Raw genomic sequence first — 72,089 nt, 5'->3', positions numbered from 1 at the left:
GAACGTTGGATGCGGAATCGTGTGAAGGCAAGGTGTTACAGATCCCCGGTACACTGCGGGACTGGATAAGAAATCCTTGGTGCTGACAGGAACAGTAAATAATATAGGGATAGTCCAGGAGGAATGGATAGTAATGCTGAGGATTCACTGTATTAAGGAAACAAGAACTAAGAAGTGTTGTGCCCAATACTTTGTGTTACAATCTGATGAACTTGAACTGGCCTGTAAACTTTTGCTTGCTAAAATGAACTGCATGTCTCCTGAGTTATGTGCGGCGGCTCCTGAAGATGTCATATCCAGTGGTAGCGTATCGTAGTTACCCATCATACGAAGGTGACCTTGTCGTGGTTGATGGGCACACATAAATTGGCCAAATTATGCGCAAAAAACCTTCATTTTGTAAAGTGACATCAGTCTAGATATAATATTTCTTATATATTCATGTATGGAGTGTGGAAGTTCTCTTTGCAATTTAGATTACTTTTTTCTTCAGAGCACCCGAATAGACCAGTCAGCGACCCCTCTTTTTTCTATTAATCATTTTTGGGATCCCGCTCCTGGGACATTGCAGCAGGTACGTGTTCACACTATTAGAAGTTTGACAGCCTTTTTTCTGACCATGCGTCCCTCCCACTAATTCCTTCTATTCATTCACAGGTGGTTTTAACTATCTCTACCAGTCCATACATTGTAGGTTTAAAGCCCAAGCAGAGACATATTGTCCATACAGGCTTACAGCCCAAGAGTGGCATATCCAGTGGTAGCGTAGTGTAGTTACCCATCATACGAAGGTGACCTTGTCGTGGTTGATGGGCACACATAAATTGGCCAAATTATGCGCAAAAAACCTTCATTTTGTAAAGTGACATCAGTCTAGATATAATATTTCTTGTATATTCATGCATGGAGTGCCGAAGTTCTCTTTGCAATTTAGATTACTTTTTTCTTCAGAGCACCCGAATAGACCAGTGAGCGACCCCTCTTTTTTCTATTAATCATTTTTGGGATCCCGCTCCTGGGACATTGCAGCAGGTACGTGTTCACACTATTAGAAGTTTGACAGCCTTTTTTCTGACCATGTATCCCTCCCACTAATTCCTTCTATTCATTCACAGGTGGTTTTAACTAGCTCTACCAGCCCATACATTGTAGGTTTAAAGCCCAAGCAGAGACATATTGTCCATACAGGCTTACAGCCCAAGAGTGGCATATCCAGTGGTAGCGTAGCGTAGTTACCCATCATACGAAGGTGACCTTGTCATGGTTGATGGGCACACATAAATTGCCCAATTATGCGCAAAAAATCTTCATTTTGTAAAGTGACATCAGTCTAGATATAATATTTCTTATATATTCATGCATGGAGTGCCGAAGTTCTCTTTGCAATTTAGATTACTTCTTTCTTCAGAGCACCCGAATAGACCAGTGAGCGACCCCTCTTTTTTCTATTAATCATTTTTGGGATCCCGCTCCTGGGACATTGCAGCAGGTACGTGTTCACACTATTAGAAGTTTGACAGCCTTTTTTCTGACCATGTATCCCTCCCACTAATTCCTTCTATTCATTCACAGGTGGTTTTAACTAGCTCTACCAGCCCATACATTGTAGGTTTAAAGCCCAAGCAGAGACATATTGTCCATACAGGCTTACAGCCCAAGAGTGGCATATCCAGTGGTAGCGTAGCGTAGTTACCCATCATACGAAGGTAACCTTGTCGTGGTTGATGGGCACACATAAATTGGCCAAATTATGCACAAAAAACCTTCATTTTGTAAAGTGACATCAGTCTAGATATAATATTTCTTATATATTCATGTATGGAGTGCCGAAGTTCTCTTCGCAATTTTTCTCCTGAAGATGGACGCCTGGAGAAAGCAGAGGGCTGCGGCCTGCAAGTGAATGTGCTGCACCCCACACCTGGTAGCACATTGGGACTGGGACACGATTTTCCACGCCCTAGCACTTTACAGTACTATAGATGATTACTGTTTAACTGGTACTGCAGCTATCTTCCCCTTTTCAGCAGATCCATGGGTACAGCTTATCCAGCAAAAAGCAAGCTTGGATACAGTAGACGTTTTTTTATGTCGTCAAGAGGTTAAATTACAATTAATTCTGTAAGTATTTTATATTGCTATAGCTAGTTGAGTTTGCTGTCATGTAAGACCTCGGTATTAAATTACTTGTTGAAACTTTTTTTTATATTTTCTTCTATTAACACAGTAGTTGTCCATTTCATGCAAACAAATCTTGCCAATATTAAGAGCAACAATGGCTGTCCTAAGTCTGAGAATGTATTCTGACTGCAGTGACAATATGAATAGAATTCCAAAGATCTTTTGTGAAACTCCAGATTTTTTTGTAGCTAAAGGTTCCCTGAGTTGATAAACACTCAGATACGGGAAAAATGTCAACACTGTAATTAGAAGCATTTGGCAAGTATTGAATTATCCTTTCCATTGTGAAAACTCTGTTGCTGAATAGATGCCACATTAGATTTTTATACCCTGTATGGACAAAAGTGTTAGGACACAAACATTACATCTATATCTGCTTTTATTGCATCCCATTCTAAATCCATAAACATTAATATAGACCTGGTCCTCCCTTTCTGTCTGTAACAGCTTCCAGATCTTCTGGGAACACGTTCTAAAAGTTTTTGCAGTGTCTGTGGGAATTTTGGCTCTTTCGTCCAAAAGAACACTTGCGAGGTCAGACACTGATGTTGGATGAGCCTGGCTCACAATGACCTTTCTAGTTCATCCCAAAGCTGTTTGATGGGGCTGAGATCAGGGCTCTTTGTGAGTCAGTTCACACCAAACTCAGCCAACCATGTCTGTGACGCGCCCCCTGGGCCATGTTGTTAGGGATACCCGGAGCCGGATCAGATGGGGGTTGTAGTCTCCGAGTGGCTGTGACCCGGTCCGTGCCCAGGGTGTCAAACTCAGTGTGTGGCAGTCCTACAGATGTTATTAGAGTTCTTTGTGTCGACTACGCCACCCGTTGATTTGCGGTCAAAAGGCCGCTGCTGCAGCAGGGTCCGCTGAGGCTGTTGGTATGTGTGCAGCTTTGGTAGTATAACCCCCAACGGGAGGGGTATAGCCTCAGGGGGTCAGATGTAGAGGATGGTGGTTGTGAAGGTGCAGGATGAATCAGCAAGAAGACTCAGAGTCGGGCTGTGCAGTTCAGGGGTTTTTACTTACGGGTGTTCTTATGGTCACTCTGGCCTGAAGCGACCACCCGAGCCGTGCTGCGTCCACCAGGTCCTGGACTCGGCTAACCCCCAGGCAGTTCTGGAGCGTGGTCCTGAGCTCCTGTCTGACTTTCCCTCTCTTCTGGCCGTTCTCACCAGGGATCCACCTATGTCCGGCTCCCTCGGGTCTCTTGGTGGGTACACCTCCTCTGGGTTCCCTGACCCTATACTTGGTCTGCCTTCCTGGTGGATTTGGTGAGGGTCGTGGCAGATCCTGCCCACGACCTCCGGTCTCTGGCTAAGATGTGCTTTTCTCTCTGCCAGCTTGGGATCCGGTACCCTAGGTGCCAACCCTTCACCCTGTTGCTTGTATTCTGGGGTCTTGGGGTTCCTTCTCCTTCTCTCTGGGTCCTTCTGACTCCTCTCTCTCTCTTGGCCTTGGAGCTGGGCCCAGCCGGAACAACACTCCCTGTCAGCCCTTCTGGCTGAGCTTCTCTGCTCTGCTCCTCAGGTTACACTCTGACAGACTGACTCACTCTACAAAAGACCCTGTCCTAAGATGGTGCCCACCTTATATACTCCCTCTATGTGTGAGCTCAGGTGACCAGCACCCAATGAGCTCCTAGCTTTACCCAGACTGCTCCCCCTATCTGCCCCTACACTACTGGGATGTTCCACCCCCCTCCCACTCCAGCCAGGAACAGACACTGTCGTACCTGCACATTTCTCTAGTGGGAGTACCATCGGTCTGTTCCTCGGAAATGGGACGTGTGTAGTGCATGCAGCTAACTGAGCTCAGTTCCACACTCCATCCTTACCCGGGAGTGGAATATCACACCTCTGGGTTGAGGTGCAATACCCCTGTAGCAGCCGAATCCTCAGGGTGCTACATTTGTGCACTGGGCACAGGCTTGTTGTAACAGAAAAGAGCCATCTCCAAACTGTTCCCACAAAGTTGGAAGCATACAATTGTTCAAAATGTCTTCATATACTGAAGCATAAGCTTTCCCTTCACTGGTACTAAGAAGCCTAGGCTGATCCCTGAAAAACAGCCCTATAGCATCAAACTTTACATTTGGCACACTACAGTAAGGGAAGTAATATTCCCCAGGCATTCAACAAATTGAGACTCGTCCATTTGGCTGCTGGATAGAAAAGTGTGAATCCTCAATCGACAGAACACGTCTCTCCCGCTCTAGAGTGCAGTGGTGACATGCTTATCCATTCCATCTGACGCTTGGCATTGTGCTTGGTGATGTACTCTGCTTCTCAGCCATGAAAACCCATGGAATAAAGTGCTCGACATACAGTTTTTCTGCTGAGGTTAATACCAAAGGAGGTTTGGAACATTGCAGATATTGAATCAGTTAGCTCATGTCAGCAGGGTGATGGCAGCTTTGATGCATTTTGTTCTTCAGCACTTGGCCACCTTGCTCTAGAACTTTGCATGTGTGCCACTTCAGTGGTAAGTTTCGTTAGTTCCTAAAAAAAAATTCACAAAATCAACTACAATTGTACCACGCACTAATAATTTCTTTTGAAAAATACTATTAAAGGCAGACTGCATGGCAGAGGCGGACATACTGTACTGTGGAGGGGGACCCTTGGAGGGTGGCTAATAATGAGGGCAATCTAGCCTTTTTCTCTGAGCCTGAGCCTGGGGCCTATGGCCAGATTGTCCTCATCATATGTGGCGGGCAGGGAGCTATCCCTGCTGCTCTGCTACCATTTTCTCCTGTGGGAGCTGCAGGAATCCATCCTCTGCTTCCTGCTCGGTGCTTTCTCCCTGACACAGGCACGTGCAGCTTGATGACGTCAGCATGCAGCGCGTGCCTGTGTCAGAAAGTTGCCAGCAATGACGATGCTGACTGGACTGACATAGAGGTGAGTGTTGTTGTATTTTTCTTTTTTTTACGAATACACTGGGGAGAGGACAATGAGGGGTGGTGGTGGAGAACAATGATGGGGGTGGTGGAGAGAAAAATGATGGAGGTGGGGGAGAGGACAATGGTGGATGTGGGGGAGAGGACAATGATGGGATGTGGGGAGAGGATAATGATGGATGTGGGGAAGAGGACAATGATGGGATGGGGAAGAAGACAATGATGGATTTGGGGGCGAGGACAATGATTAGATGTAGGAGAGAGGACAATGATGGGAGTGGGGGAGAGGACAATGATGAATGTGGGGTGGTGGATAATGATATGGTGGGGAGAGGAAAATGATGGGAGTGGGGAGAGGACAATGATGGGATGCGGGGGAGAGGACAATGATGGGGTGTGGGAGAGGAAAATGGGGGAGTGGAGGAGAGGACAATGTTGGGAGTGGGAGAGAGGACAATGATGGGGGTGGAGGAAAAGACAATGAGGGATGTAGGGGAGAGTACAATGAGGGGATGGGGAGAGGACAATGAAGGAGTGAGGGAGAGAACAATGAGTTATGTGGGGGAGAGGACAATGAGGGGAGTGGGGAAGAAGACAATGAGGGGTGTGTGAGATTGGGATGGGAGTAAAGGGGACTTATAATGGACTTATGTACAGGGAGAGGGGGAGGAGGACGTTAGGTATACAGTAGATGTAAAATGATGGAGTCCCTGATAGTGTCCTCCCCCATTTCACAATTTATTATGACACTATCAGGGACTTAAAATTTATTGAAGAGTGGGAGAGGAGGGTGTAAGGTGCATAGGACACTTTATAATGAATTGAAAGGTAGGAGAAGACGCTATCAGGGACTTGTAATGAATTGGGAGGTGACGGAGGATTTTAAGTACCTGATAATGTCTTCTCCCACCCCTCAAATTCATTATGATGCTATCAAGTACTTATAATGAATGGGGGGCACACAGGAAGGGACTAAGGCTATGTGCACACATTCAGGATTTGCAGTAGAAAATTCTGCTGCATATCCAAATGTTTTGGTATGAAGAACGCTACGTAAAATACATTTTTTGTCATGTTTGTGACATGCTTTTGTTGTGTATTTTTCCCCACTCATTAGTATGGGTAAAATATGAAGCAAGAATTGACATTATGCAGATTTTAATTTGTTGCAAATCTGCAAGGAAAAAATAAGCAACGTGTGCATTACACTTCAGGGGTCTCATTCACTTTGCTTGTACTGGAGAACCGTGCATATTTTCCATGTACACATAGCCTTAAGATAATTGGGGAGAGTCACAGAAACTGAGTTATTTATATTATTGGGCGGTGGAGATTATAGTTAATGGGGGGGCACAGTGCTGCTTATCACTTTATATTTTGATTAGAGCGTGGCTAATAGCATGCTAATGGTGGGGTACATATCTGTATTCAGGGGTGCAGTGTGAGGGAGACGCATGTATGTATACAATGTATGTGACCTTGTTATTTTCAGGGCTGTCACGGTCATCGTGCCAAGACGAGTTGTGACTGGAAGATGTCAACATGAAGGTCTGACCAGATGGAGAAGAAACAACAGAAAATGACTCTTATCAGACGAGACGGTATTATTCTGTATCTGGACTGTGTGACTTGGCATAATAATGGTATCTGTAAAATTCCTTAGGCTACATTCTAAAATTCATATCATATGTCCGTGTGCTGCCGGATTTTTTTTTTACTGGACAGCACATGCACTCGTGGAGTTTTATAGGTTCATTCACACATCTGTGAAAATCACTGATCTGAGAATGAGATCCGTGAGGTCAGAGAATGTCCTATTCTGATTAGTGATGAGCGAGCACTAAAATGCTCGGGTACTCGTTGTTCGAGTCGAGCAAATTGGAATGCTCAAGTGCTCGGACCGAGTAACGAGCCCAATGTAAGTCTATGGGAAACTTGAGCATTTTTCTGGCGGCGGTCTGCAGAGGGCCTAAAAATTGCCCAAATCGATGGGAACAGTGCTCAAATGACATGGCAACAGCATGGCGAAGACCCCTGGAAGCATTTCTGACTCCCAGGTCACTGCTGTCAACATAGTTGTCAGAGGTATTACGCCACTTTTACAGACTCACAATAAAACATGCAAAAACGAAACCAAAATGGATTTTCCTGGGAAATATATTAAGGAACAACCTATCCAGGGTAATGACTGGTATATAAGGCAAAATAAATATACAAAAACAAAAATGCTCCACCACACCTTGGACTATGTTCACACATAGAGTTTTTGATGTGTTTTTGCACTTTTGCATTGCTTTCAACCAAGACAAATGCATTCACCAGGAAATGTCATTTTAACATTTTACAACCTTATCTGGCCATGTGGTGTGTGACACATAATCAGACACATCGTGTTTCATTTATGATGGAGGGACTCTGAAAGTCACAAAGTCTATTTTTATAGGGCATTCAGGCGGCCCTTACTATTCTTAAAGGGCCAGCAGTCAGCCCTCACTATTGTTAGAGAGCCATCAGCCGGCTATGCTTCGTTGTTTCCATTATTAATGAGTGGGTCTTCTATACTGTTATTGCATATGCAGTGACTGCAATGGCTGCCAAAAATTTGGAGGAATTCCAATGCCCCTTGCAAGAGACGTAGTGGTCGGAGGGCCTCCTGAAAACAATGTTCCCATTATTAGAAAGTGTGTCTCCCATACTGTTTGGATATGCAATGAAGCAACGGCTGCCAAAAATTTGGAGGAACTCCAATTCCCCTTGCAAGAGACATAGAAGTCAGAGGGCCTCCTGCAAAAAATGCTCCCATTATTAGGAAGTGTGTCTCCCATACTGTTTGTCTATGCAGTGAAGCAACAGCTGCCAAAAAATGCTCCATTATGAAGTGTTCCTCCCATACTGTTTGCCTATGCAATAAAGCAACAGCTGCCAAAAATTTGGAGGAACTCCAATGCCCCTTGCAAGAGATGTAGAGGTAGGAGGGCCTCCTGCAAAAAATGCTCTCATTATTAGGAAGTGTGTCTCCCTTACTATTTGCCTATGCAGTGAAGCAACGGCTACCAAAAATTTGGAGGAACTCCAATGCCCCTTGCAAGAGACATAGAGGTCAGAGGGCCTCTTGCAAAAAATGCTCTCATTATTAGGAAGTGTGTGTCTTATACTGTTTGCCTATGCAGTGAAGCAATGGCTGCCAAAAATTTGGAGGAACTCCAATGCCCCTTGCAAGAGACTTAGAGGTCGGAGGGCCTCCTGCAAAAAATGCTCCCATTATCAGGAAGTGTGTCTCCTATACTGTTTGCCTATGCAGTGAAGCAACGGCTGTGAAAAATTTGAAAGAACTTAGTGGAGTCCTCAAAGTTTTGGAGGATGGTACAGATGTCTGACATTCATGTCCACTCCTGAGGTTATATGTGTGGAGTCTGATCTGAATACCGACGGCCTTGTTGATGCTGGTAGTCAACAACTGCCCTCTTCTGCTCACAAATCTATCCCAACATCTGTAATGTAGAGTTCCAACACGTGGGGACATCGCAGATGAGTCGGTGAGCTGGAAGCTGCAAACACTGCTGAAGCACAGCAAGGGCGGCGGAAGCTGTAGCTGACTTTTCTAAAATGGGGACCCAGGTGGCATACTTTGACAAGCAGATTCGACAGATCTGGGTAGGTTTTGATAAACCGCTGAACCATGAGGTTAAGCACATGGGCCAGACATGGTAAGTGTGTGAGCTCGCCTCAGACAGCCACCAGGTTCCGGACATTGTCACACACGACCATGCCTGGCTTTAGATTCTGCGGTGTTAGCCACAGATCTGCCTGCTGTTTCAGAGCTGTCCACAACTCTTCAGCGTTGTGCGGTTTATCACCTAAGCATATTAGCTTCAGCACAGCCTGTTGGCCGAGGCAGTGCTGCAGTGTTTCCAGCTTGCGACTGATGTAGTTATTTCGGAGATGGAGGCTGAACAGGAGGAAGAGGAGCTGCAGGAGCTGTAGAATGTGGGGGCAACTCTGATTGACTCAGGGCCCGCATTCCTTGGCGTCGGGAGAACGTGTGACATCCCAAGGTACGGCAGGGTCATGGTTTCTGCTATATTAAACCAGTGTGGCGTCAGCGAGATGTACCGTCCCTGCCCACAAGCACTTGTCCATGTGTCCGTGGTTAGGTGGACTTTCACAGTAAATGCATTGTTGAGGGCGCGTCTAATGTTGTGGGACACATGCTCGTGTAATGTGGGGACGGCACACCTGGAGAAATAGTGGCGGCTGGGGACCGAGTACCGAGGGACTGCCGCTGCCATCAGGCTGCAGAAAGCTTTCATCTCCACGAGCCTAAAAGGTAACATTTTGAGTGCAAGCATTCGCGAAATATGTGAATTTAGTACTGTGGCCTGTGGGGCGTTGGCTGAGTATTTGCACTTACGTTCCTAGGACTGGGGTAGGGACAACTGAATGCTGCGCTGGGACAAGGACGTGCTCGCTGATGGTGCTAGTTGAGAGTGCGCAATGACAGTTGCAGGGTGGGAGGCATCTTGGCATGCGCCATGGACAGGGGATTGGCGTGCACGCACAACAGCGGAACAAGCAGTGGTGTCACCCACAGATACTGTTGCTGGACCTTGGGGTTCGGCCCACTTAGTCGGGTGCTTTGCTGCCATGTGCCTGATGGCTGTGGCTGCTAGTTTTGCTACCTCTGCTGATGCGGGCCTGGCAGGTGGTGCAAATGGCCTTTTTGGGGTTATCTGCAGAATCTTTAAAAAATAACCAGACTCGGGAAGACCTAAAAGTTGTACTGGCAACTTCTGTCATGTTGGCGTTACGAGGAACGCTTTCCCGCCTTGTGTCTGCGGCCACCATGCTGCTTCTTCCTGCCTGTAGTGGTGCAATACCTCCCTCCCCCTGTGAGCTGCTGTCATCGCTCTGTATGTCCCCCTGCCAGTTTGGATCAGTTACTATATCATCCACCACCTCGTCTTCCACTTCCACACCTTGGTCCTCCTCCTGACTTTCTGGCAATTGTGTCTCATCATCATCATCATCCACCTCTTGCAACAGTAATTGCACTTTCCCACCGTCGCCTTCATGTGATCGTGGCTGCTCCAATATTTGGGCATCGCTACACGCATTCTCCTCTTGACTCGCTATAAGCTGGCCAGGCGAGAAGTCCAAATCTACAAATGGAAAATTGAACAGCTCTTCTGAGTGTTCAAGTGTGGGATCAGTTGTCTCTGGGCACTCGGCATGGTGGGAGGAAGGAGGATCAGGGTGAGGAATATGCTGTCCAGACTCACGGCTACTGAGACTTGACCGTGTGGAAGACAGGGTGGTGGTGGTGGCTAAGTGACTGGAAGCATTATCTGCTATCCAACCAATAACCTTTTGACACAGCTCTGTGTTCAACAGCAGTGTTCTGCTGTCCCCTATTAATTGCGACAGGAAGGTCGAACGACAAGATGTGGGTGTTTGTTGTGGCACTATTTCAGCTTGCCAATGGCCACGTCCTTGGCCTCTGCATGCACCATCACTATCACGTCCACTTCCTCGTCCCTTGCCACGCATCTTGCCCATTTTTAATGGAGGACAATATTTTCCACGTTCACGAGAAATGGCTGATTTTGGAATGCAGTTATATGTGATACTTCTAACAGAGAACCACAATTTTAAATAGCAGGCAATTAATTTGCTAATACTATTCTTCACAGACACCTAGTTTGAATAGCTTGACCGACACACTGCAACAAAATGAAAATGGAAGAAATTTCTGATTTTTTAACAGTCTTATAGGTGTTATGTCTGACAGAGAACCACGGTTTTAAATAGCAGGCCTGTAATTTGCTAATACTATCCTTCACAGACACCTAGTGTGAATAGCTTGACCGACACACTGTAACGGAATGAAAATGGAAGAAATGGCTGATTTTGGAATAGTCTTATAGGTGATAAGTCTGACAGAGAACCATGGTTTTAAATAGTAGGCCTGTATTTTACTAATATTATTCTACACAGAGACCTAGTGTGAATAGCTTTACCGACACACTTCAACAGAATGAAAATGGAAGAAATGTCTGATTTTTCAACAGTCTTATAGGTGATATGTCTGACAGAGAACCACGGTCTTAAATAGTAGGCCATCACTGATTGTGGAAACTTCACACTAGACCTCAAGCAGCTTGGATTGTGTGCCTCTTCACTCTTCCTCCAGACTCTGGGACCTTGATTTCCAAATGAAAATTGGAACTCTGGGACCTTGTGGAGTGTGTCAATGACTGCCTTCTGGACATCTTTCAAGTTAGCAGTCTTTCACATGATTGTGGAGCCTACTGAAACAGACTGAGGGACCTTTTTAAACATTTAGGAAGCCTTTGTAGGTGTTTTTGGTTAATTATTTTAATATACTGAGATAATGACTTTTGTGTTTTCATTGACTGTAAGCCATAATCATCAACATTAACAGAAATAAACTCTTGAAATAGATCACTCTGTTTGTAATGACTATATAATATATGAGTTTCACTTTTTGTACTGAAGAACTGAAATAAATTAATTTTTTGATGATATTCTAATTGGTGAAGCTATTCACACTAGGTCTCTGTGTAGAATAATTTTAGTAAATTACAGGCCTGCTGTTTAAAACCGTGGTTCTCTTTCAGACATATCACCTATAAGACTGTTGAAAAATCAGATATTTCTTCCATTTTCATTCTGTTGCAGTGTGTCGGTGAAGCTATTTACACTAAGTCTCTGTGTAGAATAATATTAGTAAATTACAGGCCTACTATTTAAAACCGTGGTTCTCTGTCAGACATATCATATATGTAATATATGAGTTGCACTGTTTGTATTGAAGAACTGAAAGAAATTTACTTTTTGATGATATTCTAATTTAGTGAGATGCACCTTTATGTAGCTTTGATGCCATAAAAGGAGGGGGCCCAGGCAAATTTCTTAAACAGGGTCCCCAAGCTGTTAGTGTCCACCCCTGCTGCATAGCTAATTGCTGTAGCAATGGGACTGAATGAAACACCTAAATTTAACAACTAAGAGATGTGTTTAGATACTTTTGTCAATATAGTGTACAGTATGTTTGTAGGCTTATATTTGTATAAAATGTAGTAGGAGAGATGAGCGAAGCTTTAAAGATAATATTATTTTCCATTGATTTTGAAAAATATGAATCACTTTGATTATTTGTGAATTCCCAGCTTGCTGAATAGATTCTGCCATCATATAAATTTGCATAATTTTAAATAGCCTCTCTCTTTCCCCATTTTCCCCCTTTTCCGTCATGGTTTTTAAATGAATTTTGAAATAAAGATGTATTTTTTTTATTTTTGGGACTGCTGCATTGAAGCCTTGTTATCTCCACTATTTCTTACTAACTGGGAACCAGCTGGGACTTATAATCTGTGCATTCCTCTCTGAATTGGAATAATTGTATCCAAAAGTCGGTAAATCCTGGGTGAGATTACAAGTCTATTTTTTTGTTGCCATTGCTATTAACTATTGGCCTTCTGGAAGACACCAGAATGCATTTACTTCTGTTACTCCTGTGATTAACTGCTTACCTGATGGAAAATACCAGTTTCTTATACAATTACCTTTAGTGTATCTGCAATTTTGGCTCTGTTTCAGCTCGGCTGCCTCCTTCACTTGTTTGCCTGCATACCCCGCTATCCTGGTCCCCGCTGATCCACGTGTTGTATGTCAAAACCTGCTACACTGTACAATCACCTATGGTTCATGCTGCTCACTCAGACCTATGGCTTAGAGAATCCATATCACAGTAAAGCCCAGAACACTTTATTTTGAACATTGCTATATGTATTCTTGAAAATCTAATTTAACTGATGTTTTTGCAATACTCTTTAAATTACTGTATTAAAGAGTATTGCAATGGATACGCCTCTATTGTTGAGGTGACATTGTATAACAATTAGATTTATAGTAAATTCCTCTATAAAGACAAAAATAGTCAAGTGTACTTGCTTATAAGTTCAGTTTCTGCCACTGTTATTTATTGTATTATTTAATCATTTAGTGTAAGAGTGAATAAAGAGATATAAGAGTCAATGGAGTCTTCACTGGGTTAAATCTGAGACATTCCTTTGCTAAAATGCTTTAGGCAGCTTCAATTTTATGGTGCAAATCTTCTGAATATATCTTCACCTACAAAACAAACAGCACCGAGTCTTGAAAAGTTGTTTCCTGACTGAGCACTTTCTCTTACTGCTAGGCGAGTCTTTTACACGCTAGCCATATTTTCAGTAAAATGTTATCATATACTAATCAGAACTCCTGACTGTTTTAATGCCAAGAAAACAACCGCACAAAATTTATCATCCCATTCAAACAATGTTATGTTCATGGATAATAGCATTGTATAGTATTTTAATGCCCCTCATCGGAGTATGTCCAAATCTTTCCTCTCTGTTCCACCCAGTGTATTTTATACATTTATTCATGATTTTACCACTGAAAATGTGCAATGTGGGGGGAAAACAAGCGTAAATTTGCAGTGCCTGGAGACGCTCAGCTATATGAGCCAGGTAGTCTAAAACGTACAGACAGAAAGAATAGTGAGTGTTTTTGGGCACACTGTGTACTACCGTTCCTTATTTATGGTATACCAGTGTCATTATTTCTCTTCACCTCTGTATTTCTGTCCCTTTGCTGTCTATTCTATTAACATATAGTAATACTATTTCTATAGCTTAACCCATAAAATCAAGTTTGTATACATATATTACAGTGCAAGGCTGCAAAGGACTTCTGAATTTGTGCAGGTCAAGGGAAAGATGGTGTTCATAAATATTACTCCTCCAAACTTTGTGGCTGTCATTTAATCCAAAAAAGTCTATCTATTGAAAGTATTTAATGTGATTTTATTTAACTAGAGACGATTTTTATATTGAGACACATTTAAGGGATTCTTCACCCCTTTCTTTTGTTTTAGGTATGAAAATAATTATAGAGCACCTACTTAGTTGCTGAACCCCAAAGCTAGAGGGTCCTCTGTCATTCGTCTTTGCTTTTTTTCTCTGTAACTACTGCATCCAATCAAAGGCCACAGTGGTGACATCTGGGTCACTGTTGCAGCCACAGATTGACTGCAGCAGTCACTCAAATCATCTATAGAATGGCAGATTTTCTGGGATGTTCCCAATATGCAGAGGTTTAAATGGTTGCCTGGGACTATTAATGGCCTATCCATAAGATCAGCTGTTCCCGGTAATGGTGGCGGCCAAATGTGCTTTCTTGCAGGGCTGCATAGCATAGCTCCATCAACTGTATAGTGGCCGTGGTCATATGCTGCATAGGGGGTTAATGTGCAGTACCCGGTTATGGTCACTATACAGTTGATAGAGCTGTGCTGCGCAACTCCGCAACTGAGCACATCCGGCCGCTGCCGGCACTGGGAACAGCGAGAATATCGGGTGTCACACGCTCATAGATCAGATACTGATGACCTATCCCAAGGATAGGCCATCAATATAAAACTCCCAGACAAACTGTTATGTTCTGCTACCAGAGCTAAGGAAAGAGAGGAGATCTGTCCCTACGATAGAACTCAGCTTAATCCCTACGATGTAACAGGGGACCTGATCCTGCGATCAGACCTGCTAAAGTCCTAAGCTAGTCTGTACGGAGACCTATAGATGTGGGGAAGGAATCCCTACAAGTACTAAGGACTGGGAGGAATATGGGACACCTCCTAACAGAAATAGTAGCAGACAGACGAACAAACAAAATATATAGAACATAGAGGTCAGTAGACCAAGCAAACTAACAGAGCAAGACACAGAGCACAGGCTAGCTAGAAAGTAGATATACAATGAAGTCCAGCAAAGCCAGAAGGGCGGAGCAGGATTAAATAGGCCAACAAGGTCATGTGACCAGCAAAGGTAAAAAAAACCTAAGAGCAAGGTTCTAACAGTACCCCCCCTTCTAAGAGGATCCTCCGGATCCCCTAGGACCAGGCTTATCAGGAAATCTCCTGTGAAACGCTCTGATAAGTCTAGACGCGGAAACATCATCCGACCTCACCCAAGAGTTATCCTCGGGACCGAAACCTTTCCAGGCCACAAGATACTGCAAACTACCTCTATACCGTCTAGAGTTAAGGATGCGAGAAATTTCATATTCCCCGTCCTCCACCACCGGAGGAACAGAGGCAGAGGCGTCACAATCCGATACAACAGCTTTTTTCAACAGAGAGACATGAAATACCGGATTAATTCTCCAGGAGGTAGGAACCTCCAACCTAACAGCAGATTGGTTGACAACCTGAAGCACCTTAAAGGGCCCTACAAACTTGGGACCCAATTTCTTTGAAGGAATCCTCAACCGCAGATTCCTAGAGGACAACCAAACCATGTCACCAACAGCGAACAAAACCTCCTGTCGTTTCCTATCAAAGTAGTCTTTAGATTTTCTGTTGGCCTCCTGAAGATTACCACGCACATCCGTCCAAACTCTCTCCAAATCACCGGAAAAATTCTCCTCCTCAGGCACGGCAGATCCCAACTTGGAGAACGACCCAAACGACGGATGTCTCCCAGAACAACAAAAAAAAGGCGAACAACCAGCAGAAGAAGATGTATGATTGTTCAGAGCAAATTCAGCAAGTGGCAGAAACTCAGACCACCCCTCATGATTGTCTGCCACAAAACAACGCAAGAACTGCTCAACATCCTGTTTTTTCCTTTCTCCATACGAAGCTCACAGCCTTTAATCAAATGACCAGATTTTCCGCAATAGAAACACAAGCCTTCAGAAAATCGACGGTCTTTTTCTTGAGAGCGAGGTGCCACCGATGCAATCTCCATCGGTTCACCACTGTTAGTACACACATTCTCATAACCAGAAACTGACATAGCAGAGGATTTGCTCTCATTAACCCTTGCACGCAGTCTTCTATCCACCCGTATAGCTAATTGCATAGCCTGTTGCAAATCTTCAGGTGTAGGATAAGCAATTAGCAGGTCTTTAACCCTTTCACTGAGCCCAGCAAGAAATAGACTTTTCAGAGCAGAATCGTTCCACCCTGTTTGAGTAGACCAACGACGGAAATGAGTACAATATTTTTCCACATTACCTGATCCCTGTTTTAAACGTCTCAACTCAGTCTCAGCTGATGCGACACGGTCAGGATCATCATATAATAGTCCCAAAGCAGAAAAAAAACTATCCACTGATCTGAAGCATGTATCACTAGGTTGCAAAGAAAAGGCCCACTCCTGAGGCTCTTTGTGCAAAAGTGACATTATGAACCCTATGCGCTGGGATTCATCCCCAGAGGACTTAGGTCTCAAACGAAAATACAATAAGCAAGCATTTTTAAATGAAAAAAATTCTCGGTGTTCACCAAAAAATAAATCCGGCAAACATACCTTAGGCTCCAAGAAATGTGCTCCAGGACAGTTACTCACGTGCTGACGGAGCTCGGCCACCTCCAGAGAGAGTCCCTGCAGGCGATGAACCAAATCCTGAACCGACACCATGATGGAACAGAAAAATCTTTCCTTAGAGAATTTGCTGGCTGGACTTACTGTTATGTTCTGCTACCAGAGCTAAGGAAAGAGAGGAGATCTGTCCCTACGATAGAACTCAGCTTAATCCCTACGATGTAACAGGGGACCTGATCCTGCGATCAGACCTGCTAAAGTCCTAAGCTAGTCTGTACGGAGACCTATAGATGTGGGGAAGGAATCCCTACAAGTACTAAGGACTGGGAGGAATATGGGACACCTCCTAACAGAAATAGTAGCAGACAGACAAACAAACAAAATATATAGAACATAGAGGTCAGTAGACCAAGCAAACTAACAGAGCAAGACACAGAGCACAGGCTAGCTAGAAAGTAGATATACAATGAAGTCCAGCAAAGCCAGAAGGGCGGAGCAGGATTAAATAGGCCAACAAGGTCATGTGACCAGCAAAGGAAAAAAAACCTAAGAGCAAGGTTCTAACACAAACCCTTTAATATCAGCCAAAAGTGTTCTAAGAAAGGAGAACTTGTGAGCTGGCATCAGGGCCATGATATCATAAGGCTATTTGAGATCAATAGATATCTAGAGCTCTAGCTGAATGCAAAATGCTGATTTTAATATCAAGTGGGAAAACTATTATAAAATCTTATTCAACCATTCTCACATTTTTCAAAGTAAGTACACAAGCCTCATAGGGTCTAAGAGATCTAGTTATTAATGTATGCCTCTTTAGATGTCTTGGCCAGCGGTTTGCATTTTGACCGTTTTCATGATATCCAAATGTTGACTAAATTGCATGAAATTAATAACATTTCAGTAAAACCCCCGGTAAACCTCTATTCTAGCCCATCAAACAGAACTTTGTGTAGTTTCCCCTTAGTCTGTAAAGTTTATTGCTTTTGCAATATGCCACACATGGCTCTTTATATAGCATTACACACACAATAAATCGCATTAAAATGAGTGAGATATATTTGAATAAAGCTCTTTTTCACTATTATGATATGAAAGATAGGATTCTACTCCAAATATTGTTTAACTGTCTTCTCCATGCCAGAGGAGAGATTATCTCCATTAATATAAAGGAGATTATGATCTTTTTCTCACGCAGAAAACTGGATTTACAGTGTACTGAATACAAAGCCTAAGACAGATAGTATTCTGGATTTAGAGTCTACCTCCATTAACATAAAACTTGCTGAAATCTCATATTTTTTAAAAAAGAAGGAATTCTATCAGACTCAACCCTACGCACATCAGTATAATATTCTCAGATCAGTCCTTCTAAGCCGCTGAATAGAAATAACTTCACAATGCTGTCCATTATCTTCTGTTAACTTATTTAGAATATATGATGTCTTGGGCTTCCGTGTGACTCATTCAGAACGATTTGACAAAGAAAGGGTTACTTATCAGATGTAGCTTCAATTACATTAATTCCAACATGCTCCAAATGGTTAATTAGAGTATGTAAAATGGTTCTAAAGCGTTTTATATGGAACAGGTCTATTTTATCCAAGTATTCAGAACTGGAGGTGGAAAGGCTCCGTAAATCCTTTAATCCATAAATAGGATTTCAGTAGAACTGGGCAGTGTTCCAAGGCTGTAATCTCCACTGTATGAATTATTACAAAAAGATTTGGAGGTTGCGACTAATAACATTTCATATAAATCAGCTTCAACTGGAGAACAACAAACTCGTATTGGAAATAACTGTAAAAGGTGATTATTTTACCCTAGGGCAAAACTCATCCAGAGGTGTGAGCAGATAGTCAGGTAGGTAGTTAACAAAAACCATAAACAGCATAGAAGTATAAGTAGTCACATTCACATGGCATTATTACATTTTGGATGATTAATTTAAAATTTTCTTGAAGTGAGTGGCCAACTGTGAACAATATATATATTTATCTCAATGGGTCCAGAATTATATGTAGATTTTTTTCTTTATATCTTTTTAAGGGTCAGAGCTCAAGTTTTCAAATACAAATGTCTACTTCCTTGACAAAACACTAAATGATAAAATCCAGAGTGACTACAGGCACCACTGGAGGGTAGATTCTTATTAGTTTGCTATTTTTGTATTTAAGGGGTTGTATCAAGTTTGAAAGTTATCCCCTATCGATAGAATGGCGGATAACTTTCTGATCCCTGGGGTCTGACTGCTGGAACCTTCACCAATTTCGAGGCTCAGTCCTCCGAAGTTACCCATGTAAATGAAGTGATAGTCTAGTCAATTATGCTCACTGTGAAGATCTGAGGTTGTGGGTTGTAAATAATCACCTAGGCAGGTTAACGATGCAAAAATATTTTATTCCTTACATCAAGGTTCAATCCAGGTACATGGTCAAAATACAGTTCTCTCAGTCTTCAAGTTCCCAACCCGGGATCAGTTTCCACTGTCTTTGGATCAGGCGATACTCACTGTCTCCCAACTTTTGGTTGGCCCACAGATTTCGTATTTCCAGCCAGTATAGTTTGTCCACGATCCTCCAGACGGCAGATAAAATGATAGAAGCACAGGTATCCAGTAGCAACAGTGCTCACGAAAATTTAAATCCAAATGACAGATCCCACAACTGTAGTACGTTTATCCAGCCAGGCAGTACTAATCTCCAAGACTCCATAGGCCATGCATCCATTGGCTCCAGGTCTACAGCCATAGATTGTATCCTTTTGCTGTCATTCCACCACCTCCCCACTAAACATGTGTCTGCTTTTTCTCCTTCAAAGGGATCAGCCCCCTCACAGCTAAGTGTGCATTAATGGAGGTATTTTTTCTCAGACTGAACTCATCACCTGTGACTGCATGTGAGACTCCCCGTGGTGACGGCTCCACCGGATCTACTTTCCCCATACATACAATGGGCCTAGTCGCTGTTTGAACAATGGCTTAAGGCTCCTGAGATACTGATGAGATTGCTGGAATGCTGGACACTTTACAAGTGAAATTAGTGCACATAAACTGACAAGCAAGCAGAACATTAATAAAACACAGCAAGCAAATCTCTAATAAATCATAACAATAAGATTGATGGTACCGGTGCTCCGTGCTGGAAAAAGTCTGATAGTCTTAGTAAGTGGCCAGCTCCTCACACTCACTTCCACTCCATTCATTCTCTGTGGAACTTCCGGAGATAGTCAAGTACAGAATTTGGCAATCTCATTAAGTGGTGCACATGATTGACCACCACTCCATTCACAAAGGGCTCTTAAGAGATCTGGTTCTCAGGATCTATGGTGGTCTCAGCAGTCAAATCCCAGCACACTGGAAGCTGTCCCCTACCCTATGGTCAGGGTTGATAACTTCTAAACTAGGTGCAAACCCTTTAACCCTGTAGGATTAGATAGCCAAATGCTGCCAATTCGGAAGTTAGAATCACTGATGTACCAGAAATTCAAGTCTGGTAAACTCACCTGCATAAACTATTCTGTTATTATTTACCAACATAATCTATGTTCATTTTACATAGTATTTTTAACATTATATTACAAGAAAAAAACTTCACTTTTAATGAAAAAGATACTAACAATATTTCTTCTTAATATATTGTTAGGACTATTATACAATGTGAACAGGGATTACATTTGGGGTGATAGAAGAGGTCATAAAAAATAATAAAAAAAATGTCTATAGAACTTTTTTCCAGTTTGATATAAGAAAACAGATATTTTTCCTTAAGAACAGCAACATATCGCATTTTATACTGTGTAAGCTTTTCATCGGCAGAATAATAAAATAAGAGCTCCTGTTGTCAAAGGACAAGCACCATTAAGAGCTTACGACAAAGCCAGGACAACAAATTTCATACATCCAGGATTTCAGTCCATTAGTGAGTCCATGCAGGATTTCTCACATGAAAACTTTCTTTTGGAAATTTCATAGTATCTTTCCAAATTACAATACAGAGTGACCTTTAATACATGCCATCTCATTTTCCAATACCTTAGACCAAAAGTAGCAAAGTCCAGATTCAGATTACCAGATACAGAGCTGTAATTCATTTAAGGTCTGACGGTAAAAAACAATGGATACTAAAGTCCTGGTTGTTTCAGAAGTTTCTCTATTTTCAACTGCTATATTCATATCTGTTAATATTTGCTATTTTTTAAATCATTTATGGTAATACATTACCATTTTTATCCAATCAGATCAACGAGATTACCCATTCTTCATTTTTAAATATGTATTGAATAGTCAATTCAATTGAATCCAGCTGATAGAAATACTATGTTCATGCAATATGGATTAGTAAATTCATGCTATAGGGTCCATTAGATATAAAGTGTAGGAGAACATCATAATGCAGTTCCCATGGAAGATAGTCTCTATTGTGATCAGGAGAGAACATCTTGGCTCTCCCTGGTTTCCATATATATCTCTTTCCCATCAATAATTAGGAATTTGGGAACAAGAGAGGAGGAAAGGAATGTAGTACATTAGTGGACGCCGAAACGAGAAGCCTCTTACCTTATGATGTCAGCATGTACCATATTTTAAAAGAGAAATATGGGGGGTACAGAGATGGAAATCAATTGAGGTCCCTGATCCCTGAGGTGGCCGAAAAGTCACCAACATCAGATGCATTTTTCATGGTGGCATACGTTCTTGAATCTGTGGATTTAAACTCAGTATACCAAGTATATGAATTAAAGCGATAAAAACATTTTGTTATTATCGCATCGGTGTGCATATTGAAGCATAGTCTGGGTCACATAAACCAAAGACTCTATTTCTTAAAAGTTGATTTACAAATACAAGGTGGGCCAGGAAAAACAGAGTCCTTTATCCCCAGTGTGAATTGTGCAAGATAATGCTTATCAGGCCTCATTCATCAAAAATTCTGATTGACCCATAGCAACCAAAGATAAGCTTTAAAGAAGCGCTCTCATCAAAGTTTTTATCCTCTTAATATATTGCAATCATTTTATTATATAGCACTGTGTACCACTGTGTACTTACAGTTGCTCATTGTGCCTTTCTACCCTGTTAATTATTCTCTTTTCTCTGCTGTATGTAGAAACAGGAAGTCTCTAGTCCCTGCATGATTACCATCTTCAACTCCTGACCCAGCTGCTCCACTCCTCCCTCCTGCCATAGACTTTTGCAGTGACTCATGACTTGTGCAGAGAAAATTGACCTCCTGTTTCTGCATAAAGCTTAGAAGGAATCAGCTAGTCAGTTTTTAATCACTTGATGTCATAGACCTAATGGAAAACAGAAGAATTAAGTTGGTAGAAAGGCAAAATGAGCAATTGTATGTACATAGTGCTATATAAAATGATGATGTCACGAGGTGTGATGATACAACGTCAAATCTTAATTATGCCCGACATAGTTTCTGATGGCAAGATCCAATGATCCTTCTCCACTTATTGGAGACAGTCCATCAGCATGTCTTTAAGCACAGACATGAATGTAAGAGGTCTCACTTTCATGAGAACAAAACTTTGTATCATCCAGTTTCCTCAGAGCATATTCCATGTCTTCCTTGCAAATAAAAGCCACACTTAATTGACGAAAACAGACTGGTATCCATTGCGTCCACACATGCCGTCCTCAGCATCCTGTGGTTCCTGAATCAAATTCCTTGAGTGTCGGTGGCCTTGTATTCAATCCGTTGAAGCTGACACAGCTCCTGTAGTTGATGTTTCTTGTTGCTGTATATCCTCTCCGATCCTCCTCCCAAGGCCGGGCTGGAGGGGTTGGACATGGTAGCATCCAAAACCCACTGTGTATGCCTCACCTATCGTCTGCTGCGTCTGTCTACATGCCTCCCTGGTTGTGGAGCCCTTTGGATGGTGTGTGCTAACACCAGTCCCCTGCAGCTCCCCCAGATCTGCTGGGCTGAGTAGTATCTCACTGTTGCCACTAAAATGTGAAGACCCGGGGTCTTCCGTGGGTGTAATACTACTCAGACAACACAGGGTGAGGGTAAAACAGTGGCAATACTTTATTGAACCACAAAGCGGACAATAAACACATAGAACAGTCCCATCAAATACCCAAGATGGTACAACATTACACAGTCTCACACTTCCTTCTCCACACACCTAGGATAGAACAACTGCGACTTTGGAGACTTCCAGGGCCCACTACCTCAACCAGTGGCCCCCCGCTTCTGGCAGGTCCCCACAGAGAGAAGGTAGCGGAAAGGTTAGGAAGCTAGCAGACCATCGAGGTACAAGGCCGAGAGTTTCCATGGAGCCAGATGATCCAAATGTCTCCATGAGTTCCAGGCGACCAGTGGGTCCCTCCTGTCAACCCCAAACCACATATCCATGGGGTCAGGCGACTTCTTTGTCCCCACCTGGTCTCCCCAAAAGTATCCACGGTCTCCCCAAAGTAGTTTGCCGGAACAAGTCATTGTTGCAAACAACCAGGAGAGGATTATAAGAAGCTCCAGGAAATTCACACAAATATTATTCTAGCTGTGTACTGAAATTTCTTCGCCTGAAAAAATATCAAGTAATATGCAAGAGTTAAATGAGGGGGATAAACAAAAGCCTGAAGTTGGCTACTGTATATGATCCATTATGGTGATTTGGAGCCATTGCACTACATCATCAATACAAATGGAACAAGGAAAACAGGGTTCTGGTTCCATGGCCCACCATTATTACAACATGCAAAAACACAAAAGTAGAGAGAAGAAGAAAAATCCATCTCCTCGTCAGGGGTTCAATGCATCTCACTACGTGTAATATACTATAATAGCAAATAAGTGAGTGTTATTAAAATGGTAGTTAATTTAAAATTGATTGCAGCCGCAGTCTCCTAATAATACTTAAATCCTAATATTACCTATATCAAAGGTGTGAATAAAGGGAAAGAAAAAGGAAGACAACCTATAGGTAAGTAGGATATGTGGCTTATAATCTTTGCTGACAGTAGTCAGTCCTTACAGATTTGGTCCGTATCACCAAAGACCCACCTCAAATAATATTAGTTGTCTATATCTGACAACACCATAGCACTACAGAACCACATATCAATACGAAAATGTATAAGAAGTAATAAGAATAGGAACAATCTCACTCATCTTGAAGAGGTTGTCCACTACTTTTACATTGATGGCCTATCCTTAGGATAGGTCATCAATGTCTGATCGGCCGGGGTTTGACACCTGGCACCCCTGCTGATCAGCTGTTAGTGGGGTCAGCGGCGGTGCACGCTGGCCCGGGAGTACTTGCTTGTGAATCTGGCCGTCTGCTTGTAGTGGCTGCCACAGGGTACTACATATTCATCTCCTATTCAAATCAATAGGAGGTGGATGTGTAGTACCCCGCAGCAGCCACTACAAGTAGATGGCCAGCTCCACAAGTAAGTACTTCCGGTCGGCGACGGCTGATGCCGACACCTATAACAGCTGATCGGCGGCGGTGCCAGGTGTCGAACCCCGGCCGATAAGACATTGATGACCTATCCTAAGGATTGGTCATCAATATAAAAGTAGTGGACAACCTCTTTAAGGTTCAGCACAGTCATAGCATATCAGTTCATCTCATTGACTTCTGTTCCTCATTCTTGGTACTCATGGCCCTAGATAGCCCCAAAAGACTTCCACCCTTACAATGACAGTCCACAGCTATCCCTATTGAAAACTAAGCCCTAGACCAGTGTTTCCCAACTCCAGTCCTCAAGAGCCATCAACAGGCCATGTTTTCAGGATTTACTTAGTAGTATCCATGTTATAATTGCATTACCTGCACAGGCAATAATTCCATCACCTGGCAATACTAAGGAAATCCTGCAAACATGACCTGTTGGTGGCTCTTGATGACTGTAGTTGGGGAACATTGCCCTAGATTGTCCCGTCGTGCTTTCCTGACGTGTTTCTCCCATATGGGTTCATCAGGGGAGTTTAGCATGTATCTGTCTATCCAAAATGTAGAGCTGAGGTGCTCACATTCCTGCTTGGAATATGCATCTATCAATAATGGCCTTATTAGGCCCTTTTTAAGCCAATAAGACCTTATTAAGTATATATTCAGTAATGTTGAGCCACCCCCGTAGTGTTCGAGTTCGGTTCGGTTCGTCGAACACCCGTGTGTTCGCCGAACTGTTCGTCGAACTGTTCGTCGAACACCTTCGAACACCGTTAAAACCAATGGCAGGCAAACAAAAACACATAGAAACACATAGAAAACACCTTCAAAGGTGTCCAAAAGCTGACAAACTGCTCAGAAGACATAACTAACACATGGAAAAGTGACAAGTACATATAGTCATGCGAAAATAAAAGAGGTGGAGGAGTAAAAGGAGGGGGAGACACAGATATAGGCATGTCATGCCCTTCTAAAATCCAAAAAGTGAGAAGCCGACACGGCCAGTCCGTTCCTGCCCGTGCCACCTCCGTGTCGCCGGGTTTGTGCCAGAGCCGCGGTGAACCCTGATGGCCAGCCCCCCTCTCCCAATACTGGTGCCTGTCCGCTGGTGGGTCGAGCGAGCCCCCCTGTGGTGGAGGCAGCTCTAAGCTTTTTAATTTAAATTGTCTCTCTAATTTGAATGAATACACTTAATCCATTTACAAGGATCTATTGGAGGGCAAGTCTCATGCCAGCAGCCGCGTAATTCCAGCTCCAGTAGTGTCCACTAAAGCTGCTGCAGTTAAAAAGCTTTTATAAGGATCGAGCTCGGCTGTCCACCGCAAGGCATCCTACTGCCAGTCCCAGCCCCTATGCCTTGGGGTGCCTCCTGATGCTCTTCACTGAGTATCCCATGGTCCCGAAGCATTTCCTTTGAAAAAATTAAGTGTCTAAACTACAGGTGGTGTAGCTTGCTTAACAGCCGGGATAATCCGCTGACTAGCAGACACTGCTACTAGGCACAAAGTATTTCCTGGGCTAGATGCAGTTAAAAATTTGTAATTAGATACTCTCGTTGGATGCTGAGAAAGCATTCCATAGAGTCTCCTGGCACGCCATATATGATTCTCTTAAAAAGCTTGGGGTAGGGGTCTAGGGGACCCTTTTATAGCCAAAATCACGGTCCTGTATCACAATACGTCACCTAGGCTGAAGATAAATGGAACTGTAGCACCCTGAGGGCTCGGTTGCTACAGAGGTATTGCACCTCACCCAGAAGTGTGATATCTCACTCTCAGGTAAGGATGGAGTGTGGATCAGGACCCGACACCTGCATGCATTACACCACATTGCCGTGGGGCAGGGCGACCAATATGCCTCTGAGATGGGCACGACAGTCCCTGTCCCTGGCTGGAGTGGGGGGAGGGAACACTGAGGAAGGGGAACCCTGTAGTGCAGGAGCAGGGAGGAAGCAGTTCCTGGGTGCATTGAGAAGGGAGTATAAAAGGTGGGCACCATCTTAGTTCAGTGCAGAGAAGTCTGAGCAGAAGTGGCAGGGAGCAGGGGCTCTGCATGAGCTCTGCTCCGGAGGTGGGCCTAGTAACAGAGGCCCAGGCCTGGAAGAGGGAGAAGGAAGGAAGAGGAGCAGAGAAGGCTCCAGGAACGAGGAATGAAGGGATCCCAGGGGTGCGGACGGGCGAGTCGCCACCGCACGCCCGAATCCACCTGCGTGGAGGGGTCAGGCCAAAGGGGGAGACCAGTCCCCGAAACTAGTGGAGGCAGGACACGACCCTCAGCTAGAAACCGGAGGCTGTGACATTTTATGTGGCGCAGCCCCTCGCTACACCCGCTAGGAAGGCACCACATAGGGTCAGGGAAACTGGCACCAAGTTTACCAAGAGGAGGCCCGAGGCAGCCGGACAGAAGGGTTGGTAAGAAAGGCCAGACAAAGGACACACAAAGGGGGTCCTGTGAAGCGCTCCAAAGTTATCTGGGAGTTGTCTGAGCCCCTCACCTGGTGAGCACAGTACGACGTGGGCAGCCGTTACCTGCAGACGTGGTCTGGATAATAAGAACTGTGAGTAAAGGCCCTGGACTGCATCACTGACTCCGTGTCGTTACTGCTGCTGCCCTGCACCATCACCCCCATCCTCCACATACACTGCCCTGAGGCTATACTCCTCCCGTGGGGAGTTATGCTACGCTCTGCTGCACCCACAACACCAGCCTCAGCGGTCTGCCCTGGAGCGGCGGTTCACTCTGACCGCAATCCACGGGTGGCGTAGTCGGACATTTAAACATCAAAACCACATAAATAGTTCTGCCACTGGTTTGACCACCCTGAGCCACGGAACGGGGTCACCGCCACGAAGACTACAACCACCAGCATCCACCAAAAAGGGTCCGGCTCCGGGTGTCCCAAGGCCCAGGGGGTGCATCAGAACATTTTCATCACCTTTCACAATCACCAATGGGACAAGGCAGGGATGTCCTCTGTCCCCTCTCTTATACATCCTAGTGACGGAGCACCTGCTCTCATCAATTCGCCATAACCCCAATATTAGGTGGATTGAGGTGGGAGGCACCGAGTACAAGTGCTCTCTATTTGCTGATGATGTCCTAGTATATATCACTCAATCACATATATCCATCCATGCTGTTATGGCTGAAATAGATCACTTTGTTACATGGTCAAATTTTAAAATCAATGCAGCGAAGTCTGAGGCCCTCGATGTCTCCCTCCCCAAATCCATATAGGATTCCATCCAGTCCAACTTTCCCTTTGCCTGGCCCTCGCAGGGTATCAAATACTTAGGAATTCCTATTCATAGAGACCTCTCCCATCTATGTTATCTTAATTTTGGGCCCTTTATTGAACAACTCCATACAGACCACGGTTGGCAAGTTAGAACTGTAAGATTCACTACGTGAACCACTGGTGTTTTGTGGAAAAGCACATGTACACTGCGTTCCAAATTATTATGCAAAAAGTGTTTAGGAGTGATAAGGGAAGAATTTGTTTGTTTGTCAGTTAAACTCATTGATGGTGATGTGTGTCAGGGCTCTTTATATCACTGTAAGCAATTGCAGACACCTGTGCTAATTAGTTTGGCAGGTGTGTCCAATGAAAGGCAAGACTACTTAAGAAGGCTGTCTCACATTATTAAGCAGCCTACATTTTCTGCCAAAATGGGAAAGAAAAAGGATGTGTCGGCTGCTGAGAAGCAACAAATTGTGGAGTGTTTAGGTCAAGGCATGACTACAATCAACATTGTGCGATGATCAGGATGAAGTGTCTTGGCAATCAAGAAGTATGTAGCTGATTCACAGTACACACGTGTGCGTGCTGATAAGGGCAAATTGAGGACTCTTTCCTACAGGCAATTACGTCAGGTTGAAAGAGCAGCGGCAAAAAAGCCTTGTCATAGCAGCAGACAAGTTTTTGAAGCTGCTTGTGCCTCCAACGTCCCCCGAACAACAAGATGCAGGGTCCTTCAGAGGTTTGCAGCTGTGCATACGCCATCCTGTCGACCTCCTCTATCCACTTCACACAAGCAGAAACGGCTCCAGTGGGCCAAACATTACATGAAGACTGATTTCAAAACTGTTTTGTTCACGGATGAGTGCCGTGCAGCGCTCGATGGTCCAGATGGATGGAGTGGAGGATGGCTGGTTGATGGACACCCCACGCAAACACGGCTACAGCGCCAACAAGGAGGAGGTGGAGTAATGTTTTGGGCTGGAATCATGGGGAGAGAGATTGTCGGCCCCTTTAGGATCCCTGAAGGCGCTAAAGATGAACTCCATAATGTATGTGGATTTTCTCAAACAGCACTTCCTGCCATGGTTCAAGAAGAAGAACCGTGTATTTCACAGCAAGATCATTTTTCTGCATGATAATGCACCATCTCATGCTGCACATAAAACATCTGCATCTCTGGCTGATATGGGCATAAAAGGGGACAAACTTATGGTGTGACCTCCATGCTCCCCTGACCTCTACCCCATTCAGAACCTTTGGAGCATCATTAAAAGGAGTGTCTATGATGGCGGGAGGCAGTTCACATCTAAGCAACAGCTCTGGGAGGGTATTCTGTCCTCATGCAAAACAATTGAAGCAGAAACCATCCAAAACCTGACAAATTCAATGGACGAGAGAGTTCAGAAGCTCCTTTCGAACAAGGGGTCCTATGTGAAAATGTAACATCACCTAGAATAAAGTTTTGAGTTGAAAACTGTTTGATTTCAGTTTCTATCAACCTGCTAATGCTTATAATTTCAAAAATGACCATTTTTTTGGTCTTTATTAAAATGAAAAGGTTGATCGAAAAGTTTGGGGGATCTAAGAGTGTGGCAACCCAGTAGTCATGATTACTTCGAATTCTGACAATCTGAGGGTCATGCTGCAGGTAGTGCAGCAAGAAGGCACTTATGTGTCTTGCGCATCTCAGAGCCCCAAAATTATTTTCCGGGCTAGATGCAGCTAAAAATTATTATTAATTTTAAATCTGGTGAAGCTTTAGTATAGATGGCCTAATAGGATCAGTGCTGCACACTGCTACAAAGCCCAAATTATTTTCCAGCCAAGATACAGATAAACATGATTAGTAATTTGAAAGCTTAAAATGGTTGGTAGGGTGATTTTAACCAATCATCAAGCTTTTACTCTCCCCAGGATGACACAGGGGTAGAAAAGTCGTTTCGGATCCATGATTTGTTCATCTTTATGAACGTGAGTCTGTCTACATTATCAGTGGAGAGCGCTTATCTGTCAGCACACCACCAGCAGCGCTGAACACACGTTCAGACAGAACGCTGGCTGCGGGGCATGACAAGATCTCCAAGGCGTAAGTGGCTAGCTCCGGCCATTTATCCAGATTGGAAGCCCAAAAAGAGCAAGGGTCCAGTGACACAGTCGTGGCTTCAATGTTTACTTGGAGATACTCCTGTACCATCGTCTCTAGGCGTTGACTATGTGTCAGACTTCTTGTCTCCTGTGGCCTTGCAAAGGATGGGCTAAAAAAGTGGTGAAATGATTCTGCAAAATTGATGTTACCAGCAGATACTGTGGTTCTGTTACGGTTTGAGTGCTGAACACTTGACGGTCCCACGGTTGGCAAGTTGGAACTGTGAGATTCACTACGTGCACCACTGGTATTTTGTGGAAAAGCACATGTAAGATTCTGCAACAGTCTCTGCTGATACTCCTGCATGCGTGCATCCCTTTCTATGGCAGGAATAATTTCTGCAAATTTACTTTTGTACCGGGGATCTAACAGTGTGGCAACCCAGTAGTCAGGATTATTTCTAATTCTCACAATTCGAGGGTCATGTTGCAGGTAGTGCAGCAAGAAGGCACTCATGTGTGTTGCGCATCCAGGAGCACCAAGTCCCTGTTGTGTTGGTGGCGAGGTAACAATCATGCTTCCTTCCTCTGTCCTCTCCCCCCAACCTCGCAAAACAGAAATGTGATCAAGGTCTCCCTCATCTGATGAGTCTTCCATCAGTTCGTCCTCCACTTCTTCCTGGGCTCCTGCACCTTCCTCACTAGTTTGGCTGCTACCATGCGCCCTGGTAAAACCATCTCCCCCACCCTCACATGCCTGCCGCCTTGGTGCTGCCGACCGTCTGGACCTTGCAGATGTTAGCCCTTCCGCATACAACTCCTCCTCCTCTACTTCCTCCACCTCCTCTTGTGCCACCACCTGACTCCGAATTCTGTTTAACATGTGCTCCAGCATGTAAATCACCGGAATAGTCATGCTGATAATGGCATCGTCAGCACTAAACATCTTCGTCGCCATTTCAAAACTGTGCAGAAGGGTGCATAGGTCCCTGATCTGAGACCACTCCTCCAGCGTGATTTGCCCCACCTCTGAATCTCGTTGGCCCAGGCTATACGTCAGAACGTATTGCACCAGGGCTTGTCGGTGCTGCCACAGTCGCTGCAACATGTGCAGAGTTGAATTCCACTGGGTAGGCACATCGCATTTTAGCCGGTGAAGTGGCAGGCCCAACGACTTCTGTAGAGATGTAAGTCGCTGAGCTGCGGGATGCGAACGGCGGAAGTGAGCACACAGCGACCGTGCCCTCTGCAGAAGGCCATCTAGTCTGGGATAGTGGGCTAAAAATTGCTGGACAACCAGGTTCAACACGTGAGCCATACAAGGCACGTGTGTGACATTGCCCCGGCGAAGGGCCGCACCCAGGTTTGCAGCATTGTCGCACACGGCCTTCCCTGGTTTCAGGTCCAGTGGAGACAACCATTCATGAAATTGGTTCTCCAGAGCTGACCACAACTCCTCAGCTGTGTGACTCACATTTCCCAGACATTTCAATGTAAAAACCGCCTGATGACGTTGAGCCCTACTGCCAGCATAGTAAGGAGGTGTGCAGGATCCCTTCTGCGCAGTTAGAAAGCTTGTGGCATGACCAGACAGGCTTTGGGTGCAGGTGGAAGACCGAGAGGAGGTTGAGGAGGCAGAAGCAGTGGAGGAACTTTGACATAAAGAGGATTGACGCACAACTTGTGGGGACGGCAAGACTTGGACAGCAGCCCCTTGTCCTGCTGTCACCATAGTTACCCAGTGCCCAGTCAGCGACATGTAACGCCCCTGTCCATGCCTACTCGTCCAAGTGTCTGTGGTGAAATGCACCCTGTCACATATAGAGTTTCTCAAAGAAGCGGTGATGTTGTGTGCGACATGCTGGTGGAGCGCAGGCACACCTTTCTTTGAGAAGTAGTGCCGACTGGGCATCTGGTACTGGGGCACTGCGACGGACATAAGGTCTCGAAAATCCTCTGTGTCCACCAGGCGGAAAGGCAGCATTTCTGTAGCCAAGAGCTTGCAGATGGTGAAATTCAACCTCTTAGCTTTCTCATGGCTAGGAGGAAATGGTCTTTTACTTGTCCACATCTGAGGGACCGAGGGCTGGCTATTTTGCTTAGACGGGGTTGATAAGGGTGTCCCCGGCAAACTGCCGGTCTGTGAGGAAGATGCAGGCGGACATGTTAGGTTGCCTTGATCCAAAGGTGGTGCTATCGATGTCGGACAGCGCTCAACACCAGCTGGTGTTACCACCTCCAAAGAAAATGATGACCTGCCAATCACGCTGGCTGTTGCGGGTAAAGAGGTGGCAGGTCTGCGCCCCAAAACAGGTGTGACTGCTGTCCCCCCAGTCACAGAGGATGAAGAGGCCGCAGATGCACAAGATATGGCAGACGGTGGTTGGCCCGGCCGGCTAGGCCGCATTGTAGCACACTGAGCTTCCCACTGCAACTTATGCTTCATGTCCATGTGCCGGTTCATGCATGAAGTACTCAAACTATGTATTTTTTGGCCTCTACTTAGCTTTTGCTGACAAATGTTACAGATAACACGAGTTGGATCATCTTTATCGATCTGAAAAAATGCCCAGGCTATGCAAGGCTTTGCACCCATGCGACCTGAAGAGCCACCACGACTTGTGGTGAGAGGCAGAGTTGTGTTTGAGGATGCAGTTGTTGACGTGCTTCCAGTACTACGTCTCTGTCCAGGAAGGCGCAACCTGACCTCGTCGTCACTAGCATCTTCCTCCACCTCCTCTGCTGACCTCATCTCTTGGCTGACTGTGGGTTGACAGTAAGTGGGATCTCCAACCTCATCATCATCACCCTGTGCGTTATCACACCCGTCGTCCTCAGAGCCAACCTGTTCCTGCCCTGACAAAAAACTAAAGTTGTCGCTCCAATCAGGTATTTGAGTCTTATCATCGTCTTCCTCATTGTCTCCACCAACAGGAGTTACAGTTTGGGAATGAGGGTCTACATTATGGTCAGAACCTTCTGCGTCTGGTCCTGGATCCGACTCATAAAGATTCTGGGCATCAGTGCAGATCATTTCCTCGTCTGGATTCACAGAAGCGCTGGAGTCGACCTCTGATTCCCAGGATATAGTATGAGTAAACAGCTCTGCAGACTCAACCATCTGTTCTACCTCATACTCAGACGGGCAGCTGGAGATTTGGGAGCTGTGAGGAAGCAAGTGCGATTGGGGTGACACCTTTGAGGACTGGAGTATTTGTGATGTTGAAGTTGATGTGGAGGAGAGCCCACTTAAAGGAGCACTTGATATCCATTGAAGCACCTGCTGTTTTTGTGCCTCATCTGGAATTTGTAGCGATTGGCGTGGCTGTAAGAAAGGGATCTTATCACATTGTCCGCTAAAAGAAGTAGACATTTTAGTTTGGCTGGAAGATGGTCTTTCTTCTGCAGATGTTACTGTTGCTTTAACACCTACCCCACGGACACAACCTTTTTTCCCCTTCCCAACACGCCTATTCCCCTTTCCACCAGCAGCAGGCCTTTTTCCACTCATTTTGGTGGTTAACTAATTCACAACTCTGGAGTTGTTTGCACAAAAATACAATGGATGGGAACCGAGCAGAGCTGAGTGGCCAAACTGTGGTATTAGGCCAAAACTATTGGCTGGGTTAGATGCAGAAAAAAATTATATTCAATTTGCAACCTGATGGAGGTCTGTATAGATGGATTAATAGAACAAGTCCCACACACAGCTAGAAGCCCAATATTTTTTCAGAGGTAGATGCAGAAAAAAATATATTCAGTTTGCAACCTGATGGAGGTCAGTATAGATGGACTAATACAACAAGTACCACACACAGCTAGAAGCCCAATATTTTTTCAGAGGTAGATGCAGAAAAAAATATATTCAGTTTGCAACCTGATGGAGGTCTGTATAGATGGATTAATAGAACAAGTCCCACACACAGCTAGAAGCCCAATATTTTTTCAGAGGTAGATGCAGAAAAAAATATATTCAGTTTGCAACCTGATGGAGGTCTGTATAGATGGATTAATAGAACAAGTCCCACACACAGCTAGAAGCCCAATATTTTTTCAGAGCTAGATGCAGAAAAAAATATATTCAGTTTGCAACCTGATGCAGGTCTGTATAGATGGATTAATAGAACAAGTCCCACACACAGCTAGAAGCCCAATATTTTTTCAGAGGTAGATGCAGAAAAAAATATATTCAGTTTGCAACCTGATGGAGGTCAGTATAGATGGACTAATACAACAAGTCCCACACACAGCTAGAAGCCAAATATTTTTTCAGAGGTAGATGCAGAAAAAAATATATTCAGTTTGCAACCTGATGGAGGTCAGTATAGATGGACTAATACAACAAGTCCCACACACAGCTAGAAGCCCAATATTTTTTCAGAGGTAGATGCAGAAAAAAATATATTCAGTTTGCAACCTGATGGAGGTCTGTATAGATGGATTAATAGAACAAGTCCCACACACAGCTAGAAGCCCAATATTTTTTCAGAGGTAGATGCAGAAAAAAATATATTCAGTTTGCAACCTGATGGAGGTCTGTATAGATGGATTAATAGAACAAGTCCCACACACAGCTAGAAGCCCAATATTTTTTCAGAGGTAGATGCAGAAAAAAATATATTCAGTTTGCAACCTGATGGAGGTCAGTATAGATGGACTAATATAACAAGTCCCACACACAGCTAGAAGCCCAATATTTTTTCAGAGGTAGATGCAGAAAAAAATATATTCAGTTTGCAACCTGATGGAGGTCAGTATAGATGGACTAATACAACAAGTCCCACACACAGCTAGAAGCCCAATATTTTTTCAGAGGTAGATGCAGAAAAAAATATATTCAGTTTGCAACCTGATGGAGGTCTGTATAGATGGATTAATAGAACAAGTCCCACACACAGCTAGAAGCCCAATATTTTTTCAGAGGTAGATGCAGAAAAAAATATATTCAGTTTGCAACCTGATGGAGGTCTGTATAGATGGATTAATAGAACAAGTCCCACACACAGCTAGAAGCCCAATATTTTTTCAGAGGTAGATGCAGAAAAAAATATATTCAGTTTGCAACCTGATGGAGGTCTGTATAGATGGATTAATAGAACAAGTCCCACACACAGCTAGAAGCCCAATATTTTTTCAGAGGTAGATGCAAAAAAAATATATTCAGTTTGCAACCTGATGGAGGTCTGTATAGATGGATTAATAGAACAAGTCCCACACACAGCTAGAAGCCCAATATTTTTTCAGAGCTAGATGCAGAAAAAAATTATATTCAATTTGCAACCTGATGGAGGTCAGTATAGATGGACTAATAGAATGATGCTATGCCCAAAAGATTTTACTTCACTAGGTGCAGTAAAAAAATTGGTATTCTATACATAGGTGGTATATCTTGCAACACAGATAGGCTACTCCACTGACTAACACACTCTGCAATAGGCCAAAAAGGATTAGCTTTGCTAGATTCAGCCAAATGCTGTGAAAAAAACTTGCACAGCACTGGCACAGACCTGCCTGGCAAAAACTGATAGGAACTGATGTAACCTAGTCCTGAAAAGGACTCCAATTACAATTAGTCTTTACTCCCACAATCTATCTATTTAAGAGCACAGACCTGCCTGATAAAAGTCATAGGAAATGCTGTAACCTAGTCCTTAAAAGGACTTAAATCACAACTATTCCCTACTCCCAAGCTATCTGTAGATTTGTGCGAAAATTGGCTTGAAATTAACAAGGTATAGCGCACACAGCAACAGCGGTGCCGTCTAACACGCAGCTGCAGCAGTGAGAAAATGGTGGCGACGGGGAAAATGGCTTGGTCTTATAGGGCAAGGACATGTGACATACACTGCCAATGACACATGCCCTTGCTTGTGTGAAAAAAAGCACTTCGCTCCGTGTGTGCGCTGCTGATAGGCTGACAGATTGCACCACCCCACTGCAAATGCGGGAAAGAGAAAAAAAAATGGAGATCTTCATTGTTCCTGCAGAGATCCATCCCCTGCCCCTCCCCCAACCCCGCTGTACACTCAAACTGCGTATTAACATTAATTTTCATCATTACTGAGAAAAAATCCAGTTATGATTTTGGTGCACGAACAGTTATCGAACATAACCTCGAACAGCCGAATTTTTCTCAAATTGTTCGTGTTCGCCGAACGGCTCGAACACCGCCCAAAACAGCTCGAATTTGAGATTGGCGAACAGTTCGAGTAGAACAACGCTCATCTCTAATATTCAGTGCAATTATAGCAAACAAAATTACTAAGCAAGTGGACATGAATTCATTCTATATAGATAGAAGGTTAAACCCTTAGAATAATTTCATCTGATAGGTCTGAGTGTCTTTTTGTCTTTCTCTTTGTGTATAGCACACATATATCTGGAATATCTGCTACTTCAGCTTTAAAAAAGAAGTTCTGCTTCATCCTCTACCTCATGATGATCTCACAGATGGATGCAAAAAGACTTCAAGAATATAATTGAAAATGTATCTTCTAGTGGAATAAGTATTATCAGGGGATAGAGCAAACAGATCTACTGTCTGGTGGTATTTTATCATAAGGAGGGAGACGTTTTCCATCTGATCCTTGTAATTTTCTTGGCAGCTTTTCCTCGAGAAGAGCTATGATTTATCCAGCAAGCATCACATCAGTAAGATCCATCTCGTTGCCGCATTATGAGAGCACAGACAGGTGAGCCTGCCTCTCGTGCCTCTCCTTCTGATGAAGAAAATTAAAAACCTGAATTAATTAAATTAAACAAGAGAAAGGGACAAATCTCTCCTATTTATCCAAGAAGAACATGATTCTGTGCGTTCATCAGTGAGATGCTGAGCTGTTAAGGTCACATTTTAATTGCTATAATGCGTGATGATTTTAGCTCTCACTGCTTGAGGGTTTAATGAAGCAGAAGTATTTAATCAATCCCGCATATACAGTAATTTTGCAGTGGAAAGATTTTTCCTTTTACATGGTAAAATGACTTTTCCTATCTTATTTGTGTATGAATCGAACACTTTGTTAAAAAAAATTAGACATAACAGGATGCAAGTGCTTAGATTAAACGGAAATAATGCAAGAGCTATCCACTAATTATCCAATCTGAAAAATCAATTGCCTATTTTGTACTTAGACTGTAAACATACTAAAAGTCTGGTCCAGATTACATTTTCTCTGAAAAAATATTCTTATAAGAAACTTACAGGACAGAAGATATCTTTTGGGTCCCCAACTAATCCTTAGTATAATGGTGACATATTCCCCATTTTTCTTCACCTGCATGTCCTCCATGAAGAGGAATCTGTATAGAGTTTGAGTTGAGCATACCCTGTAGCACTGCTGACAACTCTTTAAATCAGTGGTCCCCAACCTCATTAAAACAGTCATATTTTTCAAAACTGTACAAACCCTTTTAGTCTGTGTACTTCATAACATGTTGGAAGCTATTCCTGGAATTAATGAAGAAAAGACAATATGATACTTGTGTCAACATATTTAGAATTACATGTTTCATAAAGTAACATTTATGATTTTACTGAAATATAAAGAGCTACCTAAACATCCCACCTTATAATTATGGTCATCGTACGTTAAAGGGAACCTGTCACCATTAAAATGCAGCTCAATCAGGAGGCAGCATGTTCTAGAGCAGGGAGAGCTGAGTAGACTGATTTATAGTTTTGTGAATAAAGATTCAGTATAACCAGTGTTTTAGTCATTTAAATCTCTGTTCTTTTGGTCCAGTAGGTGGTCCTCTCAGTGATTGATCTCCATATGCACACTTACAAATAAAACTGACCGTCCTGAAAGGACTGCCCACTGGACTGAAAATCCCAGAAGAAGCAGAGGTTGAAATGAGTAAAACACAAGTTATACTGAATCTTTCTCCACAAAATTATATATCAATCTGCTCTGCTCCCCCTGCTCTATAACATGATGCTTGCAAATTGGACTGTATTTTCATGGTGACAGGTTCTCTTTCATCTTTGAGACAATGGCTATAAAAAGTTATGGTTATGTGCAATGGTTCATACTGTATGTTTGACCTATAAATGTTAGCATAGTTAGTGTCAAGAGTTTGAGCTTAGTTAATGTACCCTGTTTAATATAACTAGAAATGAGCAGATCGATCGACAGAGGATTGAATTTGAGTCAAATTCCCTGAAATTCACGGTTTCCTGTGAATAGAAAAACTTTGAGATTCGATGTGCAAAAAAAAACAACTTGCCCTTCACCATTTCCCACACTGCTGAAGCATCAGAGAGTAGGCTAAACTCTTTTATAATTTCAGCGCATGCTTCCCTATGATGCCCTTCAGCTATGACATCTTATGGATTATCATACCTTATTCAGTGGTGGTCAGTACCTGGGCCATCGCAGATCAGCATTTCCCAGTGAGACACAGTTTGTACAGCAGAGTCATTTTACATCTCCAGAGTCACTGGGTAAATCTCTCTCTCTGTAGAATGTAAACTGTTATGGTCAGCTGGTTCCTCTCTCTTGTAGAGTGTAAGCTATTATGATCAGTAGGGTCCTCTGTCTCTCTTCTGTAGAAGGTAAGCTCTAGAGCAGGGGTCTCAAACACGAGAGCCGCCGACAGCAGCGCTGCATTGCCGCACAGAGACTGTTTCCCAGCACTGCATTTCCAATGCCAGCCGCTGGCCAATCAGAGACCAGCAGCTGATATCTGCGTGTCGGCGCAGCGAGTATGACGTCATTGCCATATGCAGCTATCAGCTGCTGGCCTCTGATTGGCCGGCGGCTGACATTGAAAATGCAGTGCTGGGAGACAGTCTCTGTGTGGCAATGCAGCGCTGCTGTCGGCGGCTCCTCCTGGACCAGGTCGGGATCGTCAAGGGGTCTGACTCTGTGGTACCTGCGGGCCACATCTGCAGAAAGGCCGCCGAGGGAACGGAGGACAGGTGAGAATCATTTTTTTTTTCTATTTTATGTGTGTGAAGAACAGGGGGCACATAGCCACAAGAGGGGACCTGGATGGGGCACATAGCCACAAGAGGGGACCTGGATGGGGCACATAGCCACAAGAGGGGACCTGGATGGGGCACATAGCCACAGGATGGGGACCTGGATGGGGCACATAGCCACAAGAGGGGATCTGGATGGGGCACATAGCCACAAGAGGGGACCTGGATGGGGAACATAGCCACAAGAGGGGACCTGGATGGGGCACATAGCCACAGGATGGGGACCTGGATGGGGCACATAGCCACAAGAGGGGACCTGGATGGGGCACATAGCCACAAGAGGGGACCTGGATGGGGCACATAGCCACAAGAGGGGACCTGGATGGGGCACATAGCCACAAGATGGGGACCTGGATGGGGCACATAGCCACAGGATGGGGACCTGGATGGGGCACATAGCCACAAGATGGGGACCGGGATGGGGCACATAGCCACAGGATGGGGACCTGGATGGGGCACATTAGTACAAGATGGGGACTTGGATGGGGAACATTACTACAAGATGTTTGCCATTATTACTATATGATGCTAATTGTAAGACAATATTACTGAATGTGGCCAATTGGGGGAAACAAAATTGTAAAAATCAAAAAAATAAAAATAAAGCATGAAAAAATATTGGGCACTAAAAATGCTGTTTTATATGTAAACTAAAGTAAACACAAAAAAGTGCACATTTATTATCACCACATCCATAACGACCCAAGCTATAAAAAAATAAACACGGAAAAAATGTTCAAAAGGTGTATACAAAAAAAAATGGTATCACTAAAAATGTCACATTGAACAAAGAATGTGGCCCCCCAAATTCAAATTTTTTCCATGTGCGGCCCATATACCCAGCCGAGTTTGAGACCCCTGCTCTAGAGTGTAAGCTTTTATAATCAACAGGATCCTCTCTCTTTTGTAGTGTGGAAGCTGTTAGGGTATGTGCGCACGTTCAGGATTTGATAGAAGAAAGTTCTGCAAGGTCTCTGCATGTCTTGGCAGCAAAAACACTGCGGCAAAAACGAGTGTTTTGTCGCAATTTTGATGCATTTTTGATGCATTTTATGCGTTTTTGATGCATTTTTGATGCGTTTTTGTACAGCAATGAATGCTTTTTGGATCTAAATAAAGATATTTAAAAAAAAAAACTGGGACATCGCTTTAACCTTTGGATTACCATCGGACCTGGGGTGAGTATATTGGTTAATTTAAATGATTAAAGAATGTGTCTGTTGTATTTCAAATAAAGTGTTTATTTAACTCTTTACATACAAGTTTTTTTAATAATGAGGGTGTTTGGTTGACACCTCTTCATCACTAAACAAAGGGCTAGGTGTCAGCGAACCTAATCCCGTAAACCCTAATCTCATTAGCATTAATTACCATTCATGTAATTTCTAAGGCAGCTGGGTGATCAGATTGACGTGGGACACTCTGGGTACAGTGGACAGGTGAGAATAAGGTGTTTTTTATTTTAATATTGATTTATTCTATTATATTTTTTTACACAGCGCAAAGATGCCGGCTGAGGAGACTACTTCTTCCCTCAGCTGCTTCTGCTATTGTCAGCGGGAGTGGCCGTCGGATGATGGGAGGAGTCGTCTCCCACGGGCAATTCTTTGTGCATTTTTGCCGTGTTTTTGACTCATTGACTTGAATTGAGTCAGTCAAATACTCAGCAAACATCCGCAGCAAACCTGCAAATATTTTTATACCTGCATTTTGCTGCGGATTTGACTGACTAAATTCAAGCCTAGGGGTGAAAAACGCTGCATAAGTAGACAAAGAATTGACATGCTGCATATTTAAACGCAATGACAATCCTGATAGGAAAATTCCTGATCATGTGCACAGAACTTCAGGATTGTCATTGCATTGACTGGCACAAGGATGCCCTAGCATTTTTGGAGCATTTCCACACGGAAAAAAAACTGTGAAAATTCACCAAATACGCACAGTGTGCACATAGCCTTATGGTCAGTGGGGTCCTCTCTCTTTCTCTGTCCTATAAAATGCAAATTCTTACAGTCAGCAGGGTTCTCTCTCTCTCCTTTAGAGTATAAGCTATGATGGTCAGCAGGGTCTTCTCTCTCTCTCTTCTGTCAATTGAAAGCTCTTAAGGTCAGTAGGGTTCTCTCTCCTCTATATGTGTTTTCTGAGCAATTACAATCTTTCCAATATTGAGATTTGCGCACATACACTGCTCAAAAAAATAAAGGGAACACTTAAACAACAGAATATAACTCAAAGTAAATCAAACTTCGGTGAAATCAAACTGTCCACTTAGGAAGCAACACTGATTGACAATCAATTTCACATGCTGCTGTGCAAATGGAATAGACAATAGATGGAAATTATTGGCAATTATCAAGACACCCTCAATAAAGGAGTGGTTCTGCAGGTGGGGACCACAGACCACATCTCAGTACCAATGCTTTCTGGCTGATGTTTTGGTTACTTTTGAATGTTGGTTGTGCTTTCACACTCGTGGTAGCATGAGACGGACTCTACAACCCACAGAAGTTGCTCAGATAGTGCAGTTCATCCAGGATGGCACATCAATGCGAGCTGTGGCAAGAAGGTTTGCTGTCTGTCAGCGTTGTGTCCAGAGGCTGGAGGTACTACCAGTAGACAAGCCAGTACACCAGGAGACATGGAGGGGGCCGTAGGAGGGCAGCCACCCAGCAGCAGGACCACTACCTTCTCCTTTGTGCAAGGAGGAACAGGAGGAGCACTGCCAGAGCCCTGCAAAATGACCTCCAGCAGGCCACAAATGTGCATGTGTCTGCTCAAATGGTTAGAAACCGACTCCATGAGGGTGGTATGAGGGCCCGACGTCCACAGATGGGGGTTGTGCTCACAGCCCAACACCATGCAGGACGCTTGGCATTTGACTCAGAACACCAGGATTGGCAAAGTCGCCACTGGCGCCCTGTGCTCTTCACAGATGAAAGCAGGTTCACACTGAGCACCTGTGACAGACATGACAGAGTCTGGAGATGCCATGGAGAGAAATCTGCTGCCTGCAACATCCTTCAGCATTACCGGTTTGGCAGTGGGTCAGTAACGGTGTGGGGTGGCATTTCTTTGGAGGGCCGCACAGCCCTCCATGTGCTCACCAGAGGTAGCCTGACTGCCATTAGGTACTGAGATGAGATCCTCAGACCCCTTGTGAGACCATATGCTGGTGCGATTGGCCCTGGGTTCCTCCTAATGCAGGACAATGCCAGACCTCATGTGGCTGGAGTGTGTCAGCAGTTCCTGCAAGATGAAGGCATTGAAGCTATGGACTGGCCCGCCCGTTCCCCAGACCTGAATCCGATTGAGCACATCTGGGACATCATGTCTCGCTCCATCCACCAACGTCACGTTGCACCACAGACTGTCCAGGAGTTGGCGGATGCTTTAGTCCAGGTCAGGGAGGAGAGCCCATGGGAGACCATCCGCAGCCTCATCAGGAGCATACCCAGGCGTTGTAGGGTGGTCATACAGGCACGTGGAGGCCACACACAATACTGAGCCTCATTTTGACTTGTTTTAAGGATATTACATCAAAGTTGGATCAGCCTGTAGTGTGTTTTTCCACTTTAATTTTGGGGGTGACTCCAAATCCACGCCTCCATTGGTTAATAAATTTGATTTCCATTGATGATTCTTGTGAGATTTTGTTGTCAGCACATTAAACTTTGTACAGAACAAAGTATTCAATGAGAATATTTCATTCATTCAGATCTAGGATGTGTTATTTGAGTGTTCCCTTTATTTTTTTGAGCAGTGTATATTCGCTGGAAATTTGGAAAATTTGGCAAAGCCAACAAATTCAAATTTCAAAATATCTGCTTAACTCTAATTCTTGCAATTCACAAACCATTTTAACATCAAGATCTATAACACCTTATTAAAAATATGTTTTCCTTTGCATATTATTATCGCTTTTTAAAAACTGAAACTTTTGGTAGACGGTTATTTGTCTTTTGTAGCTCTTCGTGCAAAAGACAGCATCGATGGCATGACAAAATGCCAGAGAACAAGTTCATTAACAAGATGGAAAGAAACAAATGGCAAGAGGAGGAAGACTCTGCCAACACGACAGATAACAGATGGACCAATATATTCTTGGAAGCCAGTGAACATTAAGGGCTGGAAGTGTAGAACAATGAGTTGCGTTCCAACAGCCTGTACTTAGCTTTCTCAAAGTAAAATATGATATCTTTTTATTGCACCAACATTAAAAATGATAAATTAATGTTGTTGGAAATGAGATCACCTAGGTCTTCTATCTAGAGAATATTCTGCTATGGACCAATGCAGTGATGATACATGACTACACCTTGAACTGTGCAGACCTCTACTACTAACATCATTAAATTCCTCAAGTGGTCAAGTATTAGATGCAACAGCATTTTTATAAATTATATAAATGAACATGACCTAGACCACTATATAATATGATAATGCATAATACACTCTTTTATTTGATCCTCCTGACATATCCTCTTAAAAATACCATATTATAAAGTATCATATTTCCTGGTGTGTAAATAGAAAAATGTATAACTAGATCGAGAAATAAAACGTAATTGACTTTTTATTGTCTGCAGAGCAATGTGAGTGTAAGGCCGGAGTCACACTAGTGTTTTTAAAATCAGTCCAATTTTAATGCAGGTGAGTTGCACGAGTGTTTTTGTTCTGATTCCTCTTTGAGTGTAGTGCGATTGGGCATTTTTTCGCTACATATGAGCATATGTGATGCGAACGCCATCCGTCTGTCATGCGATTTTCATCATGTGTTTTCAATAAAATGCCTAAGAAATCCTTGTGTAGAACCCTATAAAAAGCCTCTTTTCCATGTCACATACTGGAAGCACGTATATCTTGTTGAGATATTTCCTCACAATACTAGTCTAAGCTAGGTGTGGTGTTTTTTTGGCAACAACATGACATTCAACCTGACCTTCAACAATACAGAGCGTATCCTTTCCCACTGGGTCTTATCTCAGCACTATGGCGAGCCCAACCCAATTGTAGCTAATCCGAGGAGGCGATGTCGATACTGGATCCATGCAGTACTGACAAAAAGGGCCACAAAAGGTCACTTTAATAGACTGTATCATGAGCTATGCATGCATCCTCAAAAGTTTTATGACTACTGTCGGATGAGCCTGGCTTTATTTAACCATTTTCGGAGGTGCTGAGGCCAGGAATAACATACCAGAATACCACCATGCGACAAAGTATTTCTGCTGAGGAGCGACTTCTTTTCACACTAAGGTATGTTTTTTTTTAAAATTAATTTCACCTTTAGGCCTATTACATGTTCACGGGCTACTGTTTCTTTTATTTTTCTAAATTTTTCCATTGACTTGACTATTAATATGTATTAGAGGTTAGAATATCTACAGTACTGCTCACTACTTTTGTATAATATCTTCAGAAATAAATGTAAATGTACCAAAGTTATATCCTCAGGATTTTTTAATTTGTGGTCCAAAGTAATACAGCAATAAAACATTGTTTTTCAACTTTCATGTTGCAATTTCAAAGAAAAAAACATAATAAACAGCATGTGCAGCAATAAAGGTACCCCTAATTAATACTTAGTTACACACCATTTGGCATTGCTGACAGCCTCCAAACGTTTCTTGTAGCCATCTATAAGCTTCTTGCACTTTTCAGTTGGAATTTTCTCCCACTCTTCCTTTGCAGTTTGTTCAAGCTCTTGAATGTTTGCAGGACTCTTTTTCCCAATGGCAGATTTCATCTCAACCCAAAGATTTTCAATGGGATTGAGGTCAGGACTCATTACTTGCCATTTTTAAACAGTCCATTTTTTCTTTTTCAATCATTCCTGTGTACTTTTGGATGTGTGCTTTGGTTCATTGTCTTGCTGGAGAATCCATGATCTGCGACTCAAACCAAGTTTTCTTACACTGGTTAGGAAATTTCACTGTAAAATATCTTGATAATTCTTTGATTTCATGATTCCTGTGATACTTTCAAGGCTTCCAGTACCAGACAAGGCAAAGCAACCCTACGGCATAATGGATCCTCCACCATGCTTAACTGTTGGTAAGGTGTTCTTTTCCTTATAACCTTCATTGTGCTGCCTGTAAACAAACTGTTGCTTTGCATTGCCAAAAAGCTCTATTTTTGTTTCATCTGTCCACAGAACATTTTCCCAGAAGGATTGTGGTATGTCAAGGAAGGTATGCTTTGGCAAAGATCAGTCATTCCTTTTTATGCCTTTTCTTCAGCAATGGTTTCTTCCTTGGCCTTTGCCCATAAAGCTCTGCTTGGTTTAGTATGCAGTGTATGGTACTTGTAGAAACCATGACCCCAGACTGTTTCTTGGTTGGCCTTCACATCTTTGGATGTTTGACGTGGTGTTTTTTCCACCATTCGCACCAACCTTCGGAGACATCTCTTGTCAATTTTTTTTTCTTTCCCTCATATCCAGGGAGTTTCTTGATGGTTCCATGTTTGGCGAACGTCTTAATAGCATTACGCACTGTTGAAACTGGGATATCAAGGTCTTTTGAGATGCCTTATACCCTTTGAAAGTCTTGTGTTTCCTAATAATAGCAGTTTTAATATCCTCAGACAGCTCCTTTGTCCTCACCATTGCCTACCATGTGGCTTTTTAAAACACTGAAATCATCATTCATTGGCTAATTCATGTCACTCTGGCAACGACAATTAATCACAGGTTAATCTTTTTTGTGATTTACCACAGGCGAGTCAAAATGTGTTTCCATACTAAATTAATGTAAAGGTTGCCAATACCAGTGTCACAGCAAGCTTTTGGTTTTTCTATTTTTCCCTCCCATTGTTTTTGGTTTTAAGTTTATGTTTATCATTTGCTCTTTTGTATTTAACACGAGTGCTCTATACAAAAACTGTTTCACTTGATTCATTTTTTTCAGGAGATATTCCACAATATGTACTTAAACTTCATGGGTGCCAATAACGATGAGCAGGACTGTATGCGGCCTTGCTTTTCAATAGTGGATATAAATGTGTGTATATGTGTTTGTTAGCTAGTGAATAGACAATATCTCAATTGAATGCTATGCTTGAGTTTTGTTTAAAAAATCTAATGTTGTCTTTAGTATGGTCAACTTGTAAGAATGTCTAATATAATATTAATAAATGACGTTGATTTTTTAATCTTTTTAGTAATCATGGATATATTTTAAGAATTATTATCTTTTTATTATATAAAAATAGTCTCTTAGACACTCTCATTATGCATTGTTACTGGTGATGAGCGAGCATACTCGCAAGTACTCAGTACTCGAGATGCTCGGATCTCGCCGAGTACTTGCGAGATGCTCAGGCGGATGCTCGGGTCCCCTCCCTGCATGTTTGGCGCTCTTTAGAGCGCCAATCAACATGCAGGGATTGCCTGCCACTCACTGTAATGTCGCAGCCATATATCAGACCTGGCGCCACTGTGCTTGTCAGTCTACTCCGCAATCAGACAGTGTAGGGAGAGGTGCTGCTGAGATAGGGAGAGATTTGGTTGTGTATTAGGTAGTGTAGGGAGAAAACAAGTACATTACACATATCCATCTCAACAAACATTCCTTCTGAGGACTAATCCATCTGCAGAGATATCAGGCAGGCAGTGTATATAGGCATGCAGGCAAGGTATATAACAGACTGCAGTGCATATAGCACAAGAGGCTCCATTCCAGTTCTACCTTCTGCTGCTGTTAGACATTTCTAGACAAAGGCCCAGGTCTCAAGGGCCAGGAATAATTTTTTGGGGATCTTAATTCTCATTATTTGCTTAAAAAGCAATCCAGAGAACACCATTTTTCTGTGCCATTTGCTTTATGACACTGCAGAATAAAGCAGGCCCTTTCCATATTACAGCGCTAAAATTCCAGCTATTTAAAACTGTGGTTTGTCCGTCACACGGATCACATATAATTGCGCTGAAAATACGGCCATTTTTGGCCTCCATTCAATTTTTTTTTCAGTGTGTCAGCAAAGTTTTTGACACCGGTTTGCTTTTCAAAATAGTTACCTACAGGCCAGGTATTTAAAACTGTGGTTTCTCTGTCACACGGATCACATATAATTGCGCTGAAAATACTGCCATTTGTAGTGAGCCTGGAAGATATTGTCCTCAATTTAAAATTGGCAAGGCGCATGGCAAGGGACGGGGAACTGGACGTGATGGTGATGGTGCATGCAGAGGCCGAGGCCATGGGCAATCTGAAATTGTGCCACAACAAACACCCACATCTTCTCGCCCGACCTTCCTGTCCCAATTCCTAGGGGACCGCAGCACACCACTATTGAACCCAGAGCAGTGTCAAAAGGTTGTTGGTTGGATAGCGGATAATGCTTCCAGTCACTTAGCCACCACCACCACCACCCTGTCTTCCACACGGTCAAGTCTCAGTAGCCGTGAGTCTAGACTGCATATTCCTCACCCTGATCCTCCTTCCTCCCACCATGCCAAGTACCCGAAGACAACTGATCCCACACTTGGACACTCTGAAGAGCTGTTCACTTTTCCATTTATAGATTCGGGCCTCTCGCCCGGTCCTCTTGAAGCGGGGCAAGAGTAGATCACATGTAGCGATGGCCAAATATTTGAGCAGCCACGGTCACATGAACGCGACGGTGGGAAATTGTTACAAGAGGTGGACGATGATGAGACACAATTGCCAGAAAGTCAGGAGGAGGACCAGGGTGCGGAAGTGGAAGACGAGGTGGTGGATTATATAGTAACTGACCCAACCTGGCAAGAGGACATGCAGAGCGAGGACAGCAGCACACAGGGGGAGGGAGGCAGAGCACCCCAACAGGCAGGTAGAAGCAGTGTGGTGGCTACAGACAGAAGGCAGTCAACCGTTCCCCGTAACACCAACACGAAGGAAGTTGCCAGTACAGCTGTTCCCGAGTCTGGTTGTTTTTTTATGACTTTGCCGATCACCCCAAAAAGGCCATTTGCACCACCTGCAAGGCCAGCATCAGCAGGGGTGGCAAAACTAGCAGCCTGACCACCACCAGCATGATCAGGCACCTGGCACCAAAGCACCCGACTTTGTGGGCCGAACCCCAGGGTCCAGAAACAGTGTCTGCGCGTGGCACCATTGCTTCTTCCGCTTTTGTGCATGCAAGCCAATCCCCTGTCCATGGTGCATGGGAAGATGCCTCCCACCCTGCACCTGTCGTTGCACACTCTCAAGTAGCAGCATCAGGAAGCACGTCCACGTCCTTGTCCCAGTGAAGCGTTCAGTTGTCCATACCCCAGTCCTTGGAGCGCAAGCGCAAATACGCAGCCAACGCCCCACAGGCCACACTACTAAATTCCCACATTTCACGACTGCTTGCGCTCGAAATGTTGCCTTTTAGGCTCGTGGAGACGGAAGCATTCCGCAACCTGATGGCGGCGGCAGTTCCTCGGTACTCAGTCCCCAGCCGCCACTATTTCTCTTGGTGTGCCGTCCCCGCATTACACAAGCACGTGTCCCAAAACATTAGCCGTACCCTCAACAGCGCAGTTACCGGGAAAGTCCACCTAACCACGGACATGTGGACAAGTGCTTGTGGGTAGGGACAGTACATCTCGCTGACGGCACACTGAGTTAACATAGTGGAAGCCGGGACCCAGTCGGACATTGGGACTGAACACGTCCTCCCGACGCCAAGGATTGCAGGCCCTTGGTCAATCAAGGTTGCCCCCACAGTCTACAGCTCCTGCACCTCATCCTCCTCAGCCTCCTCCTCCTCTTCAGCCTCCATCTCTGAAATGACCACATCAGTCACAAGCTGGAAGCACTGCAGCACTGCCTCGGCCAAGCGGCAACAGGCTGTGCTGAAGCTAATATGCTTAGGTGACAAACCGCACAATGCTGAAGAGTTGTGGACAGCTCTGAAAGAGCAGGAAGATCTGTGGCTCACACCGCTGAACCTACAGCCAGGCATAGTCGTGTGTGACAATGGCCGGAACCTGGTGGCGGCTCTGAGGCGAGCTCACACACGTACCATGCCTGGCCCATGTGCTTAACTTCGTGGTTCAGTAGTTTCTCAAATCCTACCTGGAGCTGCCGGATCTGCTTGTTAAAGTACGCCGCCTGTGTAGAAAGTCACCTACAGCTTCCACCGCCCTTACAATGTTTCAGCAGCATTTACAGCTTCTGGCTCATCGACTGGTGTGTGATGTCCGAACGTGTTGGAACTCTGCACTGCAGATGTTGGGAAGGATTTGTGAGCAGAAGAGGGCATCAACAAGGTTGTCGTTATTCAGTTCAGACTCCATACATAAGACCTCAGGAGTGGACATGGATGTCAGACATATGTACCATCCTCCAAAACTTTGAGGACTCTATCAAGATGGTGAGCGGGGATGATGCCATAATTAGAGTCAACATTGTGCTTCTCTGTCTTCTGAAATCCTCTCTGCTCACAATCAAAGAGGATGCATTGCAGACGGAGCACGATGAGATGGAGCAAGGAACCATACAGGGTGATTACACACAGCCCAGCCTCATCTCATCCCAACATGGATTGGGTGACAATGAGGAAGAGGAGGAGGAGGAGGAGGAAGAACAGGAGCTAGTTTTATGCGCTATAGACGGTACTGCCTGCACAACTGTTCAGCGTGGATGGCCAGAGGACAGAGAGGAGGAGGAGGAGGAGGAGGAGAGCATGGTCAGTCATTCTCTTGGTGAGGACACGGAAGTCTTGCCTGTTAACAGTCTGGCACGCAAGGCTGAGTTTATGTTACGCTGCCTTTCCCATGACCCTCGCGTTCTCAAAATTTTGGGTAACAGTCATTACTGGTTGGTGACACTTCTAGACCCACACTACAAGGAGAACTTTATATCTGTTATTCCTGAGGCGGACAGGTCTAAAAAAATGCAGGTCTAAAAAATAGCAGAAGGATCTTGTTGCGGAACTATTAAAAAAATTCCCATCTGAAAACGCTGGCGGGAGATGTCAAAGTTTGTTGGACAACCAAGGAGTACAGGCGAGAAAGATACAACTCCAATCCAGCAGAGGCAGAGGAACACTGTCAAAGTTCTGGGAGAATTTTCTCAACCCCTGCCATCGCACAGGCCCTGAGGCGCGGGGTACTCTCACAAGGAGTGCAAAGTTTGGAAAGATGCTGAGGGAGTACCTTGCCGACCGTACCAACATCCTCCCTGATTCCTCTGTGCCTTATAATTATTGGGTATCCAAGCTGGATACGTGGAATGAACTGGCTCTCTACGCCTTGGAGGTCCTGGCTTGCCCTGCCGCCAGCGTTTTATCAGAGCGGGTTTTTAGTGCCGCTGGTGGAATTATGGCTGATAAGCGCATCCGCCTGTCAAATGAAAATGCTGACAGGCTGACTCTTATAAAAATGAACAAGGGCTGGATTGGGCCAGACTTCTCAACACCACCGAATGATAGCAGCGTAACATAAACTCAAATCCAGTGTCTTTTTTTGGCAGGTTTATTTTCATGCACCTCTTCACACCCACACATGGGTATACGCTTCCTGATTTTGGCTATTTGCTTTTGTCCTCCTCCTTCTCCTCATCCTCATCCTCTACCACCATATCACCAGTGTGACCGTGGTCCGTGATGCAACACCCACATAATTTTTTTTAAGGCTGTTTATGATGGCCGTAAAAAGTTTTTTTATACAGTATGTTCATGTATACCCTCCTGGAGTAAATGTTTGTCAGCCCATACACTTAGTGCATGGGCATTACAAGTATAGGAGACCCGCTCCTGTCTAATGGGAACATTTTTTATGAGGCCCTCCTCCACGTCTCTTCCAAGGAGCATTGGAGTGCCTCCAAATTTTTGGCAACCCTTGCATTCACTGCATAGGCAAACACCATGGGAGACTTACTTCCTAATAATAGGAACATTGTTTTCAGGAGGCCCTCCTCTAAGTCTCTTCAAAGGGGTATTGGAGTGCATCCAAATTTTCAAAGTGGTATTGGGGTGCGTCCAAATTTTGGGCAGCCCTGCCACTCATTGCATACGCAATAACAGTATAGGAGACCCACTCTTAAGTAATGGGAACAATAAAACATAGCCGCTGATGGCTCTTTAAGAATAGTGAGGGTCGACTGCTGGCCCTTTAAGAATAGTAAAGGCCGCCTGATGGCCCTATAAAAATAGGCTTTGTGACTTTCAGAGTCCCTCCTTCATAAATGAAACATGATGTGTCTGGTGATATCTCACACACCGACCACATGGCCAGATAAGGTTGTAAAATGTTAAAATGACATTTCCTGGTGAATGCATTTGTCACGGTTGAAAGCAATGCAAAAGTGCAAAAACACATCAAAAATGCTAAGTGTGAACATAGCCCAAGGTGTGGAGGTGTATTTTTGTTTTTGGTTATTTATTTTGCTTTATATATATAAGTCATTACCCTGGAAAGGATGTTCCTTAACATATTTCCCAGGAAAATCCATTTTGGTTTCGTTCTTGTATGTTTTATTGTGAGTACGTAAAAGTGAAGTAATACCTCTGACAACGTTGTTGACAGAAGTGACCTGGGAGTCAGAAATGCTTCCAGGGGTCTTCCCCATGCTGTTCCCATGTCATCTGAGCACTGTTCCCATCTATTTGGGCAATTTCTAGGCCCCCTGCAGACCGCCGGGGGGAGTGGCCTGAAAAATGCTTGAGTTTCCCATAGACTTACATGGGCTCATTGCTCGGGTCGAGCACCCGAGTATTCCAATGTGCTCGACCCAAGCATCGAGCACCCGAGCATTTTAGTGCTCGCCCATCACTAATTGTTACCTTTGTCCAACAGATTTCTATCTACTAATGTATAATTTGTGGCCCTTCATTTGGAATTTCTACTGGGCAAGTCAACAATATCAGAAATTGTCAGGAACACATGTGCCCAGATATGGGACAGACTCCATTCTGTTGTGATGCCGGAGCCTGCACAACTCACGTGGCTTTTTGCTGAAAACTCAATTTCCAAACCGCCTCGGGCCTTGGATGGGAAACACATCAGGGTCAAGAAGCCGCCGAACTCAGGCTCCCAACATTTCAATTATAAATAGTATTTTTTGGTTGTTCTATTGGCATTAGTTGACAGTAACTACACATTTATAATTGTTGATATTGGGGCCTATAGGAGAACAGGCGATTCCCGAATCTTCAAAACATCGGTAATGGGTCGGCGGATTCTAAATAATGACCTTGGTCTCCCACCTCCATGTGTTTTCCCAGGTTCAAGAGCTGATGTAGTACCATATGTCTTTGTTGCTGATGAGGCCTTCCAATTAACTAGACATGTTATGAGGCCGTACCCACATCGAGGCCTCAATCACCAGAGGCGCATTTTCAATTGTTGGCTGTCTCGTACCTGCAGAATGGTTGAGTGTGCCTTTGGCATTCTGTGTGCTAAATGTCGTGTGCTCTAGTCTGCCCTCCAAGTTAATGAACAGAATGTGAATGGTGTGCTCATGGCAACATGACAATAATCCAAAACACAAGACCAAGTCGACCTGTCATTGGCTACTGCAGAACAAAGTGAAGGTTCTGGAGTGGCCATCTCAGTCTCCTGAGCTCAATATCATTGAGCCACTCTGGGGAGATCTCAAGCACGCAGTTCATGCTAGACAGCCCAGGAATTTACAGGAACTTGAGGCTTTTTACCAAGAAGAATGGACATCTTTACAATCTGAGAAAATAAAGAACCTCATCCACAACTACAACAAAAGACTTCAAGCTGTCATTGATGTTAGAGGGGGCAATACACGGTATTAAGAACTGGGGTATGTGAACTTTTGATCAGGGTCATTTGGATGTTTTTGGTTGTCATTAAGATTTAAGAAGAGAAAACACAGTAGTTTGGCAACTGTATGTGGTATTGCACAACTTTACCCGCATGTGTGAATGTTATGATCCATGTCCTGAAGATGTACAGGATTCCCCTACTTGATCCATCTGTGCCGACTACACGATGACAGTCTTCCACCATTAAGGTTCGGGATCTTTTTGCCTCTTATTTCCTCACTCCAGAGGGTGAAACATTATGGCAGGATTCCCAAGTTATTGTTCGTTGAATTAATAATGCGTTACAGTATAATGCTTTTTTTACTTTCCTTGTGAAATAATGTTTCTACCAGCAACATATGTGTTGTATTTGCTACCTTTACTAGCATTTTTTCCCCCAAAAATGAAAAACATGGCTTTTATGTTAACAAGAACTTTAATAAAAAATGTATACAAATAAGTGCATACATATTTTTTCATATGTACACCTACATTTTTTGGGTTAAAAATGAAAAAAAAAATTGCATAAACAAAACATTCTGAAGTTTAACATCATCACGCTAACATTACAAATTGATAGGCGTGTGACCTTTGCTGGGAGGCTGAAAGGTTTCCAGGCAAAGATCGTGGTGGTGTGGAATATGTTTGAGCCATGAACTGTGGGTTATATGACCCTGAAGGGTATGGAGACCTCTGTGTCTGGGGCTCTTGGGGATGATGGTACTGCCCACCTTGACCATAATAATAGTCACCTCCATTAAGCCCATGCCTGGACCATGGTCGTGTCTATCACCACCAAAGGATCCAGCCATTGGAGCTACTGGACCAGGTGGCTCCCCGTTCCATCACCCATTCATGTGCTCAGATTGAATGGGTGGTTGTCGAGCCACAAAGGGTGTTAGTTGGGAAGTAGGGAGCTGGTGGCATGCTGAGTTTTTGTTAGAACCTTGCTCTTAGGTTTTTTTTCCTTTGCTGGTCACATGACCTTGTTGGCCTATTTAATCCTGCTCCGCCCTTCTGGCTTTGCTGGACTTCATTGTATATCTACTTTCTAGCTAGCCTGTGCTCTGTGTCTTGCTCTGTTAGTTTGCTTGGTCTACTGACCTCTATGTTCTATATATTTTGTTTGTTCGTCTGTCTGCTACTATTTCTGTTAGGAGGTGTCCCATATTCCTCCCAGTCCTTAGTACTTGTAGGGATTCCTTCCCCACATCTATAGGTCTCCGTACAGACTAGCTTAGGACTTTAGCAGGTCTGATCGCAGGATCAGGTCCCCTGTTACATCGTAGGGATTAAGCTGAGTTCTATCGTAGGGACAGATCTCCTCTCTTTCCTTAGCTCTGGTAGCAGAACATAACAGTAAGTCCAGCCAGCAAATTCTCTAAGGAAAGATTTTTCTGTTCCATCATGGTGTCGGTTCAGGATTTGGTTCATCGCCTGCAGGGACTCTCTCTTGAGGTGGCCGAGCTCCATCAGCACGTGAGTAACTGTCCTGGAGCACATTTCTTGGAGCCTAAGGTATGTTTGCCGGATTTATTTTTTGGTGAACACCGAGAATTTTTTTCATTCAAAAATACTTGCTTATTGTATTTTCGTTTGAGACCTAAGTCCTCTGGGGATGAATCCCAGCGCGTAGGGTTCATAATGTCACTTTTGCGCAAAGAGCCTCAGGAGTGGGCCTTTTCTTTGCAACCTAGTGATACATGCTTCAGATCAGTGGATAGTTTTTTTTCTGCTTTGGGACTATTATATGATGATCCTGACCGTGTCGCATCAGCTGAGACTGAGTTGAGACGTTTAAAACAGGGATCAGGTAATGTGGAAAAATATTGTACTCATTTCCGTCGTTGGTCTACTCAAACAGGGTGGAACGATTCTGCTCTGAAAAGTCTATTTCTTGCTGGGCTCAGTGAAAGGGTTAAAGACCTGCTAATTGCTTATCCTACACCTGAAGATTTGCAACAGGCTATGCAATTAGCTATACGGGTGGATAGGAGACTGCGTGCTAGGGTTAATGAGAGCAAATCCTCTGCTATGTCAGTTTCTGGTTATGAGAATGTGTGTACTAACAGTGGTGAACCGATGGAGATTGGATCGGTGGCACCTCGCTCTCAAGAAAAAGACCGTCGATTTTCTGAAGGCTTGTGTTTCTATTGCGGAAAATCTGGTCATTTGATTAAAGGCTGTGAGCTTCGTATGAAGAAAGAAAAAAAATGGTCAGTCACGCCCGTATTGCCTGTTTAAATTCCAAGGGTATATTTTTAGCTGCTTCCACGATTGCTCAGAAAAAATTAATGGAATTTCGGGTGTTTGTTGATTGCGGGTCTACTCTGAATGTAATTGATGGGGGATTCGTGGAAAGACTCAATTTAGAACCTGAACCTTTATCATCCCCCATTGCTGTGGTTTCTGTGGATGGTTCCCCTTTGAAGAATATTACTCTCAAGGTCTGTGAATTTCCTCTCACTATTAATGGTGTTCACCATGAGAAATTGGATTTGGTAGTGTTGAATAACTTGCCTTCTCCAGTAATATTGGGATTGCCCTGGTTAAAATTGCACAATCCTGTACTGGATTGGTCTACCAGTGAAATTAAATCCTGGAGCCATAAATGTTATGACAAGTGTTGTAACGGGCGTATTGCAGCTTTGGATAGGGGAGAATTGCCTGTTCCTATTCAGGATTTTTGGAGAGTTTTTTCTGAGAAGGAATCGCAGGTTTTGCCTCCCCATAGAGACTATGATTGTTCTATTGAATTTGTCCCTGGAGCGACTCTTCCTAAAAGTCGTTTATTTAACCTTACTATTCCTGAGAGGAAGGCTTTGGAGGAATACATACAGACAAGTTTGGCCGCCGGTCACATTAGGCCCTCTAAGTCTCCTGTGGCGGTTGGATTTTTTTTTGTAAAAAAAAAGGACGGCGGTTTACGTCCTTGTCTGGATTTTCGTGAGATTAACAAAATTACTGTACGCAATCCTTACCCACTGCCATTGATTCCTGATCTGTTTAACCAGTTAATGGGGGCCAAGTGGTTCTCTAAAATTGACCTTAAGGGGGCATACAATCTGTTGCGCATGAAGGAGGGTGACGAATGGAAGACTGCTTTTAACACTCCTGTGGGTCATTTTGAGAATCTGGTTATGCCTTTTGGTCTTACTAATGCTCCTGCATTTTTTCAGAATCTGATTAATGACATCCTTAGACCTTTGATCGGCAAAAATGTGGTTGTGTATTTGGATGACATTTTGATTTATTCGCCGGATCTGGAGTCTCATTGGCGGAGCGTGCGTGAGGTATTACAGTTATTAATGGACAATTCGCTTTTTGCTAAGCTGGAGAAATGTGAGTTCGCTGTACAGAGAATTAGTTTTTTGGGCTACATTATCTCCAGCAAAGGTTTTGAGATGGATCCGGTTAAGGTTCAGGCTGTGCAGGAATGGCCTAGGCCTATTGGTTTGAAATCGATACAGAGGTTTTTGGGTTTCGCCAATTACTACAGAAAATTCATAAAAATTTTTTCTAGTATTGTCAAACCTCTGACTGATCTCACCAGGAAAGGTGCTGATGCGGTTCAGTGGTCTTCTGAGGCCATTGAAGCTTTTGTGTATCTCAAGGAGAGGTTCACCTCTGCTCCCATCCTTATGCAGCCTGATGTGACTAGGCCGTTTTTGGTTGAGGTTGATGCTTCCTCTGTGGGGGTTGGCGCAGTATTGTCTCAGGATAACGGGGATGGATTACATCCCTGTGCCTTTTTTTCAAAAAATTTTTCGGAGACTGAACTGAATTACGATATTGGTAATCGGGAATTATTGGCTATTAAACTCGCATTTGAACACTGGCGCCACTTCTTGGAAGGTGCGGAATTTCCCGTTCAGGTTCTTACGGATCATAAAAATCTGATATATCTTGATGCTGCCAAGCGCCTGAATGCCCGTCAGGCTAGGTGGGCACTGTTTTTCTCGCGGTTTAATTTCTCCGTTACTTACATCCCTGGTACTAAGAATGTTAAGGCGGATGCCTTGTCTCGCAGTTTTTCTCCCATAGTCGGTGCTGAGAAAGAGGAGAACATTTTACAAGAAGGTGTTGTGATAGCTGCTTTGGACTCCGTTTTGGAAAATGAGATTCTTAAAGCACAGGAGAATGCCCCTTCTAACACTCCTCATGGGAGGTTGTTTGTGCCTGGGACCTTTAGGAGAGATTTGTTTGTTGAGTGTCACGAATCTCGGTTGGCAGGTCATCCCGGAATCTCTGAGACCAAGAGACTGGTGGGTCGCAGTTTTTGGTGGCCTGGATGGCAGAAGGAAGTCATTAAGTGGGTGCGTCAATGTACTATATGTGCTAGATCTAAGTCCTCACATACTCCTGCTGCGGGGTTGCTTTGTCCTTTGGAGGTTCCCAGTGCTCCTTGGACACATTTGGCTATGGACTTTATAACTGACCTTCCCCCCTCTGAGGGTTTTACTGTCATCTGGGTGGTCATGGACCGTTTTAGCAAGATGTGTCACTTGGTTCCTTTCGTCAAACTGCCCTGCGCTAAAACTCTCGCTAAGGCCTTTGTCAAGGAAATTGTCAGACTTCATGGCGTTCCTACTGACATTGTTTCTGATAGGGGTCCTCAGTTCGTGGCTCGTTTTTGGCGTGCCTTTTGTGATAGGTTGGGAGTTCATTTGTCGTTCTCGTCCGGATATCATCCTGAATCTAATGGCCAGACAGAAAGGAAAAACCAGGATGTTGAGCAGTTCTTGCGTTGTTTTGTGGCAGACAATCAAGAGGGGTGGTCTGAGTTTCTGCCACTTGCTGAATTTGCTCTGAACAATCATACATCTTCTTCTGCTGGTTGTTCGCCTTTTTTTTGTTGTTCTGGGAGACATCCGTCGTTTGGGTCGTTCTCCAAGTTGGGATCTGCCGTGCCTGAGGAGGAGAATTTTTCCGGTGATTTGGAGAGAGTTTGGACGGATGTGCGTGGTAATTTTCAGGAGGCCAACAGAAAATCTAAAGACTACTTTGATAGGAAACGACAGGAGGTTTTGTTCGCTGTTGGTGACATGGTTTGGTTGTCCTCTAGGAATCTGCGGTTGAGGATTCCTTCTAAGAAATTGGGTCCCAAGTTTGTAGGGCCCTTTAAGGTGCTTCAGGTTGTCAACCAATCTGCTGTTAGGTTGGAGGTTCCTACCTCCTGGAAAATTAATCCGGTATTTCATGTCTCTCTGTTGAAAAAAGCTGTTGTATCGGATTGTGACGCCTCTGCCTCTGTTCCTCCGGTGGTGGAGGACGGGGAATATGAAATTTCTCGCATCCTTAACTCTAGACGGTATAGAGGTAGTTTGCAGTATCTTGTGGCCTGGAAAGGTTTCGGTCCCGAGGATAACTCTTGGGTGAGGTCGGATGATGTTTCCGCGTCCAGACTTATCAGAGCGTTTCACAGGAGATTTCCTGATAAGCCTGGTCCTAGGGGATCCGGAGGATCCTCTTAGAAGGGGGGGTACTGTTAGAACCTTGCTCTTAGGTTTTTTTTCCTTTGCTGGTCACATGACCTTGTTGGCCTATTTAATCCTGCTCCGCCCTTCTGGCTTTGCTGGACTTCATTGTATATCTACTTTCTAGCTAGCCTGTGCTCTGTGTCTTGCTCTGTTAGTTTGCTTGGTCTACTGACCTCTATGTTCTATATATTTTGTTTGTTCGTCTGTCTGCTACTATTTCTGTTAGGAGGTGTCCCATATTCCTCCCAGTCCTTAGTACTTGTAGGGATTCCTTCCCCACATCTATAGGTCTCCGTACAGACTAGCTTAGGACTTTAGCAGATCTGATCGCAGGATCAGGTCCCCTGCTACATCGTAGGGATTAAGCTGAGTTCTATCGTAGGGACAGATCTCCTCTCTTTCCTTAGCTCTGGTAGCAGAACATAACAGTTTTGTGAGGAACCTGCGTAGTCATCATCTTCTTCTGCCGGTGGCGCAGACGGTTTCTGTCTGACCAATGCCAATTTTCCAGAGAGTCAAAGACCTCATGCGGATTATTTAGTCATGTGCAGGCATCCAAAATAATATGGAAGGCATTCCTGGCATGCTGCCGCACAGGCCTGTCGATGTCGCTTGGATACCGTACCAGGCTCCGCATAAACGCCTCCTCCCCATCATCATTCACTGTGTGCGCCAGATAATCTAATACCCCACTATCTACCTCACACCTGGTGGTGATGATGGGGAGCTGCCTCCTGCGCCTAACTCTTCGTGAGATGGATGCAGCAACACGGGAGTTGTCAAGTGGAAGAGTAGGGCTGCTTCTTCAGCGTCCTTCTACTTCTTCCGAGCCTGGTGCTGTTGCAGTTGATGGTGCTGGTCCAGCATCCTCAGCAGAATCGGCCACCGGATCCAACAGGGCGGTTTCTGACTCCGAGGCTGTCTCTCAGTCCCGTAAGTTTGATTCAGTTCTGTAAGTGACAAAAAGGATTTCATGTTGGTTAAAATTACACAATTTAATAAGTTTATAATGTAGAATAATGGTTAAACAAACAATAACTTATACACTGCTCAAAAAAATAAAGGGAACACTTAAACAACACAATGTAATAACACTTCTGTGAAATCTACCTGTCCAGTTATGAAGCAACACTGATTGTGAATCAATTTCTCCTGCTGTTGTGCAAATGGAACAGACAACTGGTAGAAATGATAGGCAATTAGCAAGATACCCCCTATAAAGGAGTGGTTCTGTAGGTGGTGACCACAGAGCATTTCTCTGTTCTCATCCTTTTTGGCTGTTGTTTTGGTCACTTTTTCATTTTGCCATTGCTCTCACCCCTAGAGGTACAGTAGCATGAGGCAGTATTTACAGTACAACCCACAGAAGTTGCTCAGGTAGTGCAGTTCATCCAGGATGGCACATCAGTGAGAGCTGTGGCAAGAAGGGTAGCTGTGTCTGTCAGCACAGTGTCCAGAGCATGGAGCGGATACCAGGAGATGTGGAGGGAGCCATAGGAGGGCAACAACCCAGCAGCAGGACTGTTACCTCCTCCTTTGTGCAAGGAGGAACTGGAGGAGCACTGCCAGAGCCCTGCAAAATGACCTACAGCAGGCCACAAATGTGCATGTGTCTGCATAAACGGTTAGAAACCGACTCCATGAGGGTGGTATGAGGGCCCCACGTCCACAGATGGGGGTTGTGCTCACAGCCCAACACCGTGCAGGACGCTTGGCATTTGCCACAGAACACCAGGATTGGCAAAGCTGCCACTGGCACCCTGTGCTCTTCACAGATGAAAGCAGGTTCACACTGAGCACATGTGACAGACGTGACAGAGTTTGGAGATGCCGTGGAGAGAGATCTGTGGCCTGCAACATCCTTCAGCATGACCGGTTTGGCAGTGGGTCAGTAATGGTGTGGGGTGGCATTTCTTTGAAGGGCCGCACAGCCCTCCATGTGCTCGCCCGAGGTAGCCTGACTGCCATTAGGTACTGAAATGAGATCCTCAGACCCCTTTTGAGACCATATGCTTGTGTGGTTGGCCCTGGGTTCCTCCTAATGCAGGACAATGCCAGACCTCATGTGGCTGGAGTGTGTCAGCAGTTCCTGCAAGATGAAGGCATTGAAGCTATGGGTTGGCCCGCACGTTCCCCAGACCTGAATCCGATTGAGCACATCTGGGACATCATCCACAAACGTCACGTTGCACCACAGACTGTCCAGGAGTTGGCGGATGCTTTAGTCCAGGTCTGGGAGGAGATCCCACAGGAGACCATCCGCAACCTCATCAGGAGCATGCCCAGGCATTGTAGGGAGGTCATACAGGCACGTGGAGGCCACACACAATACTGAGCCTCATTTTGACTTGTTTTAAGGACATTACATCAAAGTTGGATCAGCCTGTAGTGTGTTTTTCCACTTTAATTTTGGGGGTGACTCCAAACCCAGGCCTCCATTGGTTAATAAATTTGATTTCCATTGATGATTTTTGAGTGATTTTGTTGTCAGCACATTCAACTTTGTACAGAACAAAGTATTCAATGAGAATATTTCATTCATTCAGATCTAGGATGTGTTATTTGAGTCATCCCTTTATTTTTTTGAGCAGTGTATATATATTTATGTACTATATGTACTGTGCTCAGCATAAATGAGTACACCCCCTTAGAAAAGTAAGATTTTTATCAATATCTTCCTGGACACAAGAACATTTTCCAAAATTTTGATAAGACCAAGTTTCATAGAAGATTTTTAACCCATAACATGATAGTAAGCTTAATAATATAACTTTCATTACAAAGTCTTCACTTTTACTCAAAAATGAATACACCCCACATCAAAACCTACTACATCTAGTGTTTTGTGCTGTTCGTATTTGATGTGGTTTTCCTGCACTGCTGATGGGCTCACAAGGAGAAGCAAGACCTGGACGCCATAAGACATGTGGTCGGGGGTCTGTTTATCACCAGCCACCAGATAAGGTCCAGAGAGAGGCCTGGACATAGGAACATGTGACCACTAGAAACGCCCATCTCTAGGCATTGAATAATGTGTTTAATGTTTTATGAGCCAGCACCATAATGCAGTACGCATAGAATTTAGCTGTATACACACTGATTCTATCAAGTTTGTGCTACCAAGAGGGTATATAAACATCTTCTGCAATGCTGCCTTAGTTAAAAGCTGCTTAGATGATGACTGATGCTAATCCTATATAAGAGGATTTTTGATATGATGCTGGATATAAACAAAAATCAACCTGACTACTTATAACTTAATAGTGACATGAGTCATATTAATATCATGACATAACATGATTCTTATCGATGTATAAGTATAAAGTGCTTAGTGCAAAAGGTATATAGGTGAGTTCAGGGCAAGCCTCTGTGTACAGAACATGCGTTATACAGTCTTTGTAAATATATGTTATAATTCAATAAATACAACCCACATAGTTTACAGCAAGCCAATGGGTCAGTGTAAAGACAAATAAGAAAAAATGGTAGTCATAGACAGCATATAAACACAAAACCTACAAATACAGGTGCATCTCACAAAATTAGAATATCATAAAAAAATTCATTTATTTCAGTTCTTCAGTACAAAAAGTGAAACTCATATATTATATAGTCATTACAAACAGAGTGATCTATTTCAAGTGTTTATTTCTGTTAATGTTGATGATTATGGCTTACAGCCAGTGAAAACACAAAAGACATTATCTCAGTAAATTAGAATACTTTATAACAACAGCTTGAAAAATGTTTTTAAAATCCAAAATGTTGGCCTACTGAAATGTATGTTCAGTAAATGCACTCAATACTTGGTCGGGGCTCCTTTTGCATCAATTACTGCATTAATGCGGCGTGGCATGGAGGCAAGCAGCCTGTGGCACTACCGAGAGACCTGAAAATGGCTGTCCACCAACGTTCATCATCCAATCTGATGGAACTGGTGAGGATCTGCAAGGAAGAAAGACAGAGGATCCCCAAATCCAGGTGTGAAAAACTTGTTGCATCATTCTCAAGTAAACTCATGGCTGTACTAGCTCAAAAGGGTGCTTCTACCCAATACTGAGCAAAGGATCTAAATACTTATGACCATGTGATATTTCAGTTTTTATTTTTTAATAAATTTGCAAAAATTGCTACATTTCAGTTTTTTTCAGTCAAGATGGGGTGCAGAGTGTACTTTAATGAGAAAAAAATGAACTTTTTAGAATTTACCAAATGGCTGCAATAAAAAAAAGAGTGAAAAATTTAAAGGGGTTGAATACTTTCAGTACCCACTGTATAGTGTACTGTTTAGTGTGCCCTTACGGCGATTAAATATATATTTTAAAGCTGGACTGTTCTTTTATCTCGATCCACAAACCTTATGTCCATTGTTCGGTCCAACAAACATGCTACCGGACTGGTTTCTAGTCCGAAATAAGTCTGTTGTATCAAATAGAAACTGGTAGAAGCTCTCTCAGGCCGACTAGGCTCTGCTTCACTGTGGCTAGTGAAAGAGCCTCTCAGCCTGTCAGAGGGTGTGATGGGTGTGGTGCCACGTCAGTGACTGAGTGGGCCTCCTCTTCTCACTCCCTGGTGCCTTCCTGTACCCGTGTGGACAGGGGGTGTCTGTGCAGAACTGTACCAATCTGACCTTACGCGTCCTTGAGGGGGTGCAGAACATCACATAAAATGGGGAAAAAAAGTATTTATTCAGCCACCAATTGTGCAAGTTCTCCCGCTTAAAAAGATGAGAGAGGCCTCTAATTGACATCATAGGTAGACCTCAACTATGAGAGACAAAATGAGAAAACAAATCCTGAAAATCACATTGTCGATTTGGAAAGAATTTTTTTTCAAATTTTGGTGGAAAATAAGTATTTGGTCAATTACAAACAAGTAAGATTTCTGGCTCTCACAGACCTGTAACTTCTTCTTTAAGAGGCTCCTCTGTCCTCCACTCATTACCTGTAGTACTGGCACGTGTTTGAACTTGTTATCAGTATAAAAGAAACCTGTCCGCAACCTCAAGCAGTCACACTCCAAACTCCACTATGGTGAAGACCAAAGAGCTGTCGAAGGACAACAGAAACAAAATTGTAGCCCTGCACCAGGCTGGGAAGATTGAATCTGCAATAGGCAAGCAGCTTCGTGTGAAGAAATCAACTGTGGGAGCAATAATTAGAAAATGGAAGACATACAAGACCACTGATAATCTCCCTCGATCTGGGGCTCCACACAAGATCTCACCCTGTGTGGTCAAAATGATCTCAAGAACGGTGAGCAAAAATCCCAGAACTACACGGGGGACTTAGTGAATGACCTGAAGAGAGCTGGGACCAACGTTACACAGGCTACCATCAGTAACACACTACCCCGTCAGGGACTCAGATCCTGCAGTGCCAGACGTGTCCCCCTGCTTAAGCCATTATATGTCTGGGCCAGTCTGATGTTTGCTAGAGAGCATTTGGATGATCCAGAAGAGTAGTGGGAGAATGTCATATGGTCAGATGAAACCAAGGTAGAACTGTTTGGTAGAAACACAACTTGGCATGTTTGGAGGAGAAAGAATGCTGATTTGCATCCAAAAAACAACATACCTACTGTGAAGCATGGTGTTGGCAGCATCATGCTTTGGGGCTGTTTCTCTGCCAAGGGACCAGGATGACTGATCAGTGTACATGAAAGAATGAATGGGGCCATGTATCTTGAGATTTTGAGTGCAAACCTCCTTCCATCAGCAAGAGCATTGAAGATGAAATGTGTCTGGGTCTTTCAGCATGACAATGATCCCAAGCACACCATCAGGGCAATGGAGGAGTGGCTTCGTAAGAAGCATTTCTAGGTCCTGGAGTGGCCTAGCCAGTGTCCAGATCTAAACCCTATAGAAAACCTTTGGAGGGAGTTGAAAGTCCGTGTTGCCCAGTGACAGCCCCAAAACATCACTGCTCTAGAGGAGATCTGCATGGAGGAATGGGCCAACATACCAGCAACAGTGTGTGCCAATCTTGTGAAGACTTACAGAAAACGTTTGACCTCTGTCATTGCCAACAAAGGATATATAACAAAGTATTGAGATGAACTTTTGTAATTGACCAAATACTTATTTTCCACAAAATTTGAAAAATATTTCTTTCCAAATCAGACAATATGATTTTCAGGATTTGTTTTCTCACTTTGTATCTCATAGTTAAGGTCTACCTATGATGTCAATTACAGGCCTCGCTCATCTTTTTAAGTGGGAGAACTTGCACAATTGTTGGCTGACTAAATACTTTTTTTCCCCACTGTAGATGTAGAGGCAGGTCTGTACCATGTGCTCCGTCTGACGTAACTATAACATCAGGTGGGTCGCGGTGTGTGGATCCATCACAAGCGGTGGCATCAGCGAGACTCTGTGGGGTCTCCTTGTTGCCATTTCATCACATAAACACTTGATATAAACACTTGAAATAGATCACTCTGTAATGACTCTATACAATGTATGAGTTTCGCTTTTTGTATTGAAGAACTGAAATAAGTTAACTTTTTGATGATATTCTAATTTTGTGAGATGCACCTGTATAACCACACATGCATTAAAAATAATAACTTTTATTGTATCAAAGCATAAAATGTACAAATTAGACTAAAAGAGGTGATATCATCACAGGAAATTTACAAAAAGGTATACCCAAGCACCTTATATACAACTGAGAATCAAGAGAAGGTACAATAAATACATAACCAAAATTGGTACTATTTACACTGCAATATAATGGATAATATTCTAGCGAAGATGCATAGATATTAATAATATAATAATATTTTTTTATTTCTATAGCGCCAACATATTCCGCAGCATTTTACATTTTAGAGGGGACGTGTACCGACAATAAAAGACATTACAGAATAACAATTACATAAATCAACAGATACCAAGAGGAGTGAGGGCCCTGCTCGCAAGCTTACAATCTATCTAGATGAAAGCAGAATGTCCCAAATAAATAAGGTGTGTGTAGTGCTAAGTAGTAGAGACAGACACTATGACGCCTGTGGAGTCTAGTAATGGTGAGGTCAATATCCATCAACTGAACTTTAGTTAAGAGTACCTTTGCCACATAAAAACACATAAATATTAGACTGTCATAAGTCTACAGTGTCCATAGTGCATAGTTTATATTACCTTATGACGCCCGGCGTGTGTTTCACCATGGCTTCTTTCAGGGGCAATGTTTGGAAGAAGCCATGGCGAAACTGGAGAGCTGTGCTGTCTGTGAGGAAAGCTGCACTAACAAGAGCAGGAGAACCTGTCATATCTATATAATAGTAAGTGCCACAGCATCATGTCCCAAAAACATCTCTTAGACATAATGATAATGTGACCGACCCCGTTATTTCATTCTGCAGCCATCAATAGACAGTGTAATATAGCTGTAAGATGCCCCAGCGAGTTAGTCGTGGGCGAGCTGTAGCCCATACTCGCTCTGACATTGGCTATATACCTGAGGAAGTGAACAGGACGTCCATGAAACACATAGTTTTTTTAACTCTAATTGAACCTTGATTCCTTATCCATGTGTAGGGGAGCGCGGATTTAATTGCCACCATTCCTATCCTTTCTGGCTTAGAATATTTACAGGCAGATATAAAGGATAAGGCCCAACGGGTTGTCATCTTTCCCACAGGTACTTGACACAACTTCAGCCCGGGTTCCCAATTTAGGTGAAGCATCTCTGTTGCCTTGTTCTAGAGAATCTTCCTCACCAGTGATAGTATATTTGGATCCCAGTTCTCCTCACTTCCTAGACTTGAGTCCTAACTTTTTCTGCAGCCTGCAGACAGAATGTGCCCCTGAGTCCTCAATGACTCTCTTGAGGTTCACAGGCCTCCTAAGGGGACTCTTGTGGAGGTATTCTTCTCCTTGGTGATCCACTGTCTGAGATACGGGGCCCACGACTACCCTAGCAGCCAGTATATGGAGCCTGTCTGGCCTGTCCCAGGTACTATACACTATTGACTCTTCACTTCCTGCTCCTGGAAAACTAACCAGAGATTTCCTAAAGTGCCCACCCTCATGGGCACTCCTCACACACAGTTAACTCTCTCACTGCCCTAAATGCCTGCAATGCTACTGGCTAGCTTCACTTGTCATCTGTATTCTAGACAGTGGCATCTTGTGGCTGGTTACTAATACTACAGCTCACAAGGAAACACATCAGGAACAAAGCATTTCTTCACATCCTGTGCTCAACCAAAGCACTGAGTTCCCCCTCCTTCTACTGGGCTGGATTATCACAGCTAACCTCTTAACTGGACCTAAGTGCAGCCCAGAGAGATCTCTCAAGAACATACTCTTTAACCCTTTTAGTGCCAGAGGGAAGCTACTTCCTTCATCACTACTACATAGTGGCTGTAGGAGGCAAATGGTGCAACATTTTTAATGAAACCGAATTGTAGAAATTATTTTTAACCTTAATTTTAGCGCCAATTGCACACATTTTAGTAAATAAAATGCCCCCAAAGGTGGACAACCCCTTTGATCATTGTTGACATGTAAATTACCCCTGCAGGTATAAATATTGCTAATATCCATTAATATTAGTATTTTGGTAATGTACATTTTATGCAAACATTATAATATCTTAACAGATGTTTTGTTTTCATTATTTGTTCCTGTGATGAACCTGTAGCCGCCATCTTGGTAATGATAAATCATATCCAGGGATGGCCACACTTCAGCAGCCCCCACCCTTGGGACCTTCTGTTAAAACGTCAACTAGATAGTTTCCCCCCATCCAGGCTCCTGTAAGATAAGAAGCCTACTTAACACTTGAATGCTAGGAGCTTCAAAGACTTCGAGAGGAAACACAGCCAGCAGGGGGGGGTGCTTCGTCTATCTGTACCTGACCATTTGTCCCATAGGACTAGTTTCTTTGTCTGTCACAAGCATGGAGGCATAAGATATAGAAACATGAATAGTACACGCATGTTGCGTGGGATGGGCCAATAAAAAAATATCACGGCGTCCCGGAGCCATTGCGCACACAAGCCTCCGCGGTAGACGTTTGTACGTGCTCTGGAAGCCAAGATATAGCGCGGAGCCATTCCTGAGGACCGTATGGTATCATAATTGATATCAAAAGGTCGGTTACGGCGGCCCGAATCCATGGGAACCCCTGGGGGTATCATGAGACCATCCCAGAAGAAGTTATTGGGTTCCTTAGAATTTGGGCTTCTGATCGAAGTTAGACCTGAGGGTGGAGACTGAGCCAGCTGACCTCACCAGCAGTGGGCGGGACGGGGCAGGTAAGATAGCAGGACAGACAAGAGACAAGTCAGTCTTGACCCAAGAGTGGTGTGCTGAACATCTGAGCACCAGCTGAGGCCACCAAGGGGAGGAGCAGTTTGACCATGCGGTGGTAGGCCTCAGCCTGTAACAAAGAACCGTGCCTGCGATCGCAGAATCCTCTCCCTGCGTCACAAGAAAATCAAGAAACCGGTAACTGATATGCTGTGGTGATTCTGTGTGTTGTATTCCATTGTTGTATAGTTTAGCCTGACCTTATACCTGTGTATATTTAGTTGTATATCGTGTATCTAGTGTATTATTATAATCAATTACCTCAAGTAATTGTGGGCCTGCCTTTTATTCTGCATAACGAACGCACGTCCGTGTGAGCTCGGCTCAAGCCAAAACGCTACCCAGGGTTGGTTCCTGACCCGATATAGGCCCATTCACGGACTGGGCATATATCTAAAATAGGGACTGGTGGCAGCATACCAACTGGGGATTGGGGAAGGCTGGTAGTGACGGTCGGAGGTTCAGATATATATATTCCTGGCGCGGCCAAGGAAGATATATATACCGCCCTCACTGCAGAGGGCCCCGATACCCAGTAGGTTACAGGACAGTCTCCCTGGCGACCGCTTATCCTAGGTGCAGTTCCTTGACTGACCTGAGGCTAAGAGGGCGCTAGCGAGTTGTGCTGTGTAGTGACGTTACGGTTTAGTGACGTTGAAGGGATAACACACTACCGTGTTCCCTGCGCTGGTTGCAGCTACCTGGCACTACTTTCTCTAGGTGCAGTACCTTGACTGACCTGAGAGGTAAGGGGGCGCCAGAGAGCTGCACCCACCGGCCGGCTTTCATCACATTGGTGGCAGAGCGGTGGGATTGCAGAATAATAGTGTTGTGGGACCCCTACTCCCAGGCACTAAAGACTGCCAGTGGTAACTTCCACTGCTGGAGTCTTAAGGTCAGCCCAACATTAGACGGTCAGGCTAAAAGTATAACAAGGTGTGTGCAAACTCAGGGTTGCAGCGGTGTCGGTTACCAAGATGGCAGACGGCACCAGGAGCAAGACCCTGCAGGAGGCTAATGCTACGGTCCGTGTGGCAGGAGGGGAGGACATTGTTACTCATGGCGAGGAGGAGTCCAGCCCGGGCACCTCAGGGAGCCAGTCCCCAGTATACGGTCCCGCAGTGGGCTGCCCACCACCTACCCAGCCCAGCCTGTCCAGATCACAAGCCCTTTTACAAGCGGCTATGGCAAGTCTCCAGTCTCATGGCGATGCCGTCTACAAAACCCTCCTGGCAGCATCAGAGAAGGCAGCGGAGGAGGAGCGCGAAGCTGCGGAGCGCCGGGAGGCTGCGGAGCGTGCAGAGCGGGCTGCAGAGCGCCGGGAGGCTGCGGAGCGTGAAGCTGCAGAGCGTGCAGAGCGAGCTGCGGAGCGCCAGCACCAACTGGACCTGGCCCAGCGGGGGCTTCCGCTAGAGCAACCAACCCATCAGGAGACCAAGTCGTCCAAAGTCCGAGCTGAGGACTTCCCTCTACTGGAGAAGGATGGGGACCTGGACTCCTTTCTGGTGGCATTTGAACGGACCTGTCTTCAGCACCATCTGGCCCGGGATCAGTGGGCCAGATACCTGACCCCCCGTTTGAGGGGTAAGTCCCTGGATGCCTTGGGGGACTTACCTGCCGGGGAGGTACAGAACTACGACTGCATCAAGCGGGCCCTGATCCGGCAGTACAACCTCACTCCCGAGTCGTACCGCCAGAAGTTCCGGAGCCTGCTGCGTGGCCCCAAGGACACCTGGACCGATCATATGCGGGCGCTGTTGAGAGCCGCAGAGCACTGGACCTCGGGTCTAGCGCTTACTACCCGCCAGGAGGTCCAGGAACTGTTCGTCACGGAGCAGTTCTTGTGGAACTGCCCAGAGGACCTCCGACAGTTCCTCCGTGACCGAAAACCAACAGGGGCTTCTGCTACAGCCGCCCTGGCAGACGAGTATGCCAATAACAGGGCGCCTGAGCTGAAGAAGTCTGCCAGCAGCACCTGGAGAGGGGGTAAGCCCAGTCATGCCCCTGTTTCCCCGGCCCCTAGAACACAAGGGGTGTATCCCCCTGTTGCCCTCTCCAGGCAAGGACCAGACGTAAGACGTTGTCATCTATGCAACAAACCAGGACACTTTAGGGCTGAGTGTCCCCAGCGCCAAAAGACCCCATCCCAGTCCCAGAGAGCGCCCAATGTTTTGTGTGTGGGAGGGGGTGGTGGTAGGTCCCTGGACAACATCCAACCCGTCACCATAGGCCGTTCTGCGGTCATGGGACTGCGGGACACGGGCGCTGAACGAACACTGGTACGGCCTGAGGTGGTGTCCCCCCAGGACTTGGTACCAGGAAAGACTCTTTCCGTCTCCGGGGTTGGAGGCGTGGAGCCGGCACTTCCCGTTGCCATGGTGTATTTGGACTGGGGTGCCGGGAGGGGGATGCGGGAGGTGGGAGTAACGCCAAATATTCCCGCAAATGTTTTATTAGGGACCGACTTGGGGCGTCTAGTATCGCAGTATGTACCCTCTGAACCCCCAAGTTCGGCCCCCCAAGAGTGTATTGATTTGTCTGCTGCTAATGCCAACCATGTTGTATGTAGTGTGTGTCCTGCTGAGGAGGAGGGAGTGAAACCTGAGGGTAACACCTGCACAGACACAACACAAACAGGGTTAGTGAAAGCAGGTGGGGAGTGTGGGGATGCCCGCAGAGGTGCTCAGCCGGCGTGCCGTGACCTCTTGTCCTCCGGTGAGGGAGGGGGCGGGCAGGATTCTGTAGAGGGAAGCTCAGGGATGGAGAGGGGGGCAGCTACCGGCAGTGTAGGGCTCCCAGGGGTATCCAGGCTGCTGAGTATAGGCCCACTGCAGGGGGAGGAACAGGCCATGGGAGGTGGGGGTGTCCCAAGAGAGGAGCCGCCAGGTAAGACCCCAGGGCAGGAGTTCCCCACATCCGAGATGTCCAAAGGCCTAGGAAGCCTGCCTGATCGGGCGGCTTGGTCAGAAACAGAGGGGAAGCAGGCACTACCCACGGTCACAGCGGTCATAGCCGCTGTCACCAGGAGTGGGAGCGCCGGAGCCCAAGGAGCCTTGCAGAGGTCCGACGGCTTCCCCACTTCTGACCAAGTGTCTGCCGGGTCAGACAGCGGCCAGGTGACATGCCCGGAGGGGCTGACGGAGGATGTGGCAGTTTCGTCGATTCTGGCCACATCAAGTCAGGAATTTCAGGCTGCGTTGGAAGCAGACGACAGCCTGAAAGCTCTCAAGGAACAGGCGGCACAGCCTCCCATGGAGTCAGACTGCGAGCGGGTGGTCTGGGACCAGGGACGGCTGTACCGGGTAACGGTCCAGCAGGGTTCACCGGAGGCGTGGCCCAGGGACCGACAGTTAGTGGTACCCTATCCGTTCAGGGCGGAATTGTTGCGGATCGCACACGAGATTCCGATGGCCGGACACCTAGGGATCGCTAAAACCAAGGCCAGGATAGCTCAGCATTTCTACTGGCCTGGGATGGGAGCCGCGGTGGGTGCCTACTGCCGTTCGTGTGACACCTGTCAGAGGGTGGGGAAGGCGGGGCCGCGCCCCAAAGCCCCACTGGTAACTCTGCCAATCATCGAAGAGCCTTTCTCGAGGGTTGCTGTGGATCTTATTGGACCTCTGTCCACTCCCAGCCACTCCGGGAAATGCTTCATACTCACGGTAGTGGACTATGCCACCCGGTACCCGGAAGCGGTAGCTTTGTCGTCCATTCGGGCCGACAAGGTGGCTACCGCCTTACTGGAGATCTTCTCCAGAGTGGGTTTCCCCCAAGAAATGCTCACCGACCGAGGGACCCAGTTCATGTCGCGGCTGATGGAGTCCCTCTGTAAGCAAATGCAGGTGCAACATCTGGTGGCCAGCCCGTATCACCCACAGACTAATGGCCTGTGTGAGCGGTTCAATGGCACCTTAAAGCAGATGCTTAAGATGTTGGTCGACTCCCACGGGAGAGACTGGGAGCGTTACCTCCCACACCTCCTATTTGCTTACCGGGAGGTTCCGCAGGCCTCAACGGGGTTCTCCCCCTTTGAGCTCCTGTACGGGCGACGGGTACGGGGCCCCCTGGCTCTGGTGAAGGAAGCATGGGAAGGGGATTTGGCCACCCCCGAGGTGTCGGTCATCGAGTATGTCGTGCGCCACCGGGACAGGATGATGGCCTTGGCAAAGCTGGTGCAGGACAATATGGCCCAGGCCCAGGCCGACCAGAAGCGGTGGTACGACCAGAATGCTTGTGAGAGGACCTACCAGGTGGGTCAAAAGGTGTGGGTACTGGTCCCCGTACCACAGAACAAGCTTCAGGCAGCCTGGGAAGGTCCCTACTTCGTGCACCAGAAACTCAATGCCGTCACCTATCTGGTCACCCTGGATCACGCCCGTGGAAGGAGGAAGGCCTTCCACGTGAACATGATGAAGGCTCATCATGAGCGGGAAGCGACTGCCCACCCAGTGTGCAACCTTCCCGAGGAAGGAGAGGTAGAAACCCTCCTGGATCTGCTCACCCAAGCCAAGGCGGGTGGGTCCATCGAGGATGTGGGGGTTGGCCACCAGCTCACGGAGGACCAACGGTCCCAGCTGGGGACCACCCTGCACCCCTTCCGGGGGCTGTTCAGCAGCCTGCCCGGAAGGACTGAGATGGCTGTCCACGACGTGGACACTGGCGATCACCCGCCGATCCGGCGTTCAGCATATCGGGTCTCTTTCGAGGTGCAGGGAAACATGCGCCAAGAGATAGACGAGATGCTGAAGCTGGGGGTGATCCAGGCATCCAGCAGCGCGTGGGCCTCGCCTGTAGTCCTCGTACCAAAGAAGGACCGAACTACACGGTTCTGCGTGGACTACCGGGGGCTCAACGCTGTAACGGCCACCGATGCGTTCCCCATACCACGCATCGATGACCTGCTCGATCGGATGGCCGGGGCTAAGTACCTGACCATCATGGATCTGAGCCGGGGGTACTGGCAGATTCCTCTGACCCCCGCGGCAAGGGAACGCTCTGCCTTTATCACCCCTTTTGGACTGTACGAGTCCACAGTGATGCCATTCGGCATGAAGAATGCCCCTGCCACTTTTCAGCGGATGGTCAATACGCTGCTTGAGGGACTTGAAGGGTACGCGGCTGCGTACTTGGACGATATTGCAGTCTTCAGTCCCACTTGGGAGGATCACCTAGAGCACCTGCGGCAGGTGCTCGGTCGGATCCACCGGGCAGGCTTGACCATCAAGCCGGAAAAGTGCCAGCTGGGCATGAGTGAGGTCCTCTACCTGGGTCACCGGGTAGGCGGGGGGGTTCTGAAGCCAGAACCGGGGAAAGTGGATGCCATCGCATCCTGGCCCACTCCTAGGACCAAAA

The 72,089-nt window shown here is 44.9% G+C and overlaps 1 pseudogene; it reads left to right on the top strand.

Moving 5' to 3' along the window:
• Positions 1-18,029: 18,029 nt before the first annotated feature.
• LOC141247071 (uncharacterized) lies at positions 18,030-51,637 on the top strand (annotated as a pseudogene).
• Positions 51,638-72,089: the final 20,452 nt, after the last annotated feature.

This window comes from Phyllobates terribilis, unplaced genomic scaffold (assembly GCF_046119375.1).
Source record: "Phyllobates terribilis strain yellow unplaced genomic scaffold, ASM4611937v1 Scaffold_2__4_contigs__length_985480577, whole genome shotgun sequence".
Taxonomy (NCBI): Eukaryota; Metazoa; Chordata; class Amphibia; order Anura; family Dendrobatidae; genus Phyllobates; species Phyllobates terribilis.
This window is presented reverse-complemented; position numbering and strand designations above follow the sequence as displayed.